Below are 72,089 nucleotides of genomic sequence, written 5' to 3' on the forward strand. Positions count from 1 at the left end.
AAATATATATGCTTAGAGTTTCCCCCTTTTATGATCACTATACGATCAGAATACATGCTTCGTGTCATAATAACACTGCTCCACCCATCAAGTTAAACAAGCTTAGTTGTTCAAATATGAATCTGATATTATTAAAACAGAGTTGTTTAATTGGTCAACTAAATGTTCCAAAATTAGTTTCGAAAATGCATGTTCGCCGCTCGGGTGTGTATCTTTGTGTGTGGTCTGGTCAGCACGGTTGGGGAGGTGAACTGTGCATATGCAGGGGTTTATAGGGAGACACTCTCCGAGTTGAAACCGCAATGCATTCCATAGATAATCTGACTACTTTTTATGTTTTCATGAATCTCAGATTCTGAACAGCATCATAATGATTATGAGCTTGCGCGCATGAAAAGAATAAAGCAGAACAATGCCATGGCTGTCAAACTTGTCATTAAGGGACTGAAATCAAGTCTGTATGCAATGCAATGCAAACAATCTCCACCTATAGATTCATGCTCAGAATATGATCCTAACAGTGATTCTGAGCTAGAGGGAGACCTAAGTCAATGTAGCTCCCTAGTGGAGGAGTCAGAGGAAGATGCCCTATCTTATTCACCCATCAAGGTACTTGCTCTAACTTTCCAAGGTTACATTGCTCGCACATATCTTGCAACTGATGCTTTGCATTGCTTCTACTTTGTTGAACTTCCATTAGCTTAGTTTACACATCGTGTGTGTGAATACGCCCTGCCTATCCATTTTCAGTACATATTCCATCTGTGATCATACCATATTTATCCATTCAAATGTTGTTCTTGTGTATGCTGATCGTGGAGGAGCACAAGCAAAGTATTTGGAAAAGGTAGTGGCACCTGATAAATCAAATAGCCCATTAGGTGTAGTTACAATATCACCTGACCCACAAAATACCCCAACTCTAGCAGACTCTAACCCTACTACACTGGTCATTTCTGATGCCCCAACTCAGCAGACCCCAACTGCAGCAAACAGTATGATTATGCTGGTTGACATAGCACCAGCTGTACGACGCAAAACTCCCATTCCAGCAAAGAGTACACCAAATCCAGTTGTCAAATCCCTTTTCGAACCACAGAGAGCCCCAATTGCAGCAAACAGGACCCATGTTCCATTTCTTCCCAGTTTAGAAGATGAAGCTTATGTTGTTGTCAGGAACTTTGTGCGCATCTTTCCTTCATGGAAAGATTATACCGCAGACACAGAACAATTTCTAGTCTTCCTCCGCAACTTACGTGTAAGTAATGTACTAATGTTATTCATGGTCATTACTGCATATTTTTCTGCTGACAGAAGACACAAGATTTCATTCTTTTAAATAGGCGAGGTGCAAACTGGATTGTGATGACAAGCAAGGGTTGGTTGCGCTTTTCAAGCACTCGTTGATGAAGTATCATTCCTACCTGAGGCAAGCGCACTTCGATGGCAAGCCTTTGAATGAAATTTCTGTAAAGTCTCCAGTGCTACAATTATCCGATGGTGACTGGAATAATCTTGTTACACATTGGTCTCGGCTGCAGCGTAAGGTACTGTCTATGATATCACATCACAATTTGAACTACATTTCTGCATTTGCCTTAATGTCTCACTTGTATGAAAACTGTTAGTAGAAGAACATTCGTTCTCAAGGGACCACAGAATCTCGCAACTATACTGCACACTGCATTGCTCTTGTGAGTACCTCTTGCCCTGTATGACCATACTTACTATCATAGTTGTTTGATTATGTAGCATCACTGCATATGTTAGCCTCGTAATCGTCCATTTGGTGGACATTATAAGATCTGTATGGACTCTTACATAAATTTAGAACCAACCCAATGCTTTTGAAGAGGTTTAGCTCTGCAGTCCTCTTGTAAGGATTGAACATGGTCTGTCACTGTACTTACATTAACAGCTACTCCCTCCGTCCCAAAATATAAGAACATGTTGTACAGTACACCAGTGTTCAAAACACTCTTGTATTATGGGAAGAGGGATTGGTTCATTTTGTAGCATTCTGCATCTTATCTCCCTCGCCCACCATTTACTAAAAAAGATCAGATCTATATTTAATCTTACCAACAAGTAGAATACACAGACAATGTCAGTGCAGAAGTGTAGCCCATTGCTCTTGTCAGTACATTTTGTCCTATAACGCTTGTACTTCCAGGGATTGGTAGTTGATTATGTAGCATCAATCTGCATCTTATCTTCATTATCCTCCATCCCTTCCAGTATTATCATATCTATAATTACTCTCTACAAAATGTAGAGTACAGGCAATGCTTATGAAGAAGATTTTGTGCTGAAATTCTTGAGTTATCCTTCCCTTGCCATGGAGAAGGGCATTATAAAGCCGGTGTTAACTGTTAATGTAAGTCAGTCCTTCTAAAGCCTTTATCCTCGACTGCTGTTTAATTTGCTCATACTCCCTATCGTTTACTGCTGTTTAGTTTGCTGTTTCTACCAAAATGCATGTTCGTAAGAACCGTAAGTTCTAAGTTTTACTTGTAAAACCAAATTCCTTATTCATACCATGCACATTACTTAATACTCCCTATATGTATGCTTGTTTTTGTGGATCTATAATCCAGTGTGTGGTGAAGCAGCCCACGTTTGCACCTTGTCATCTCCTGTTTTATCTTACTGATGTGGCTGGTGATATGAACAACATGCCATGCACATTGTCCAAAATAGATACAATGATTTTCTTTGCCCTTCATCTATGCTTGTTATGTTGACATGATAATCCGGTAGTGTGGTGAAGCTCCCCGCATTATGAACAATGCCAAATTATGCTATTGATATTTTGAACATACTCTTTATTTTCTAATTGGAAATTGGATAGAATTGACATAACAGTTATCATCTTTGTTTTATACACGTGCAAAACCTGTCATCTCTCTGCTTTGTTTCAGGGTGATATGCCTGATGGCATGCACAAGTCTGCTGAAGGCTGTGAGACAAACCCAACATATATTGCAGCAAAGAAGGCAAAACATCTTGAAGATAGCGAGACAACCCCAACGTCTTGTCTTGATGCAGTGTTCAAGTTACTTGAGACTAACAGTCAGACAAGCTCACAGAATTCGTTGTCTGAATCAGTTCGACTTCTTCAGTCCCAAGTTCTAGTAGAAAGGCATTCTGCAAGTCAACTTCGACTTGAAGTCCTATCTCTAAGAAAGATTGCAGAGAACACCAATGAGAACCTCATCGCTAAACAGCTACACCTGGAAGCTATGACCGACATGCTAGGCCGGTCTCACAGCCTTGCTCAGCAGCTTGCGCATCAGTTCCCCCGCAAGGCTAACCTTTCTTGAACTGTCTTGGAAGTGGTCCCAGTTCAGTATTATTTTGTTACGCTGCAATGGTGCCCAGTTTTTGTAATCTGCTTCTTCGTTGCGCTTTATGATCACTGGTGGCGAACTTTGATGCCCAGTGGATGTAATATACCTTAAATCCTTTATTGTGTAGTGTAGGTTTATTCTTAGTTACTATGCCGTAATTTCTTTATTGTATGGAGTAGGTTTGTTCTTAATTCCTACTAGTTACGCAGCAGCCCGAAATGAACCCCGGCCCATGATTGTGAGAATCAAATCACGGGCTTTTAACAGGCCAAAATTGTCTGGGTCCTTGTTTGGCTCAATCAGATATCGGCTGCGAGCAGGCCGGATGCAAACCGGGCCGTAGTTAGGCCCAACTATATGACGGGCTTTTAACAGGCTGAAATTAATATAGGGCTAAAATGTTAAACGGGCCCTTAACACGCCAAAACTAAAATCAAGCCGAATTACTAAGTGGGCCTTTAGCAAGTGGGCCCAAAAGCATAGTGTCCAATTGACGGGCCGAATCTGATATGGGCCATAATTGAGCCCAAAGCCTCTTAAAGGGCCGGACCTGATCTGGGCCGTAATTTGGCCCAGAACGTGGTAGGCTTTTAACGGGCCGGATCTCATATGGGCCACTATTAGGCCCGGAGCGTGGCAGGCCATTAATGGACCGGATCAAATATGGGCCGGCATTTGGCCCAAAACATGGCAGCCAGTTAATGGGTCGGCCTACTAGGGTCCTCAAAATCTTGTGGGCCTACAGCTGGGTCGGCCCATTAATGTTGGCGGAATCTCGTGGGCCTTTAGCTGGGCCGACCCATTATGACCCGCAAGAATCTTGTGGGCCTTTACCTGGGCCGGCCCATTATGGCACAAAAAAAATCTTGTGGGCCTTTACCTGGGCCGGCCCATTATGGCCCACAAAATCTTGTGGGCCTTTAGCTGGGCCAGCCCATTATGGTCCGCAAAATTTCATGGGCCTTTAGCTGGGCCGGCCCATTATGGTCCGCAAAATCTTATGGGCCTCTAGTTAGGGTGGCCCATTTAAACTTGCTGGGCCGTGCCACGTGTTGACGTATCATAGGCGCCTTTTGTCCAGTGAGTGGATGACATCTGTCCCGATGATGAGCCAACACGTGTTCCCTCTAGCCAATGATGATTTTACACGTGGAAAATCCCCATTGGTCGGGGCTGTTAACGGGTTATCGGATCCAAAACCTGACCCGATAGCTTAACGGTGTTCCGTTACGGTGGATGCCACGTGTCGGTCACCCTTGATGAAAGCACTTCTGTGACGCGCGATTTATCGGCATGGAAGTGGACACTTCTGTGATGATAATTTTGGTAATGTCATGGAACACTTCTACGACAGCACAGGTATGACTATCTTGATTCTGTCATAAATTTGTCATGGATGCACATGCATGACAAAAAAAAGCGACCTACTGTGACAAACACGTATCATCACGGAAGTGTATTTTTTGTAGTGGTAGCGTAAGTATTTCCCTCAGTTTTTGAGAACCAAGGTATCAATCCAGTAGGAGGCCACACGCAAGTCCCTCGTACCTACACATATAAATAAGAACCTCGTAAGCAACGCAATAAAGGGGTTGTCAATCCCTTCACGGACACTTACGAGAGTGAGATCTGATAGAGATGATAAGATAATATTTTTGGTATTTTTATGATAAAGATTAAAAGTAAAGATTGCAAAATAAAAGTTAATAGAAATAGCTTGTTGACGGAAGACTAATATAATGGAGAATATAGCCGGGGGCCATAGGTTTCACTAGTGACTTCTCTCAAGATAGCATAAGTATTACGGTGTGGAAAAATTACTGTCAAGCAATTGATAGAAAAGCGAATAATTATGAGAATATCTAGGCATGATCATGTATATAGGCATCACGTCCGTGACAAGTAGACCGACTCCTACCTGCATCTACTACTATTACTCCACACATCGACCGCTATCCAGCATGCATCTAGAGTATTAAGTTCATAAGAACAGAGTAACGCATTAGGTAAGATGACATGATGTAGAGGGATAAACTCAAGCAATATGATATAAACCCCATCTTTTTATCCTTGATGGCAACAATACAATACGTGTCGTTTCCCTTTCTGACACTGGAATCAAGCACCGCAAGATTGAACCCAAAGCTAAGCACTTCTCCCATTGCAAGAAAGATCAATCTAGTAGGCCAAACCAAACTGATAATTCGAAGAGACTTGCAAAGATAACCAATCATACATAAAAGATTTCAGAGAAGAATCAAATATTTTTCATAGATAGACTTGATCATAAACCCACAATTCATCGGATCTCAACAAACACACCGCAAAAAGAGTTACATCGAATAGATCTCCAAGAAGATCAAGGAGAACTTTGTATTGAGATCCAAAGAGAGAGAAGAAGCCATCTAGCTAATAGCTATGGACCCGAAGGTCTGAAGTAAACTACTCACACATCATCGAAGGGCCATGGAGTTGATGTAGAGGCCCTCCATGATCGATGCCCCCTCCGGCGGAGCTCTGGAAAAGGCCCCAAGATGGGATCTCTTGGGTACAGAAGGTTGCAGCGGTGGAAATAGGGTTTCGTGGTGCTCCTGGATGTTTTCAGGGTATATGAGTATATATAGGAGGAAGAAGTAGGTCGGTTGAGCCACGAGGGGCCCACGAGGGGGTAGGCGCGCCCCTGCCTCGTGGCCTCCTCGGTTATTTCTTGACGTCCACTCCAAGTCCTTTGGATCACGTTTGTTCCAAAAATCATGCTCCCGATGGTTTCATTCCATTTGGACTCCGTTTGATATTCCTTTTCTGCGAAACACTGAAATAGGCAAAAAAACAGCAATTTGCACTGGGCCTTGGGTTAATAGGTTAGTCCCAAAAATAATAGTGTATAATAAAGCCCATTCAACATCCAAAACAAAATATATAATAGCATAGAACAATAAAAAATTATAGATACATTGGAGACGTATCACATACCATGGAATACATGACTAATCCAAACACAGGAGTGTGTGGAATCTCCATCATGTATTTTGCTCATCAGTGTTTTGGGACACTGATTCTTGCAAAAACTCTTTCCATGTGACTTCGGCAAGAATCACTCCTTGTCGTTCTTAGTGCTAAACGGTTTTAGCATCTTGTCAATATGTATTTTTGCTCATCCCTATTAGGTAAATCTATCTCCATAGATCATTATGCCTAATATCAAGGCTATTTAGCCCAAGCATTTCATCGAAAAACTATTTTCAAATGAATTCCTAGTTCATGTCAAGAAATTTATTTCCAAAACAGTGTGTCAAGCACACAAGGTTTTCAGAAATATTATTATGCTCCCACTTACTTTCTTGAAACCACAAGCATCTTCATTACCCATTGATGAAGTCAAACCCCTTTGAACATTCCATCAAAATGAAGATTCCAACTCCATTTTGCTCTCTTCTGTCCATTTATGGAACTCTAAAGCTAGCTAGCATCCTCTGGACCGACAAAATACTTTGGATTGTATCACATACAAGTCCTAGGTTGTATTTCCATTTCATGGAAATTCTTTGTCATCCATGTTTCATATCTCACGTTTTGAAATATGTATTAATTGCTAGTTTAACCTGAACCGACTTTAAGCATTGCTACGTGAGACAATCTCATTGTAGTCAACTCCCTGAACTTGTTATTGCAACAAGTCGAGCTTAATGGATAAAACATTTTATCCATATCAGTTTATAGTCCCATTACAATCTGTTAGACTCCAACTCTCTCGGAGGGTTTATCAAGATTTAAATCCTGAATCATTTATGGAAACTATCTAGGATTATATTGGCATTTAGCCAATTCCCGAGTCAGGGCCCATCAACACTTCCCTATGTATCATAATTATACTATTGTCTAACAACAATATCTCGTTTGCGCACCTGAGAGGTTTGCACGAGCTTTGCCTACATTGTTCAGCTGCAAGTTCGACCGAAGTCCATACATGTCATGTAGAGGCTTCCATATCAGTCGCAGTAGGAAACTCTGGAATCACTTCCAAGGTTCCTTTCCTTTGACCTGATGACGAAGATACTTGTTATCTCATCGAGTTGCAATGTCCTCCCACTTACCCTTTTGCAAGAACTATTCTCTTTAAAAGCATACTGTTTTGTGGCAAAAATTCTTTGCCTCGATATAGTGGTGGGGGAATACCCAATGACTTGGGATAACTTAACAAAGTAGCACTTGTCTGATTTGGAATAGGTTTCTAACCTTTTACACAAGCCCCATATTCCAAATGATAAGAAAAGATATAACATGGTTGGGCGTACCATACCATGTCGTCATTTCAACAGACCTGATGGAGCTCTTTTCAGTGTAAAAGTCGCAGTCTCTAAAGCATTACTCTTTAAAAGTGATAATGGCAAATTTATTTATGTCATCTTTGATCTTACCATGTCATAAATGGTTTGATTACACCTTCACAGACATTCCACTCATAGTGGTGTTCCGGGAGGTGTAAGTTATGAAACTCTTTTCACAACTCATCAGACATTCACTAAACTTGTAACTCAGATATTCCTTTCTGCAATCAAATTGTAGAAACATAATTTCCTTGTTACAATAACTTCTACTTCATTTTTGAAAACCTTTTGAATGATTTCAAAAGATCCAGACTTACGTCTCATCAAGCAAACATCCATATATCTACTTGAGTCATTACTGAAGATATATAAATCCACTACTTGCAATAACATTTATTGAACTACACACATCAAAATGTATGATCACCAATAAGTTTGTTGCTCGTTCCTTATGGCATGTGAACGGTATTTCAGTCACTTCACTTTTCGGAGGAAAGTTGCAAGTGTCAGATGATTCAAAATCAAACGACTTCAAAAATCCATCATAATGGAATTTTTCCGTGCGGGTTTCTCCAATGTGACCAAATGCAGTGCCACATATGTGTGGTATTCTCATAGTCTTGCGACATTTAGCGTCAGTGTTATGGATGTATCATTTTACCATCAATATTCATAACATACATCCCATCTTGGATGGAAGCATGGCCCTTCATGTTATTCATAATATTGAACAACAATTGTTCTTTTATGAACAACCCTTTTGCAATAAACATTGTGCAATGGGCTAGAGTGTAAGAAACTCTAAAATGAATTATGAAAGAAAACACAGAGGTAATATATCAATATCATTATTCATAACATACATCTCATTCATAATGAAAGTATGGCCCTTATGTTTATTCATAACACCGAACATCAAAAGTTCTCTTATGAACAATCATTTTGCAAGATACCTTATGCAAAGGGCTAGAGTGTGTAAAGCTCTAAAATGAATTATGAAAGAAAATACATAGGTAATACACCGATGGAAGGTATAGTAACTTTTACTATGTTCCCAGCACATATCAAAAACCTCATTCCTGGCTAGTCTTTTAGGACATGGTAGTTCTTCCATCGATTCGCAATAGAATGCAATTGAGCGGGTATCTTTGTGATTAACTCACAATACCCAAGAATTAGTGATTAACATGTTTAACCATAATTCCCAAGAACTATATCTTTGACCAGCCTCATATACATCAAAAACTTGTATGACATTCATACATATGAGCTGGATATTCCAGTCTTCACTCCTTTTTCCTTTATACTTCTAATAGTTTAACTTTTAGTATTTCTCCTACTCGCAAAAGAAGCACCCAACTTAAGAGTGGCGTTAGCCCCAGACTTCCTAGGCGTGTAAGTCATACTAACACCCTTTGGGCACTTCCTTTCTCTTTAAGTTGTTTATTTTATTCACCTTTCATCATATTACAGGCGTTCTTCTGGATCCCTCTCTTATCAGTCTAATGCATAGTAAACACTTTAGTAATAATTTGCAAACAAACATTGCTTTGTTTGTATCTGAAAACGATTTTCAGTTCCATGAATATCATACATATAACTATCCCAAACTTTCGAAGTTCGGGTCTCATGGAAGCAAACATTTTGCACTTGAGCGTAACAGAATTCTAGCATTTGGATCGAAGTACAAGAGTCACATCATCCATAGCATTTGCGGGAGGATACTGAAAGCATGCGATAGGTCAAAGTCCTTCTCAGCACTCTTGAGGACAATCCTCACATTACATTACCAACCATAAAGTTTTAACCAAATATTTAACAGCTATTCAATTTTAATAGGGAAGGTGGAAATGCAAGACATTTGTAACATCCCAAATTTTCAATTTGGAATGTTATACATTAGATCATCAATGCATATCATATTTTATTTTGCTTTTGGTTTTGATCCAAGAATTTCTACGCAACTAAAGGACCCATGGAGAGAGTTGGGGAATTCATTATTTTCATATTTGAGTTTTCTCAAATTTTGAGAATAGGATCATTTGATTTTTATTATTTTATCGTCAATTATTTCTATTACAAAAATATGAGAGAGGGAATAAAATGAGTTTATCAAAATAAAGAAATATTGAGGATTTAATAATAAAATCAAATAAGATTTTATTTCAGAGTTTTTCGTTATTTTATTTGAATTTAGGAAAATGCGCGTTTTCAAAATTGCATTTAGGCCCCAAATAAATGTTCACCTTGTGCGGCTTGATTTTAGAAGCCCGGAAAAATTTATTTTGGGATTTTTGAAGTCCGTTTAGTATTTCTTTTTATTTTTCTTCCGCGCTTAATTATGAAAAAACGAACCGACCTAACGGGCCGTGTCCGACCCGGACTCTGGCCCGACTAGGCTTTATAAGCCGGGGGGAGGCCCAGCCGAAGTCAGCCACCCGCGCCCCCCCGAAACCCTAGCCAGCGCCGCCTCGCCGCCGCCTGCCAGCGCCGCCGCCGCCCGCCGCCGCACGCCGCCCGAGGTCACCTCGAAATCCGTGCCGTTTTTTTATTTTATTTTTTTCGAAAAAACCGTTCGGTTTTTCGTCGGTTTTTAGTTTTGGTTTTTCTAAATAGATCGGTTTTTCCGATTTATTTAATTAGCGATCGTTCGTTCGTTCGTTCGTTCTAACGAACGTTCGTCATTTTTCTTTTTCTCGGATTAAATCCGCGATTTTTCTGATCGCGATTCCTGATCCGATTTTCGTTTTAGTATAACTTTTCGCTCGTTTATCGGAATCAGGCGATTCAAGCGCCTGGAGTTTCGTCTCCAAACCCTCTATCCGTTTAATCAACTTAAAGTTTTTGCTACTGTAAAATTTGCCTTAGATCCAGATTAGTAGAACGAAGTTGTTTTCTTTCACCGTTTGACTTTCATTGCTTCGTTTGATTTGATTCTTTTTGCAAACCGGAGTTCTTAAGTTGAACTTCTGGTTAGATCTCTTATTTGAGTTTTACCTGTGCATTAGATGAGTACTTATTGTATGCTTGTTTGTTTGTCTGCGATAGAATACCCGGAGTGCGCCGCTTGTTACTTCGAATCGCTAGGTTTCCCGGATCATCAGCAAGGCAAGTAACACTTTGATCATACCTTTCCTACTACCCAGTTTTATTGCATTAGATCAATCCTCAAACATTGCATGATTAGGATCTAATTAAATTGTGGGATGGGAAGTAGTTGAGGTAGTACCTATTACCTGTTTATTATCAAACCTTTGGGAGTTACTTCTACGTTTGCTTATTATGCCATGCTATGCTAGTAGACGTGGATTGGGTGAGTGATATCCATGACAGATGTGAGTTTGTTAATTAATGGTTTATCTAAGGTGGCAACTTAAACACACATTTGGGTGGATTGAGGCACCTGGGTAATCCAGGACTTGCCTGTTTTCTTTTGGACCGCCACCCAGGCTCAAAGGGATCATGAGATTATTCATACTAGAAACTTCCGTGTGCAGCCACAAGCTATTATGGGCTCTAGCATAGTTGACTAAGTCGTGCGAACTCTTACAGTGGTAGACTAGCAGATGTAGGGGATGTAGGTGGTACGGTCTACCCGATCGTAAGGTGCTAGCGCTTCTGAAAGACTATGTCTCGGTCATCCGTCTTCTCAAACACCATGTAGTGCGAGAAACCAAACGGAGGCGATCGAGTCTTGTGGGGAAAAGTGCGCAAACCTCTGCAGAGTGTATTAAACTAATCATGGTTAGCCGAGTCCCCGGTTATGGACATCTTGAGTATCTAGTACCTGGATTATCATGTGAATCTCAACATGTTACTCTAAATTAATTTTGTTGGGTTTTGTTAATGATGATGCTTAATTGGGATTGAGAATGCTGTCAACCATTCTCAATGTTTAACAACTACCATGATAGTTAAATAAATTTATTCCTTTGCAGTAGGGAAAAATTGGCTTTACGCAAAACTGTAACCATAGAGCTTTCCACCAGCCAAATATGCATATAGTATAGCTGTTTCATTCCATTACTCTCTATGTGTTACCTTGCCAGCATATTCCATGTGCTGACCCGTTTCGGGCTGCAACGTTAATGTTGCAGACTTTTCAGACGACGATTAAGGAGTTTTTAGGTCGTGGTTCTATACTCAGTGATGCCGTTGGAGTTGATGGACTCACTTATCTTCCAAGCCTTCCGCTGTTATCGTTATTAGATGGCCTTAAGCCATATTTATTATAATAAGTTCTCTATTGAGACACTCGATGTAATAAGTGTGTGATTGCTACTCTGTTATAAATCCTCCGAGTACTGTGTGGTGTCAGCATTACTGATCCAGGGATGACACCGGAGCACAGAGATCAGACTGTTTGAGGTCTGGTCACTACAGAGATGGTATCAGAGCACACGCTGGCTGTAGGACACGACCACTAAGCTAAAGACCTAGATCACTATTCACTCTCTTCTCTTCTGACTCCTCATCTTTTCTACTCTTTTAGGATGACGGATGCAAGGAACAAGTTCACGCAACCGGATGAAGATACACCTTTTGGACGTCACTTGAAGGAAGTCACTAGATACCTGAACATAGGAGTACCAAGCTTCACCGGAACCTACAACACCACATTACCTGAAGAAGAGCGCTGGATGATTCAAGTTCAAGTTCCAGGAAGGACGTTCATGCACTGAGCCCATAGAGTTTTCTTTTGATGCACCAACTTGGAGTCTAGGAAAGAGCATGGCAGCTCACATCGCCATGGGACGCATTGGAGAAGTCTACCGCAATGATCTCAAGCATACTATCTACCAGATTTGTGGGCGCCGAGATGAGCACTGGGAGATGATCAGCACCAGGAAGGATAGATCCATTGTAGCTTTTATCCAGGAGTTAAACCAGCACATTCGACGACAGGAGAACCAGATGTGCACCGACATGATAGACCTGAAGAAGGCAAGGACAAGAATCAAGGAACTGGAGGAAGAACTCAAGGCTACACGTGAAGATTATGAAGAGGAAATTGAAGTATTGGTGGACAAGAATGCGGACCTAACGGTGAAGATCGGGATATTTATGGGAGGCCCTACACCAGTAGATGAAGACGAAGAACCCAAGGAGATTAGCCCGGAAGACTACATCATCATCGACGACACCGACTCGGATCCAGATGATAGCGATGATGACTATGCTGATGAAGCCGGAGCAGATATCATGAAATCTGCAACTGAAGAATATTTCTAGTAGACCACCTCATCAGTAGTAGCAGTCCACCATGTAAATATAGTAGTCTGAGCACTTTTGCGATAGTTAGATCGATTGTTTGATTTTGCCTCATGTGCATATGGGTAGTGTTTTCTCTTTAGACCCCCTCTATTCTTACATCTCATCTTTTCTAAACCCTCAGATGCCTCCGAGACGTGACCCCGGATTTACCTTTCCACCGGAGCTCACCCAGTTGATCCAGCAGCAGAACACATTGATGCAGTTGCTAGTCCAGAATTAGAACCAGGGGAACAACAACAACAACCCACCACCACCACCTGTTGATCACTTAGCCCGTTTTCTTAGGCTGAATCCGCCGGTGTTTTCCAGTAGCACCGAGCCGATAGTAGCAGATGATTGACTCCGCAAGACAGCTAGAGAGTTGACCACAGCAGGATGCACAGATGCGGAGAAGGTGAAGTTTTCCGCACATCAGCTTGAAGGACCCGCAGCATCATGGTGGGAGAATTTCACAGCCACTTTCCCTGTCGACACTGTCACATGGGACCAGTTTCAGCAGGCTTTTCGCACTGCCCATGTTTCAGCAGGAGCTATGGCCATGAAGAAGCGTGAGTTTCGCAACTTGCGCCAAGGAGGACGGACAGTTGGCCAGTATGTGGAGGACTTTAGTAAGTTAGCACGTTATGCCCCAGATGACGTTGCTACGGATGCAGCTAAGCAGGAGAAGTTTCTGGAAGGACTGAATGATGAGTTGAGCATGCAGTTGATGGTAGCAACCTTCAACAACTACCAGGAGTTGGTAGATCGTGCTCTTATGATTGAAGGGAAGCAGCAGCAAATTGAGAATCGCAAGAGGAAGTATGGACAAGGAAAGTACAATTCAGGAGCTCAGCAGAAGCCACGTTTTACCCCTAGACCGGGAGGACATTTTCAGCATACCCATGGAGGAGGTAGCTCGCACAATCACAATGGCACCAAGAATGGTAATGGGAATGGAGGAAGCAACGGACAGAATCGCACCAACCCATCAACCCCAGCCAAGAAAGACCTGAGCCAAGTCACTTGCTTTAAGTGTTCGAAGACTGGACATTATGCCAATGAATGTCCTGAATTATAAAATGGAAATTGCAATGGAAGCTCTGGGAAGAAGCCGAACCCTTTCAACAGGGGACAGGTGAACCACGTTAGCGTGGAGGAGGTTGAAGCTCAGCCTGATGCAGTAATAGGTAAGTTTTTGGTTAAGTCATTTACTGCACTCGTTCTTTTTGATACTGGTGCATCGCATTCATACATCTCAAGGGGATTTGTGGATAAGTATAACCTGTCAACCCAAGCCCTTAGGTCACCCATGTTAGTAACCTCGCCTGGAGCAGAATATATGGCTAGTCGATGGTGTGATCGGTTACCATTAAGGATTGGTAACTATGTTTTTCCCTCAGACCTAATAGTATTGGAATCCCAAGGATTGGATGTGATATTAGGCATGGATTGGTTATCAAAGTATGAAGGGAATATTGAATGTGCTAGTAAGTCAATTTTGCTTACCACCCCAGAAGGGAGAAGGATCAAGTATGTATCCCGACATGTGCCAAAGAGGACTCAAGTAAATTGCTTAACAGGAGTTGTGCAGGAGGAAGTACCAGTGGTAAGGATTTCCCTGAAGTATTTCCAGAAGAGTTGCCAGGCATGCCACCGGATAGAGATATTGAGTTTTTGATTGAGCTATTGCCAGGCACAGGGCCAATATCAAAGAGACCATACAGGATGCCTGCAAAGGATTTGATGGAGATTAAGAAGCAGATTAAGGAGTTATTGGATAAGGGATATATTCGCCCAAGTTCTTCGCCTTGGGGATCGCTAGTACTTCTAGTGGAGAAGAAGGATGGATCGTTAAGGATGGTTGTCGATTATCGAGGATTGAATGAAGTAACGATCAAGAACAAGTACCCACTACCAATGATCAATGATCTGTTTGATCGATTGCAAGGAGCTAAGGTATTTTCCAAGATCGATCTGCGATCAGGATACCACCAGTTGGAGATTCGAGAATAGGATATTCCTAAGACAGCTTTTAACACCAGGTATGGGTTGTACGAGTATACCGTTATGTCATTTGGTCTGACTAATGCACCTGCATATTTTATGAACATGATGAACAAAGTGTTTATGGAGTTCTTGGACAAGTTCGTCGTGGTGTTCATTGATGATATCCTGGTTTACTCGAAGAATGAAGAGGAGCATAAGGAGCATTTGTGTTTGGTACTTGGTAAGCTCAGAGAACATCAATTATATGCCAAGTTTAGCAAATGTGAATTTTGGTTGAAGGAAGTAGGATTCCTCGGACACGTTATATCTGGAGAAGGTATAGCAGTTGATCCCACTAAAGTTGATACTGTGACAAATTGGGAAGCACCAACAACAGTTGGAGAGATCCAGAGTTTTCTTGGACTCGCAGGATACTATCGGAGATTTACTGAGAATTTCTCAAAGATTGCAAAGCCTATGACGGAGTTATTAAAGAAGGATACCAAGTTCAAATGGACTGAGGAATGTGAGGCTAGTTTCAAGGAGTTAAAGAAACGCTTGGTTACTTCACCAGTGTTGATTTTGCCAGACCAGACCAAGGACTATGAGGTGTATTGCGATGCTTCACGTCGAGGACTTGGAGCAGTGCTTATGCAGGAAGGTAGAGTTGTTTCATATGACTCAAGACAACTGAAACCTAATGAGTTGAATTATGCTACGCATGATTTGGAATTAGCAGCCGTAGTGCATGCACTGAAGACTTGGAGACATTTCCTCATTGGAAATCATTGTGAGATGTATACGGATCATAAGAGTTTAAAGTATATTTTCACCCAGAAGGAGTTGAATCTCAGACAAAGGAGATGGTTGGAGCTCATCAAGGATTATGGTATGAGATTGCATTACCATCCCGGAAAGGCTAATGTAGTAGCTGACGCATTAAGCCGTAAGAGCCATGTCAATACATTAATGACGGGAGAAATACCAAGGGAGTTAGCCAAAAATCTTCGTGAACTATGTTTGGAAATAGTTCTGAGAGGCTATGTAGCAGCATTGGAGATTCATTCAACTTTGATGGATAGAATCAGAGAAGCCTAGAGGACTGACAAGGAGATTGCCTCTATTAAGGAGAAACTGAGCAAGGGAAAGGCTAAGGGATTTCATGAGGATGAGCACGATACCCTATGGTTTGAAGATTGTGTTTATGTGCCCAATGACCCGGAGATCAGGAAGTTGATTCTACAAGAGGCACACGATTCACCATATTCGATTCACCCAGGAAATACCAAGATGTATTTGGATTTGAAGGATATTTTCTTGTGGACCGAAATGAAGAAAGATATTGCAGAGTATGTAGCAGTTTGTGATGTATGTCAGAGAGTAAAGGCAGAGCATCAGAAGCCAGCAGGATTACTACAACCATTGCCGATACCCGAATGGAAGTGGGATAAGTTAGGCATGGATTTTATCACGAGATTGCCCAAAACACGTTCAGGCTATGACTCGATTTGGGTTTTAGTTGATCGACTGACGAAGGTAGCTCATTTCATCCCGGTAAAGACCACTTACACCAGTGCTAAGTTGGCAAGGATATACATGACCAGGATCGTATGTCGGCATGGAGTTCCGAGGAGTATCGTATCAGATAGAGGAACCCAGTTTACCTCAAAGTTCTGGAAGCAGTTGCATGAAACTTTGGGTACTAGGCTAGAATTCAGTACAGCTTTTCATCCACAGATAGATGGACAGACCGAGAAAGTCAATCAGATTTTGGAGGACATGCTGAGAGCTTGTGCGCTAGATTATGGATCTAGTTGGGACGACAATTTGCCATATGCAGAGTTCTCTTACAACAACAGTTACCAAACCAGTTTAAAGATAGCCCCTTTCGAAGCCTTGTACGGAAGGAGGTGCAGGACACCGTTGTCATGGGACGAAGTTGGAGACCGCCAGTTGTTTGGACCTGACTTGACTAAAGAGTCTGAACAGAAGGTAAAGTTGATTCGCGATAGGCTCAAGATAGCCCAGTCCAGACAGAAGAGTTATGCAAATTCTAAACGCAAGGAGACTGTTTACGAAGTTGGAGATAGAGCTTATCTTCGAGTATCTCCACTTCGAGGAACAAAGCGTTTTGGAGTTAAGGGAAAGTTAGCACCATGATTTGTAGGACCATACCGAGTTTTGGAGCGTATGGGAGAAGTGGCCTACAAGTTGGAATTGCCCGAAGGATTGTCAGGAGTTCATGATGTGTTCCATGTTTCTCAGCTGAAGAAGTGCCACGCGGAGATGGTTGACATACCGTTGAGAGACACAGTGCCATTGGAAACAATTTAGTTACAACGATTTGACCTACGAGGAGAAACCAATTAAGATTCTCGAGTTTGCCAACCGAGTCACTCGCAGCAAGGTTATCAAGTTTTGCAAAGTTCAGTGGAGCCACCACACAGAGGATGAAGCCACCTGGGAGCGAGAGGAAGATTTGCTCAACGACCACCCTCACCTATTTTCTAGCCAACCCGAATCTCGAGGGCGAGATTCATCTTAAGGGGGATAGGTTTGTAACATCCCAAATTTTCAATTTGGAATGTTATACATTAGATCATCAATGCATATCATATTTTATTTTGCTTTTGGTTTTGATCCTAGAATTTCTATGCAACTCAAGGACCCACGAAGAGAGTTGGGGAATTCATTATTTTCATATTTGAGTTTTCTCAAATTTTGAGAATAGGATCATTTGATTTTTATTATTTTATCGTCAATTATTTCTATTACAAAAATATGAGAGAGGGAATAAAATGACTTTCCCAAAATAAATAAATATTAAGGATTTAATAATAAAATCAAATAAGATTTTATTTCGGAGTTTTTCGTTATTTTATTTGAATTTAGGAAAAATGCGGGTTTTTCAAAATTGCATTTAGGCCCCAAATAAATGTTCACCTTGTGCGGCTTGATTTTAGAAGCCCGGGAAAATTTATTTCGGGATTTTTGGAGTCGGTTTAGTATTTCTTTTTATTTTTCTTCCGCGCGTAATTATATAAAAAACGAGCCGACCTACCGGTACGTGTCCGACCCGGACTCTGGCCCGACTAGGCTTTATAAGCCGGGGGAGGCCCAGCCGAAGCCAGCCCCCCCCCCCCCGAAACCCTAGCCAGCGCCGTCCCACGGCTGCCTCCTGCCAGCGCCGCCGCCTGCCAGCGCCGCCGCCGCACGCCGCTCAAGGTCGCCTCGAAATCTGTGCCGTTTTTTTATTTTATTTTTTTTCAAAAAGACCGTTCGGTTTTTCCGTCGGTTTTTAGTTTCGGTTTTTTTAATAGATCAGTTTTTCTGATTTACTTAATTAGCGAGCGTTCGTCCTTTCGTTCGTTCTAACAAACGTTCGTCGTTTTTCTTTTTCTCGGATTTAACCCGCGATTTTTCTGATCGCGATTCCTGATCCGATTTTCGTTTTAGTATAACTTTTCGCTTGTTTATCGGAATCAGGCGATTCAAGCGCCTGGAGTTTCATCTCGAAACCCTCTATCCATTTAATCAACTTAAACAAGTTTTACTACTGTAAAATTTGCCTTAGATCCAGATTAGTAGAACGAAGTTGTTTTCTTTCACCGTTTGACTTTTGTTGCTTCGTTTGATTTGATTCTTTTTGCCAATCGGAGTTCTTAAGTTGAATTATCTGGTTAGATCTCTTATTTGAGTTTTACCTGTGCATTAGATGAGTACTTATTGTATGCTTGTTTGTTTGTCTGTGATAGAATACCCGGAGTGCGCCGCTTGTTACTTCGAATCGCTAGGTTTCCCGGATCATCAGCAAGGCAAGTAACACTTTGATCATACTTTATCTACTACCCAGTTTTATTGCATTAGATCAATCCTCACACATTGCATGAATAGGATCTAATTAAATTGCGGGATGGGAAGTAGTTGAGGTAGTACCTATTACCTGTTTACTATCAAACCTTTGGGAGTTACTTCTACGTTTGCTTATTGCCATGCTATGCTAGTAGACGTGGATTGGGTGAGTGATATCCATGACAGATGTGAGTATTGTTAATTAATGGTTTATCTAAGGTGGCAACATAAACACACATCTGGGTGGATTGAGGCACCTGGGTAATCCAGGACTTGCCTGTTTTCTTTTGGACCGCCACCCAGGCTCAAAGGGATCATGAGATTATTCATGCTAGAAACTTTCGTGTGCAGCCACAAGCTATTATGGGCTCTAGCATAGTTGACTAAGTCGTGCGAACTCTTATAGTGGTAGACTAGCAGATGTAGGGGATGTAGGTGGTACGGTCTACCCGATCGTAAGGTGTTAGCTCTTCTGAAAGACTATGTCTCGGTCATCCGTCTTCTCAAACACCGTGTAGTGCGAGAAACCAAATGGAGGCGATCGAGTCTTGTGGGGAAAAGTGCGCAAACCTCTGCAGAGTGTATTAAACTAATCATGATTAGCAGTGTCCCCGGTTATGGACATCTTGAGTATCTAGTACCTGGATTATCATGTGAATCTCAACATGTTACTCTAAATTAATTTTGTTGGGTTTTGTTAATGATGATGCTTAATTGGGATTGAGAATGCTGTCAACCATTCTCAATGTTTAACAACTACCATGTAGTTAAATAAATGTATTCCTTTGCAGTAGGGAAAAATTGGCTTTACGCAAACTGTAACCATAGAGCTTGCCACCAGCCAAATATGCATATAGTATAGCTGTTTCATTCCATTACCCTCTATGTGTTACCTTGCCAGCATATTCCATGTGCTGACCCATTTCGGGCTGCAACGTTAATATTGCAGACTTTTCAGACGACGATTAAGGAGTTTTTAGGTGGTGGTTCTATACTCAGTGATACCGTTGGAGTTGATGGACTAACTTACCTTCCAAGCCTTCCGCTGTTATCGTTATTAGATGGCCTTAAGCCATATTTATTGTAATAAGTTCTCTATTGAGACACTCAATATAATAAGTGTGTGATTGCTACTCTGCTATAAATCCCCCGAGTACTGTGTGATGTCAGCATTACTGATCCAGGGATGACACCGGAGCACAGAGATCAGACTGTTTGAGGTCTGGTCGCTACACCATTATTCTACAACTATTTTGCAAGAAACACTTAGACAGTGTTCATAATTAATTGCACTAAGAATTAAACATGTTAATTCAATAGTGCGCTCCCACTCAAATCAATATATCTCAAAATTTATTATGAGTGATACAAGACCCACATTTTGATTCCATGCCATTGATGTGGACATCATTGATGATGAGAATTTCAGTTGGTAGGCAAACTTGCCGATCACATCTCCATGTGACTCTTGCTCATCTTCCGATGGGTGTGTTCCGAGCTCAGGACGATCCTGCCTGAACGTCAAAGACAGCCAAGTGATCTTGCTATGAGGTCTGACCTCACCCGCCTCATTCCTCTTGATTCGTTCGTACCCATGTGTACATGGCGCACCCCGAAAAGATACAAATTACAGACGGTGCTACACTTGGGTGAACACTAACTACTTTGATATTTTGAAGTGAGAGATCACCCTAATAAAAAGTGACTACCGAGCAATCAAGAAGGGTGCATCAAGAGGGATAAACATCTCAGGCAATTCATAATAGCATGATATGGTATAACCCCTTCTGACAGAGAAGTCTTTCATTTCTTCGTCTTCGGCATTTGCGTCGGTGTTCACCTTCGCAAAGATCGCCACCACCTTGTCGATGCACCCAATAATATTGCTATCTCTATAGCTAGTAAAATAAGTGCATTACTTAAGGTTGGCACGCAGGTCATTAAAGTGATAATCATATGGCTCCAGCCATCATGCCGAATCATGACACGCAGGTCATGTTAATCAAATTACATCATATAGTCATCTCATACATAATCAAATTAGTACGAGCACTGCTATACCACATCACATGCACATCCTGCAAAACCAAGTTAGATGCCTCTAATCAGTTTATGCAAAAATTTATTTTACATGGCTTCTAAGGTTTTGACTTAAACCGCAGCTACCAACGTTCATCATCAAGTATGATAGTTCATGTCGCTAGATTAACTTTGTGGGGTGTATGAAGCATGAGATAATAAAATATTGAACCCCATACTAAACTTCGTCATACGCATGACCCCCGTGCGTAGATCATATCTATATTGCCCTTTTGCTTGCGAAATTTCATCTTTCTTTCTAACTATGGTGGATTTCAACGAACGGTTAGCACTTCGTTGATCAATCAGGATTGTGGATTGCCAGAACATTGAAAATCCACCATGCCATTATCAAGATCAGAAATATGCAAATTCCAGGGAAGTAACAAGAACATCGGGTAATAGATTTCATCTGCTACCGACACAAATAATTTTCAGTAATAGAACTCATCTACTACAAAGTATATTGTGCAAGACCCATACATATATATGTATTCTAGATCAAAACATGCATCTACGCATAGCACGGCTCATGATGCCACTATAGGGTAACGCGGCAGAAAACAAAAATTTCAACTTACACACCAGCCCAGGACGAATATGGAGACTGCATACAAGGTTTGATCTTTTCGTTGTCGACTCGTAGCGCAGCGGAAGTAGAGTCGATGACGATCGGCGGTGCAGATCCCCACAGCTAGGATTTACAACCTCCGAACCGCGAGGATGTATACCCTCATCTGCCCCTCGGATAGCCCTTCGAGAGGCGGTTGGACAGTCCCTCTCAAACTAAGACCGAAATTACGATCTCTCTACAGAGTTGCACACATACGGTGTCATCTATCTGATAGGGCTACGCCGTCCAGAACTAATTCCCACCGGAACCCAGACAGCCTTTCGGCTCTATGAAACTATTTCGCGGGGAGGGAGAGAAAAGTCAGATCATTGCAATGGCACTTGTATGTGAGAAATAGTGTGTGTAGAGAGTGCCTCTCCACCTCTATTTATAGGAAAACCCAAGGGGTAGGGGGCACATGAAAAAACCCAAAATGCCCACACTTTATGTCACACATAAAAGGGCATAAAGGGATGACAAGTGGAGCCCCATGGAGGAGCTGCACCCTCCAATGTCCCACCTTCATGGGGGCCCCACAAAGGGGGTTCCTTGATCCCCAAGTCCTTCTAGAAGCCTTTTGGGAAAAGACCCAAAAGGTGGCTTTCCATAAATATCCCCAAAAGCACTTTCACTATTCACGACGACATTTTTCAGCGTCCGTTCGAACTGAAAATATTTATGTGGGCTTAGAACATTTCCAGTACCCACTAAAATAATTTTCAACGCGTTCTGAAACAATTCCGGATTAGTGATTTTCATCTCCGAAAAGCATCTAAAGTGGTTCCGGCAGCTCCGGAGCATTTCCAGCTTTTATCCCAGAAAATTCCAGAAAGTTTTCAGAATGACTCTGGCACCCTCCAAGAATTATCAGGCATGTGCCGAAACCAATTTGACTTAATAGTATATCCCGAAACAACTTTTCAGTTTCACTGAAACTCATCCGATGACCTCTCTCTGCGGAACTTTTCCGCTGTCTGAAACTTTTTCAGTAATTTTCTCTCAGACTCCCTGTCTAGTATTCAGCAGATAGATGACCCTTAAGCGTGTGACCCTATAGGTTCGGTGAAGTATAGAAATGACCCGGAACCCCTTCCGATCAATGATCAACATCGAAGCCGTGGACACCCATATTGACCCCTATACCCACACGAATAAATATTTGAGTGAACCTCCAGTTGTCGTGTGCTATTCCTGTTGCTTCGTGATATGTTAAAAATACCTGAGGTGAGACATGTTGGCATCCCCGTGGATCAACAACTTGTCCACTATGTCAGTTACCTCGTTACTGGTATTGTTCTCCTTTCTCGTTTCCGTGTTCCGGCATCCTTGTGATCAAATCACACTATGTCTGGCCAGATGATGATGGATACTGTAACACCGAGAGGGCCTAGAGATATCTCTCCATCGTCGGAGGAGCAAATCCCAATCGTGAGCTATCAAGTTACTTGACATACTTTTCTATGAACCCGTAAGCCGCCGTAATAGCCACCCATTTACGAATGACGTTTAACAAACCCCAAAGTTCATGAAGCAATTATGAATAAACTCGATACTCTCATGGTCTAAGGAATCATGCACGTTAACCATCTCTGTGTTATGTACCATTAACTTGTGACGTATGAATCTCATAGCATAACACCAATCCAAGTCGATTCAACACAAATGTTCTCTTAACATTGTGCCCTCAAAGTTGCTGGCATAGACATGCCCATGATCAGGAAAATAGAACCATCACGCAACACTTGAGCTAGTCTTAGAGGTCAGACTAAGAATACTTCTTACCGTTTATTATTCCACACGTGCATATGATTCTTCCTCCGAGCCTCGTGTTATTGCAGACTCGAGAACCATAGCAGTTATAGCATGGAACATAAACATACTTATGAACTTGGAGATAAATAATATCATTTATTATTGCCTCTAGGGCATATCTCCTACACGCGGTGCATTTCTAGTAAGAGGAGAATCTAAGCTTGCCAAGGGCATCCGTCTTGCACTCGAAGTATGGGTCACGAGCAACCACTCCCTCTCGGATACGATTGAACACATGCCTTGCCATACGAAAATGGCGACGGAATTTATCCGGCTTGAAGAGCGGGGTGTTCGCAAAGTAATCGGCTTAGAGCAGGGCATGGCCTCTCTCCCTGTTGCGGTTCAGGTTGGGAGCACGGCCAGGGAGTGACCCCTTGTACCGAGGAAGCTGCCGTTCAATGTGGTCGTGAACGATCAGTGCAGCCACCACAAGATCTCCATCATCCGATGACGAATCGTTCGATGAATAAATGAAGTGGTGGAAGAAAAAATCATCTCCACTGTCCATACCTTTGTGGGCAAAGTGTCGAACACCTTGCGGTCGTGGTGGTAAAGAGGCCGCGATGATCACCTCGATGCAGCAGGGGTGGTTGGCGGCCGGGTACTGGCCGCTCTGGAGCACTCGTCAGAAGCTGCCGTGGCCGCCGTGGTACATCGCCGACAGTCGTATCCCCTCTGCCACCGGCTACGACGGCGACGGCCAAATCTCCTCCAATCGACGACCAAAACTACGGCGAAAGCGCGGGCGTGGTGGCGGCCATGTTGAGATGTGGTTTGGTATGGACGGCCGCGGGATGCACAGTGAGGAGGCAGCCGGAGAATAGTGACGACGTCAGCGACGGGGTGGGGTGGGGAGAGGGGGTGAAGGCGTTGGAAGCGAAGGGACTGCTAGTGTCCCCGACAGGCGGGCCACGAGGGGGACAAGGGCGTGCGTCGAGCCCGTCCACGCGATGTCCGTTTCACCCCAAACTCAGCGCAAGTTTGGGCCGGGGATGGGTCGAAAACGGACGGAATCCGAACATTTGTCTGTTTGGGGTCGCGCGTTGGGCCGCGCTATTTGTCCATTCTATCCCAAACGGACGCACCCGGACAGGATGGGGTCGTGCGCTGGAGTTGGCCTAAGTTGAAACAATCCAATGGCTGTAGGGGCCTAGATCGGACGGCTAGCAGCGCCCTTTTTTTAATATATATACATAGGACAGCGATGTGTTTTTCTGATGAAACTGCAGGAAATATTACTATCCGGTAACAAGAAGTTTCTTTTTTGAAACATTGAGCCTACCTTCGTCAATCTTTACATCTCTCTAAGTTACAGGACCAAAGGTTCACCGCCGATCCCTCTGCTCCATATGAACACATGAATATCTTTCTTTTTCTGATGAGACCATCAACCATGGATTGTCAACTTGAGAGCCTGAGTGGTTCGTTGATAACAGCATTCACCGCGCTGGCCATTTCCTTTGGCGAGCTGAATCCGTCGGTCCGAAAGTAGAACAGGTGAAGTATCTTGCACATCTTCCAGAACAGCTCCTTGCATGCCCTGGGAACAACCGTGCCTTCCTTGAGGACCAATCTTAGCAAGTCTCGCCTCGAAGCGACTATGGACTTCTGTATCGCATTCTTAGCCGCTTCTATGGACATAGAACCACCGCTGTGAAGACCAAGTAGCGAAACGCTGTTCAGTTTCCCCTCGCTGCCCTCCCTCTGCAACATATGATCGGAAACAGGTCAGAGTCATCCTAATGCATATGTCTAACACATAGTTTAAATATTACTCCGTTTATAAACCTAAAATTGGATAGTTGTATAGCAGCACAGGTATAAAACAGAGTTGATTAATAAAACAGAGTAGAGTTGATTATTCGCAAAAAAAACAGAGTTGATTAATTCTTGTACAATGTCAAGCCACCAAGATAAGAGGCATGGATATCTCTTTTTTCCTATGATTAACATGACAATAGAGCTTCGTTTCACATCATTTTAACAAAACAGAGAACTAGAGTCTTGACTTTTGCGGGAATTGCAAGTCCACCATAGTTCAAATGGTGTGTGGAATAACATAAATTATACTGCCTCTGGTCCATAATAAGTGTCGCAGTTTTGAACTAAGGTTGAACTAACCTTAGTTCAAAACAGTGGCACTTATTTTGGATTGGAGAGAGTAACATTAAAGAAACACTATTTTTATGCAGGTCTGCAGGTCTGCGAAATCTTGAATAATGGTTGGTAACATAAAGGGGTCTATGCAGAGGCCGGGGTAATCCTCCTTTCCGAAAGAAAAAAGCATTAAGGGGTCTGCAGGAACACAAACTTTTTTGTGATAAGAGGGCCCAACATACCTCAAAGCCTTGGCTGTCATTGAGGAGACGGCCACAGGTGCTCATTAGCCTAAATAACTCACTGTACTCTTGATTTTTGACAGCACTCCCCAATAGCTTTTCCCCGACACAATACAATGTTGGAAGCACAATGGGCCCCAGTGCGAATGAAACTACCCCATTTGTCATGTATTCTTCCATTGTTGGCACATATTGGCTCCTCTGCCATTCTGCCTCGGTCATCATAGACCTCAATAGAAGTAGCCACTGCAGATGGATTTCAACCTGTCAATACTGAACATAATGCAACTCAACAAGAGGAGGGGCAGACATCAAACTCACTATTTCTATCAGGTGATTTTTAACGTCACGGTTTTGTACGGCAGAAGCGATTGATCCAAGCTGGTTCACTGTGGTATAGAGAGCACAAAATACAATCCTTACTTGCTCCGAACAGAAGTCATCTTTGTGATGCTCATCCCACCTAAGGCGGCGGCCATTGGCAAAACAGAAAACATGACTTATTAGCAATGTGTAAGGCAGAAGCAATACATACGAAACAGCAGACAAAGACATCAAGTTTAAGGACTGTACTTCTCAACTAATGCTATGAGGTTTTCTAGTTCTTCTTTTGATCCTCCAACATCAAAGAAGTCATCAACAACGGTTGTGAGCACACCGTTTTTGGCCCACGATATGCGAGCATCAGAAAGTTCAGGAGGAAAAATCGTAGCAGCAGCAGAGAGATAACAATATGTCAACTTCTGCCGTGCAAATTGTAGCTGGTCCAACCTGTTTTCTTTCACCCACCTGTTGCGACAATTTTTTGAAAAATCTCCAAAAACAAAAAAGAAAGTTTACATGACAAGAGAGCATAATGGCCAGATTACCTATCAAGATGCAGGAGTTCATCCTGGTAGATAGATTGAGAAAATGTGAAATCGTCAACAGCCAAAGCCAAAAGTTCTTGGTTGATACCATACGGCCTGATTCAGCAAAATGTTTGAATTTTTAGTATGATGTCTAATTAAAATGATTTAAAATACAACTCTTATTAGAGAAATGAGAATCTTACAAGCATTCTGTCTTCAGGATGTGAGAACCTCTAGCATCAAAATGTTCGATGTTCCTCTTGTGGTCTAGGCGTTCCAGCGTGGTATAGAATGGAAACTTAACGGCATACTCGACCTGAAATCACAAAAGCACAGGATTAGATATAACTTGAACTAGTATCAAGTAAAATAGGTATCTCAAATTTCATGCAGGCACCTCTAAGTTTGGTAGGCCCTGCACCCCTTCAGAGCACAACTTTTCTGACAATAAGCTGCCAGACCAGTTGCCAATGTTATCTAGGATTAATTCATGTTCTGCTACACTGACTTTTGAAGCCTTGTATAGTTCCAGTACAGATTTTGTATCATTTAAATATCCTTGAAGTGAATTATGGAAATTAGAGGCTTCAGCAAGATGAGACAGCTCATCTGCACCAAGATATAGAATTAGGAAGTTAGACTGTTAATTTGTTAAACCAAGAACAATGACAAAATTGACAGGATTTTCTGCCTAAGTACCTGAGGATACATCATACCCATTCATCCTTAAAAGGCGGAACGCCATTGCACATGTTGCTACATCCATCATAATTTCCTCGTCTCTCTGTAACCAGAAACTGCAAACAGGAGACAGTAAAGTTTACAAGCTACTAAAAACAGATATCAGTTTCCTATTTACAGTCATTACCTGTATGCCATGTCTAAGATTCCCTCTATCTCACTAGAAAAATGCCGAGAAATTCCGATCTTTTCAAGCGAATCCACCATTGAAAGCTTCCAGTGCATATTTAGTGGATACACTGTTGGTACTGCAAAAGGTCTACTGGTATTAAGTATTTTGCAACACTTTAAACCCTTGCAAATTCTTCACAAGGAAAGGTACAAAGATCCACCTGCACCACCAAATTTACTGACTACCATATTTAAATAATCGAGGGCCTTATCATCATAGTTGTGGACTAACGCAGCAGCAGTTGTGGAAGGAGAGTTGAACAACGACCCGTTCTTCCTCTGAAACTTCATAACTTCATTCCAGTCCAGTAAGTTTCCTAACCCTTCGGAGACATAGGCCATATATGCTTCTCTCCCATAAGATTTCTCCCCGGCCTGCCTAAATTAAGTCAAGTATGAGAATTTTTAATATGTGACCCACAGGTGATACTCAAATTATGATTGCTAATTTCATCAGTAAGCAAAAGACAATATGAATGACATGGTGGTCCTTTTTCCTTCATATTACGGTTGATCGAAAAAAAAACAGAAGTTCTTACAAGAAAACCTTGGTACTCCCTGGAGTAGAGTTGGAGTACCAATCAAATCCATCCGTTGGTTTGCAGGGTTAGTTCAGTATTTTCTCCAGCTAAAGAAGTGTTGTTTTCCAATCTTTAATCTAGGTTCCCAAATCCACCAGCCTAATCAAGCACATGCGGCCGCGCAGCCGCAGCGGGAGGCACTTTCATCGGTACTCCAACTCTACTCCAGGGCAGATAGTGCATTTCCATTCAAATGATCAACCCATAAATATTACATATACTTATAAACCAACTGCCCTAATACAAACGGGGGGAATATAATTCATACCAATGTTTTTCCATCAACAGACCTTTTCAATTCCATCTCCCATTGCTGAAGAATCCAATCAATATCAGTTTGTCTGACAGGAAATTGCAAACCCGCCCCAACGGCAAGGCTAAGCATACCAGGAAAAATCATGTTAAAGCCTGTAGGAGCAGCAATCTCCTCATCCATGACAAGGGAGAAATGTCTTCCGATAAAATGTAGTCCTGCACATGGCGTTAAGGCGTTTGAGCTCTTGAAAACAAACACAGGCAAACAACATTCACATGTGTCGGATAATAAGAAATAAGAAATCTATCTCTGTACCTCTCCTTATGTGCTCTTGGCCAAGATTCCATTTCTCAAGCGCAAGAACACATGCCAATGTGGATAAGAGAACGTTCTTGTTGGCTGATGACCCAAGGTCGTTGTTATCCCAAGATCCATTTTCATGTTGGTTTTGCAATATCCATTCAACACACTGAGGGAAGCATGGAGTGCGAGGGGAGCCCCGCAAGGGCACCATAGCCACCCACGCGGTGTCGTATGGAGACGGCGGTAGTTCAACCTTGTGGAGCTGCTTCCTTATTCTAGCCTCACGGTCCTTTCGATGCTGCATTTGATCAAAGCAATGCAGTATATAATTTAGCAAGCAACTCAAGACAGTCTCGGGAACCTCGAACACAGTAACCATCAGTGACGTCAGTACCACGTTTAGCAGGCTTGCCGTTTCTGCTACCAACATCTTCTCGACATATGCTGTTCATAGAAAAAGAGATGCCATGTGAGTCACGACCGACGAATCAATTAAATTAGGATCCGGATCATGCCGGAGTAAGACGTACTATAAAAATATCAAGTACTAGCAATCGCAAGCCTACAGCAAGACAATTGTCAGATCTATTCAATTCAGCAGCAGTGTCGTTTTCTGTTGGCATCAGGTCGGGAGACAGATACGTGCGGCATAGGGGTTGTTTCTTAGGTAAAACACATACAGGGTTCGGCTGAACCTGAACTCCAAACATTTTGGAAATAAATTGCTGGAATTACTCACAGAGAAAGTGATTTCCTCGCGTAAGAAAAAGGTTCACCAGGAACAGAAAAAAAGGAGCGATCCAGCCAGGTAAGATCTGGGGAGTTACCACAGCACGGAGTCCCCGAGCGAATCCGGTGGAGTGGAGGAGGACGGTGTCGACTGCCGGCGAGGGATCGGACACGGCGCGCCTCGGAGGGGGGAATCCTTGAAGCGTGCACGACGGCGCTGGCGGGAGTGAGTCGAACACGACGGTTGGAGCGAAACCTCGCCACGAACTGGGGAGCCGCCGGGAGGGGGAGGAGGGCGCGATGACCAGCCTGCCGGCAAGGCGCCGGGAGGACGGAGGGGCCCCCAGCGTTCGACATGGGTTGGGAGGGATCTACGATCGCCCAGGGCCGCGGCCGCCGTCGACGGGGGATTTATTGCAGCATCGCCGGAATAGGAAAGCAGCGAGAGAGAGTGAGAGCGGCGGGCAAAGGGGGAGGACACTGCGAACGGAAAAGGTGGCGCACTCACGCTTTTATCGGCCTCTGGGATGTGGGACCAGCAGGTGTGGGGACGGCGGCGGCGATGCCCGCGCCGTCGCGCCACTTGGCGCCCACGCGCCCTCCCTGCCCGCTTCCCGCAGATAAGTTCCTCTTTAAAAATTGTTTGAAGTGATCTAAACAGTCTTATACAGTATTTCTTTACGAAGGGAATATTACTTTCAAAACTAAAGTTAACCTGAAATGCAAGCAACTTTGACGACCACCGCCGGTCCGTCCTATCTCCGATGGCCTCTGGACCATGGAGGTGCGAAGAATCTCGGCCCCCCACCAACGAATGGGATCTCGTTTTGATTCTTGTTAGATTCACTGTCTTGGTTGAGGATGTATGACAGCGGCAATGTCTTTCATATTTCATCTCGCCCTGATGGTGTGTTTAACATTACCGGAGGACGTGTGGAGGTGTGTTTCCGTCGGGTCTTGCAGGATTCGGTCGGTACTGATCTTCGGAGGATTTGTTTGGATTCGGTCTTCGTTCGTCTTTAATTGAGTGTTTACAGGGTTTGATTCTTCTGATCTATGATTTTTTTCAACGGTGATGGTTGTTGCTCTGGTGCGCTGGTTCTATGGGGGTATTGGCACGACAACTTTCGGATTATCTACTATAATAAGGTCTGCCCGGCTCTGATGAGGGAGGAGCGATGACGGCGGCATGCCTCCGACTCGCTCCAGTGCTTGTAGTCATCGTTAAGTGGTCTACGGACATGATTGTAATTTTATTATTTTTGTTGTTATTTATACTGCCATGATTGAAGAAAAATAAATTAGAAATTTCTCCAAAAGAAAAGACGGCCATAATCTGAAGTGCATTTGCTAACTTTTACATAGTGAATTGGAATACTCTCTCAGGGCCGGCAGACGCGCTCGTATTTTTCGCAGTTAAATCACCGTCCAGTGATGGCACAATTAGAGCGCGATTTAATTGTGGACCATCTCTTTCATGGGCATGATCTGTATACTATAAATCAAAGGATTTACAGAGCAATTTCGGTGACTTAACGGCGCGCGAAGCGTGTTCAGTACTACGAAGTGTATAAGCATCACATCTTCGAGGGCTGTATAAGACTAGTAGGAACTAACTCATAAACTAATGACATGCATATGCTACTAATTTATATTACCATCATTACAGTAGAGGTAGGCGGACGATATGTAATACGACGAGGAGGCATGTTCAGGGTGTACAGCGGACGACACTTTTGGCCGGCGCGCCGCTACAATGCCAGCAATGAGAGGTCGTGTCCGTCCTAAGCCGGCATCAATGCGAACATCTAGCGTCGGGCAAGAACCCGGGCGTGCACTGGTAAGGGTTTTGGATGGGCCATGGTTGCTAGATGCAGACGTGGCAGCGGTTCAGACGTCTGTAATGACGCCCCCCCCCCTCCCCCCCAAACACACAGGCACATATTTTATCTTCGGTTTATTGGAAAAAGCTCGTCCGAACTAGCATGCGGACCCATGCAGAACCGATCTAATGGCAAAACATGTCCGAACCACATGCTCCAAATGGTTGCGGACGATTTAAGACTCGGTGTTGAACATGCTGTTACTAGCTAAGTTACCCACACTATGACCAACCTAATCTCAATTGGAGGGGTACTGATTTGGCTTTGGCATAGGAACTTTTGTATGGGAGGCATGGATCTTAACGTGTCGTACAAGCGGTGACTTTGGCGGAAGCGGTGGCGGTGGGGCATGGAACACACAACTGAGTTCAGATAATCGAAATGACGTGGACTAACACAGAATTACAAAGACAACGATAGAGGTTTCTTTATGCAACTGCTTGACAAATTACAAACCTGTCTATCACTCTATCTATATATACTGATTGATTAAAATAGTATGGCGGGCCGGGCAAAGCTGCGAATATAAAACCGGGGTGCAGCCTATGGATGCACGGGTCGACAGATAGATGGCACATTGCGACGGAGCTAGCCGGAGATCCTTCACGGAAGTGCATTTTGTCACGGACCTAGTCGGAGATCCTTCACGCAAGTGCATTTTGTCCTCTACTAGGACCGGTAGCTTCGGCGCGCAGACGAATCGGATTCGTGGGCATACGTGCGCGTTCTCTTTCTCTTTTTTTTTTATGATTAGGAAAATACATGAGATTATACTTTTTCTGTCTTAAAATAAGTGTCTTAATTTTATACTAATTTTAATACAAAGTTATACTATTAAACTTAAGACACTTATTTTGAGACGGAAAAAGTATTATATTATGGAAAACAATACAAAGACACATACAGTATGTATGAGTACATCCACACAGGACACGGAAGAACACCAAATCCAACTCGACCATACAATCGCCGCTACCCACGGCTCGCCGTTGTGGCCGCCGGAGAGAAGGAGAGCGACCAACCCCTTTGGATCCGGAGAAGCACCATCCCTTGAAAGCTTTGTCAGCCGCACCGTCGTATCTCGCCACGAGAGGCGAGATCTTGAGCAGAGCTGAAATGCCCAGACGATCAGGGGTCACGCCCCATGTCGTGCCAGATCTGCATCGGCCAGTGCTTCACTGAAGCAGGGAGCAGGTTCAGAGACCAATCGCCGATGCACAACCTCGAATATCTTTTCAATGCACAAATGAGATGCGGTGGGGGTGGGGGTGTCAACCGGCTCACAGGCTCGACGTCACATTGCGCGGGCGTTGGGCCATAGGCTGGTCGTAATGCGAATCATGCATCGCAACTAATATTTTTTTTCTGAGGTGACATGCAACTAAATGAGGAAAAAACAAATTGAGTATCATGAACCTGAAATTATGCGTCGTGGAGGTAGTATCTGCTACCTCTTGAGCACTACGTTGGTTTTCCCCGAAGAGGAAGGGATGATGCAGTAAAGTAGTGTAAGTATTTCCCTCAGTTTTTGAGAACCAAGGTATCAATCCAGTAGGAGGTTACGCGCGAGTCCCTCGCACCTGCACAAAACAAATAAATCCTCGCAACCAACGCGATAAGGGGTTGCCAATCCCTACACGGCCACTTACGAGAGTGAGATCTGATAGATATGATAAGATAATAATTTTGGTATTTTTATGATAAAGATGCAAAGTAAAATAAAAGCAAAGTAAAAAGCAAAGGAAATTATTAAGTATTGGAAGATTAATATGATGAAGATAGACCCGGGGGCCATAGGTTTCACTAGTGGCTTCTCTCAAGAGCATAGGTATTTTACGGTGGGTGAACAAATTACTGTTGAGCAATTAACAGAATTGAGCATAGTTATGAGAATATCTAGGTATGATCATGTATATAGGCATCACGTCCGAGACAAGTAGACCGACTTCTGTCTGCATCTACTACTATTACTCCACTCATCAACCGCTATCCAGCATGCATCTAGAGTATCAAGTTAATGAAAACAGAGTAACGCCTTAAGTAAGATGACATGATGTAGATGGATAAACTCATGCAATATAATGAAAACCCCATCTTGTTATCCTCGATGACAACAATACAATACGTGCCTTGCTGCCCCTACTGTCACTGGGAAAGGACACCGCAAGATTGAACCCAAAGTTAAGCACTTCTCCCATTGCAAAAAAGATCAATCTAGTAGGCCAAACCAAACTGATAATTCGAAGAGACTTGCAAAGATAACCAATCATACATAAAAGAATTCAGAGAAGATTCAAATATTATTCATAGATAGACTTGATCACAAACCCATAATTCATCGGCTCAACAAACACACCGCAAAAAGAAGATTACATCGAATAGATCTCTATAAGAGCGGGGGAGAACATTGTATTGAGATTCAAAAAGAGAGAAGAAGTCATTTAGCTAATAACTATGGACCCGTAGGTCTGAGGTAAACTACTCACACTTCATCGAAGGGGCTATGGTGATGATGTAGAAGCCCTCCGTGATGGATACCCCCTCCGACGGAGCTCCGAAACAGGCCCCAAGATGGGATCTCGTGGATACAGAAAGTTGCGGTGGTGGAATTAGGGGTTTGGTTCCGTATCTAATCGTTTGGGGGTAGGTAGGTATATATAGGAGGAATGAGTACGTCGGTGGAGCAACAGGGGACCCACAAGGGTGGAGGCGCGCCTGGGGGGTAGGCGCGCCCCCCTACCTCGTGGCCTCCTCTGTTGACGTAGGGTCCAAGTCTCCTAGATCATGCTCGGTGACAAAATCACGTTCCCGAAGGTTTCATTCCATTTGGACTCCGTTTGATATTTCTTTTCTTCGAAACCCTAAAATAGGCAAAAAGCAGCAATTCTGGGCTGGGCCTCCGGTTAATAGGTTAATCCCAAAAATAATATAAAAGTGGATAATAAAGCCCAATAATGTTCAAAACAGTAAATAATATAGCATGAAGCAATTAAAAATTATAGATACGTTAGAGACGTATCAGTATCATATACATGGTACTAGTATATGATACTTCTCATCGTGGGTAGCCTCATACAACTAAGCCCGGCATAAAAACCCAAGACTGACAAACAAACTTGTAAAGATCGAGACTGAACTAAAATACCAAATTAAATTTGGGCGTCAAAATTGGAAGATCGGATTAAAATTGGCTAGACTAGTCTTCTTCTCTGGATGACCGAATAATCCAGATAGACCGAATTAGCACAATTCTTTCGATGTTTATGGTACAATTCTAGCTGCATGCGTCTGAACTCTGAATTTTGGTTGCAGACCCCTATTAGACATAGAGTCTGATTTTTTCTTGCATACATTTGTACTGCAATGTCCATAAATCTGAGTTGTAGCATGAAATTTGTCTGTTTGGTCGGGACCGAACACCATCATGTAAAGACCGAGCACTGAATAGTGGACAATTGAGAAGACCGAAATAATTCCAATCGTCAATTATGAAAGACCGAAAAGACCAGACCGAGCAAACCGAAAACACCGAACGCGTGGTGTTGGGAATATTTCCCTGACATCATTAACCCGGCAGGAGAAATGACCCGGCCCAGAGCACGCCGGCTCGTGGGCCACTTCAACCTGCCGGGTCACTACATGATGGAGGCCCAGGAATACTAAGATGAAGGCCAACTCGTCTTATTGTTCGGTGGGCCGGCTCAGCAGGGCCTAACAAAGAAGATTCTTTACTTAAGGGACTAGTCAATGTGTACGTGCAATGCACGTTAATTTGGAAGTATATTAAGTGCATGCGGATATTAAGTAGAATATTATTTGCGTTTTATTATGTGATTAACACTATATTTGTCATGAAATTAACTGCACGCTAAGCATGTTGAGCGCTCGACATTAAAGTAGTCTAGGTCGTTGGATTGACATGCTTTGATGACCGAGATTATTTGGATCTGCCCCTTTGAGGTCTTTTTATATTGGTATAGATAAGTAGAATATGATATGGGTCGTAGTATGACCCGGATTCTGTTGTAACCTCAAGGCCTCAACCTGTATATAAAGGGGAGCCCTTGAGGTAGAAAAGGTAGGGTTACAATCATCGAGAGCTAGGTTAGCGAATTCACATCCTTATAATCGAGATCTCAAGCAATATCAATCGAGTAGGGAGTAGGTCTTTACCTCCACCATGTGGGGCCAAACTTGGAAAATTGTGCCCTTTGTTTCCCCCAACCAACCCTCTCAAGCAACCTCCTAGTTGCGATGGCTTCCAGACTTAGTCCTTTCATGAGGACATTTGTCGTGACAGAACCATGATAGTTGGCGCCCACCGTGGGGCATGCGCACGGTGGTGTTGAGTTCTTGGAGGGAGCTCTCCTAGGGATCGAGGGATACGTGATCGGCGGGATGGCGAAGAGTCATCGCGGCAAGCTCTACATCGACGATTCAGGTTGGGGCCCGAGGCTGACTCAATCGAGTACGGGTACCGGGTCCCCTTCAGCAAGATCCACGTCTTTATCGGCAAGATTGGCAAATTATGTCCTGAGCCAGCCATCTGCTCCGACATCGTCGAGCTGGCTCGTCACGCCAAACCCGACCGACCTCAAGCCGCCCGGAAACACGTCTTCACAGGCTTCACTCAGGGAGTCGATCTCGCAGACAACTCTGTGTCCGGCGGGGACACCCTCGTCTACTCCAATTGCAAATCCCCGGTAGGCGATGCCGGTTCGATCCTCCTACTCCATGATGATCGGCTTGGGGGCTACTCTGATGACGAAGTCAGGCCAAATGCCTCCGAGCTGCCACGCCATGCCGCAATCTATATGGCCAACAAAGTCGATTCATCCGAAACCACGACGGCTGAAAATAACACAGCGACTGGCACAGTAGGAGGGACCGGTACCTCCGCGCCGGCTTCGGGAGTGGCTGGCTCAAGCAAAACACCGTCTCAGTCTCTGATGGAGTTGACTACGCTGGGAACACTCCTAGGGACTCCGATGACCGCGGAAAACTTGGCTGAGCGCAACGCGGAAGTGACGAAACTCCGCGAGCAGATGGCCAAGAATCAGGAAAATATTGATGCCAAAAATATACTTATGGCAGAGATCCAAACTTCTACCCATAATGAGACCGAGCGCCTGAGGGTAGAGGCCCTGCATCTCAGTCTCCGTCAAGGCTGGAAAAAAATAGTAAGTACAGGAAATCTTCCCAAGCCGGCTAGGATGATCGACCTGGCCCAGAGCATATGGAGAGAAGAACTACAATTTATCATGGATAAATCCAAGCTAAATTGGGGACTAATGTTGGGGATATTTCCCTGACATCATTAACCCGGCAGGAGAAATGACCCGGCCCAGAGAACGCTGGCGCGTGGGTCACTTCAACCTACCGGATCACTAAATGATGGAGGCCCAGAAGACTAAGATGAAGGCCGGCTTGTCATATTGTTCGGCAGGCGGGCTCAACAGGGCCCAACGAAGAAGATTCTTTACTTAAGGGATAAGTAGAATAGGATACAGGTTGTAGTACGACCCGGACTCTGTTGTAACCTCAAGGCCTCAACCTGTATATAAAGGGGAGCCCTTGAGGTAGAAAAGGTTGGGTTAAAATCACTGAGAGCTAGGTTAGCGAATTCGCATCCTTGTAATTGAGATCTCAAGCAATATCAATCGAGCGGGAAGTAGGTATTTACCTCCACCATGAGGGGTCGGACCTGGGTAAACTGTGTCCTTCGTTTCCCGGTCAACCCCTCTCAAGCAACCTCCTAGTTGCGATGGCTTACAGACTTAGTCCTTTCACGAGAACATCTGCCGTGACAAAACCACAACACTTGGGCTTACATACACCTGCCACGGCTCCTTCCTCGCGAACTCCCACACCATGCTTGTGTTTGGCCTGAGTGCAAGGGGTTTGGATGAGCGTTCATCACGGCGCAACACGTCATGGCAACATGAGGAGGGCATGTTCAACAAACTACTATGTCTAATTATAAGGATAAATGGACTTACAAATGGAAAGGCGGTCTTTATTCTTCCAGCAAGATGAATACCAGTTTGAGAACCAACCACTGGTTGGATAGCTAGGTGGGCAGCGGTACCCTCATCCCACTAGAGATCAAACCCCATGTTTTATGCTTTGGTGTCTCGTTAATGTGAATTAGTCTTTTAGTGGAAGACAACGTTCCATCGATAGCGAGGCGTCTGTGGTGACTTCCTCAACCTTCAAGTTCCACAACTTCGACGGACTCTTCAACAAGCGTTTGTGCGCACACGCACACATAATAATCAGGGTTTCTAAAAGAAGATATATAAGAGTTTGATGGGACCATACAAAGCACACATCATTGTTTAGTGGCTCTAGAAATGTGCTGGCAGACTGAGGCACAAGATCTTTGTTTTTGGCATTTGTTGCATGATAGAGTTAACACAAGAAAAATCATTTAAAGAGAAAATCCATGCATCTTGACTGTTACAACTATGTGCTCTGCAATGATAACATTGAAGAAACAACCCCACATCTTTTCTAGGATTGTGATACGGCTCAAAGCTTCTGGAATGCCATTTCGCCAACAAACTGAAAGTAATTTCTATCTATGGAAGAGTCCTTCTGGCTTTTCACAACCCGCGTAAAGAAATTGCTCTTGATGTCATTATTTTGGGACGTTGGAATATTTGGATCTGAAGAAATGGCAAGCTTCTTAAGAGGGAAGCTCCAACACGCATCACTTTTGAAGAAAGAGTTAATACGTTTGCAAACATAGAGTGAAAAGAAAGAATGCAGATCGCCTTCTCAGATGGACTGACATTTATCTATGACGATTTAGTCACAATTACAGCTCTACGCTATAAATCTTGATGATAATGTTGGGAAAACATGAATTGGGCATATCTCTGGTTGAGATACTTATTGCATTACGTTTCCTCATTAGTGAAAATACCGTAGAACATCTGGGCTAAAAAAGGGGTAGGTAAAAATAGAAAATATCTACATGAGATAAAAATAAATACTTAAAATGTTTAACACACTTATTAGGTATGATGCCCTTGCATTTGTGAGGGGCACTCTGTTAGTTTTTCTAAAAAGAGATGTACCAAAGCAAACCTACAATGATATGTACAAATGAGGGAAATTAATACTCAATCATTTTTTTCTCTGATGCAGACAGGACAAGTCGAGACCAGGGTGTAGATTCAGGGGGAGCTGGAGTGGCTCATGGATCACCGCATCCACCGCACCAACCTTCTCATCTGGCGAGCTGAACGCGTCTCCTTGGTAGTAAAAAAAGTAGCATGTCTTGCACATTTTCCAAAACAACTCCTTGCATAGTCTAGGCATGACACTGTCTTCTTTGAGGACCAACCTCAACAAGTCTCTTCTACATGTGTCTATGGGCTCCTGCAACTCTTTCCTGGCCTCTGGTATGGTCAGCGAGCCACCACTCTGATGAACGAGCAGAGATACGCTATTTATTTTACCATCGATGTACTCCCTCTACAGCAACATAGTCAACAACAACAAAAAATCATTAGCTATCTCCTCCTGCTATTTTCCCTTGGAGTGTGATAATATTACCATGGAAATTCCAGACGTGTTTATCTCTCGACAAGATAATAAACACCATTGAATTAAAATCCAAAACTTTGGCGAGATACCTCGTAAGTTTGGACATCGTTCAGGAGACGCCCACAAGTGCTCATTAGTCTGAATAGCTCGTTATACTCAGTATCTCTGACGGTATACTCCGTAATCTTTGGCCCAATAAAGTAGAGTGCTGGGAGCACAATGGGGCCTAATGCAAACGTAACAACCGCGTTCTCCATGTACTCCTCTGGTGTTGGAATATATCCGCTCTCTCTCCATTCCACCTCGGTCATCATATTTCTCATCAAATCTTGCCACTGCAATCCAGTAATCACATTAGTATTTGTTAGAGAAAATTAATTGTACCATTTACACAAAAATAAGTATGAATGGGACTAACTATGTCTACAAAGTGTTTGGTGACATTGTGGCCCTGCACCGCAGAAGCCTTTGCTCCAAGCTGGTTCACCGAGTTGTAGATTGCAGAAAAAACAATCTCTACATGTTTGGAGTAGTACTGAATTTCCTCGTGCTTATCCCACCTGCACAACAAAAAGATAAGTAGAAGAAACCAAATATTGCTTTAGAAAGATAAACAAGCGATGTGTATATTGTTACATCTCAACTAATGTGGTGAGATTCTCCAATTCATTTTTTGATCCCCCGACGTCGAAGAAGTCGTCAACGACCGTCGTAAGCGCACCGTTCTTGGCCCATAGAATCCGAGCATCGGATAACTCTCCAGGCAACATGGTGCCGGCGGCAGAGAGGTAGAAATAGGCTAACTTTTGTCGTGCAAAAGGTAACTGGTTTAACCTGCTATCTTTCACCCAACTACCATGAAAGGAAACAAAAAAGTCATCTCAATAAGACGATTGTTGGTGGTGTATAGTCGAATATAGTTGATAAGATGTACCTCTCGAGATGTTGAAGCTCTTGTTGGCACACAATTTGACTTGTATTGAAATCCATGACACCCAAAGCTAGCAGGTCTTGATTTCTCTGCCGAGGCCTGCTTAAGATATTTAATAACATTGGTGTCTTGTGAAGTTATGCATTACATAAACCTTGTTTTGTGAAAAAAGGAGAATAAAACCATACAAGCATAGCATCTGATGCTCCATAAAGTCAAATTTCTCGATGTTCATCTTATGCTCTAGGCGGTCCAACGTAGTGTAGAAGGGGCTATCAAGAGCATGTTCTACCTATAACAACACAAAAGCATATGTATATCACCGAGCATACAAGTAGAGTTAGTCTCCAACAAAGTCCGGAATTAATTTCATCGACAAAGCATAGATAGAGCTACAAGGTGACGGTTCGCACTGAAGATTTATCACAAGTTCACAACCGAACACATCCTAAGGCTATCTACGAAACGTTGTGGGTACAAGTATGTTCCCAGTTGAGTATTTACCTCTCTTAGGAGTGGTGTCGTTCTTTGTGCCTTACTAGATCTCAGTTGTTCCTTCAGTAGGCGACCTGACCAGGATCCTATACTGTCCAGAATCAACTCGTCTTTCGAGGTACTGACTTGGGAAACCTTGTATAGTTCTAACAAAGATCTCGTATCATTCAGATGAACGGAGGCTTCAGTAAGATGTGATAAGCTATCTGCAACATGCGCATGTTTTCAGGTGAGTAGTTAGTAGTGTGTGAGGAAATATACACGTCCCATATTAAGAATATATAAATGCTAAGCTTCCCAAAAAAAAATGAATCAAATGCTAAGCAAGCTTACAGAATGACATATTTTGGCGAGACTAGCTAAAAGGAAATAGTATACCAGATGAGACGTCGTATCCGTTCATCCTTAGGATACGAAATGCCATGGCACATGTCTCCGTGTCCAGCATGATCTCCTCATCTCTCTGCAACCAACGACTGCAAACTTGCTCTTGTCAGACACCCTCTCACCGACACGAGACTCTACAATCAGTAAACAAAGAACCGATCGACTAATCATCTTTACTCAACTTGTAGCGAGTAGTACTTCATATACCTGTAAGTGAAGTCCAGGACACTCTTGATCTCACCAGCAAAATGCCTGGATATTCCAATCTTTTCAAGGACGTCCAGCATGGATAGTTGGTGATGTATATTTGTCGAAGACGTTGGGAAACATTGGATCTGAGGGGAGGCAGGCAAAGGCAAGCGCGCCGCCGTAGCTACCCCTGCCGTGTCATGGGAAGATGGCGCCGGTTCGGGTTCCTGGAGCTGCTGCTTCGTTCTAGTCTCGCTAACCTTCTTCTGATACATGCCATTTATTACTCCTAACTGAAAAGTACACATACAAGAACAAGAGCTCGTCACATGCAAATTTTGGTAGATGGTTGTGTGCAGCGTATGATGCAGGGGCGGGGTTATCCCCGTTTGGAAGAAAAAAAAGCAAATTTAGTAGGAGTAGTAATCAGGAATTAATAGGTCGCTTAGTATATACTACCAGCCGGTTTTGCAAACTTGCAGCATTTTCTCCGACTTCCAGCTGCCTTTTCTTGGCCACTGTTGTAAAGAACTCCATTAGCTAATTAGCACAGCGTTACGACTGATAATCTACTTTCTCGAACGCAAAAATTAAAGAAGAAGAAGAAGAAGAAGCTGTTTGCATGTATAAAACAATTTGCTTTATTTATAAAGTTGGGCGAAAGCCTATTTTGGTATAAAACAAACATATCAAAGAAGAAGAAGCTGTTTGCATGTATAAAACAAACATATCAAAGAAACGAGACGACCGAGATGGATCATGCATGGGCATGGCATGGCAGGCTACCTGTGGCGACGGTAGGCCGGAGAGATCTGCTCGGCCGCATGGGCAGCACCCCGCATGGTAGGCCGGAGGACCAGGGGCAGCGACCACTTGGCGGCGAGAGAGGAGAACCCGGCAGATTAATTACGCCCCTTGTCGCAGTCATTCGATCGACCGATGTGCAGAAGCAGAAGATTCAGCTAAAGAACTGGGAGTGAGTGACTACCTGAGTGAGTCAGAGTTCAGTATATACATAGGTCGCTGGACATTCCTATCTGGGCTGCAGATATCGTATCGAAAATCCAATTCGGCTCCCAGGAGTCACACACGAGTATGTATCTGTTATCACTTCTGTTTCACGAGTTACACGAATCCTGTTCCTGTCGCTGGCTCAAAAGGTTCAGAGCAAGAGCAAGTAGACATGCCTCGTGCGAGACGGAATTCACGCGTGCGGACAAACCCACTTGCAAAATGCTACTGTGCTCGCCTCCTATCTATGGTGTTGAAGCTACATAATGGCCCGGCCACCGGAGGCTGCATCAATCTGTGTACGGACAGTTCTTCCAATAATCCAATAGACAAACATGTGGTGCTGAAGCTACACCATCCGAAACAAACACTTCGACGTGACGCTACGCTAATTTCCAAACTCTCATGGAGAGACCGGTTACATCGCCACGAGAGGAGATGTCGATCGTTGCCCGACCCATGAATTGAGTTGTTCGTCTAATCAGTCGCCAGAGTGGCTGTTAGGTCAGAGAAACGACAAACGCATGTTTACAACATGGCTAACGATGGGATTGGAAAATTATTGATAGAGCTTGTGAGGTTGATCTTGCTGGTGAGGCTGTTCTGAATTTTTTACTACACTTGTCAGATCAAGATTTATATAAGATCGGCTTCATAATACGCGAGCCAATTATTTCTTGGTATTTATGACGGGAAATACATCTGATGCTTAAGGAGAAGATTGCTATGGGGATTTCTGCTCTCACTGCTAATTATGTTTTTGCTTCCTCTTCAAATGCTTTTGTTTTGGACGCTGATAACTGCCACACGTGTGATATATTCGACATGCGTCCACACACCGTGTGTGGTGTGAGTAGGAGGTAGCCCACACGGGCTGTGTGTGGCAGACATTAGAATTGCCCACATGTGTGGGCGCGGCTACTACATGTCACACGTCCAACAAGTACTACTCATTTCCACCTGCGTGTGTGGCACGAAGAAAAATGCCCACACGTCCTGGCGCAGCTACGTTAGGTACCCCGCGGGATGACAATTTAGTTGACATCCTGGTTGGCAGATGTAGTTATCCGGGATGGCAAGTGTAGTTGTAAAAACATGGCAACTCTATCTGTTTTGGTTAACTATAGTTGCCATGTCTAATTTTTGGTAGTTGCGGCATGTAATCAAACCGTAGTTGCCGTGTGTGATTAACTACTTGCCACATATAGTCAAACAGTAATTGCCATGTGTGTTTATCTAGTTGCCACGTGTGGTCCAATCATAGTTGCCGTGTATTGTTAATCACAGTTGTCATATGTGTTTATCTGGTTGCCACGTACACGCAACTGCAGTTGCCGTCTAGCAAAGAATCACAGTTGCCATGTGTGTTTATCTAGTTGCCATGTTCGCGTAATTGCAGTTGTCATCCACAACGTAGGAGTGTCGTGTGGGCGAAAAGCAGTTCACCCACACGCGCATGAACTAGGTGGTGGCTGTATAGGCAGAAACTAGTTCGCTCACACAGCGCAGCTGGCAAACAGCATGGTGCGGGCGTGTGGGCAAACTCTCCAACGACCACACACCAGCCCCGTCCTATGTGGCATACTAAATCCACCTTTTCGTGTCAAGATTCGTGCAAAAAGACAGTGAACAACGATCCAGACGTGCGGGCAAGTTGAGAAACGCCCACACATGTGAGCATTAGTGTTTTCATTTTTTTTTTTTGTTTTTTGATGAAAAGACAAGATCACTACTTTTCATTACGTTTGGAAGGAATAAAGGTTTACAAATTACAAAAAAAGAACAGGGAGGGGATTAGTCAGCTCAAGAGGGTACATCAATCAGGTTCAAGAGGGTCCCTCAACAAGGTGTAGAACTCTCCCACGGCCAGCATCACTCCAATTCTTGGTGTCAACTTGAATCTTATGGAATAAAGGTCTTGCGCTGCAGGATGTATTAGTGAACACTCGGATTTCGTTCTTTCCAGATTTTCACCATACAAGAGCGATAATGGAATGCCAAGTCTTCACTTTATCCTTGGTCATCAGCGAACTGGAGCACCGCCACCAGCTGGCCAGGGAGTGTTGATTCGCCCCACATGTGGGTTTTCTGAAGTTTAATGTTGATTCATCCTTTGATTTTGACTTATTTAAGGTTACGGCTAGGGCGGTCTTGAGGGATGATAAAGGAAGAGCCCCTTTCCAGTACATCAACATAATACGAGCCATCCATTTTATCCATCCAACAGACTAGATTAACCCATATTGCACCTCAAAGTTTGTAGTAATTTTTGCTAAAACTGTGTACTATTTTTCTTTGGAGTGGCAAAATAAGAATAACGACATAGCAATTCGGCAGTTTGTAGTGGGAAAAACAAATGGTTCTCGCTACAAATCTAACGTCGGGTTTTAGAGCATGGCAAATCGAACCCTCAAGATAGCAAATTATGTTGTTACGAGAACTACAATGTCCTTTAGCAAGCATGTCAAATCTTTGCCATGTTCAGTTTTTGCTAGAAATTGCCATACTCGCTAAAGGCCTTGCAACAACATAATTTGTCATAAAAATCATTTGATTTGCCATGCTTAAAAATATGACGTCGTATTTTTAGCATTTTTAAAACATTGAGTCTCATGTATTCGCGTGTACCTATGTGTTTTCTTTTTTGAAACATGGGTTTTTTTCCCATTTCATTAACTAAGAAGAAAATTGATGCCCAGTTAATTACGGAAAATCAAGCGAAAATGGATACAACAACGGCCAATCCCATTCGAAACATCAAAACTCATAGGCTCAAGACCACTCTCGCCGACGATAATGACAAACGACACATCAGGCGCCAACCACACAAACACATACCAGTAGGAGGTCCTGCTCCACCAACATGTCGGCCTTTCACCCTTGTTGGATAGAAGGACTCATGACTGCTATGAGAGGAGCATACCTGGGACTATTGATGCCCGGCAAGTGTGTTAGACTAAGCTAGTTGGCTGCATGGCTGCATAGTATAGGTCCTTTGATTTTTATGTTAAAATAATGTGTGTGCATGGTGATGTGACCGGCACATGCACGTAGTTGTGGGAGTCCAGTGCACATACGCACGATCCTCTCAAGTTCTCTCTTTTTTTATTTACCCTGGCTCCTCTCCTGGTGGGACTTGATCGCTGTGTGATGCAGTCGTGGGATGGCGCGGCCATCACGGATCATGGCAATCCCGCCGGGAGTGAGCGAGCTGGGGGTGGCTTCTGTTGTAACAGAATAATAAGAAGAGAATAGAACACAGAAAAAGTTGTGAAGTTGCACAACGCAAAAAACCTCTCTCTCTCTCTCTCTCTCTCTCTCTCTCTCATTCGTGAGCTTTTCTTCCTCTCTCCCTCGCGCTCGATCCGGCAACGACAATTGGTATTAGAGCCTGGTGTTTGATCCTGCTCCCGTGACCGGCGGTGTCTGATCCGCAACGGCGCATATGTCGCGCGACGAGTCGGACGGGAAGAACAAGGGCGGCGCCAGGTCACCAACGCAGACGCCTGCGTCCAAGGCGCCGGTCGCGTGCCTCACCGGCAGCGGCAGCGGCGAGTACCGCATGGTGGAGCGCATCGTGCGAGAGGAATCGGGTGCATCGATGATACTCACGCGCACCAATTACCAGGAGTGGGCGCTTGTGATGCAGGTCAAGCTGCAAGTCGCCCGCGTCTGGACCGCGGTGATCAAAGACGGCGCCGACGAGAACGACGACCGGCACGCGCTGCAGATAATCCTCACTGGCGTCCCCCGGATATGCTGCGCGTGCTGGCCGCGAAGGACACGACGAAGACGGCGTGTGGGAGACCATCAAGACAATGAGGATGGGTAGCGAGCGCGCCCGCAAGGCCAAGGCGCAGGTGCGCCGGCGGGAGTTCGAGGATCCCCGTTTCAAGGACGGGGAGTCCATCGCGGACTTCGGGATGCGGCTCTCCGCCCTCGTTGCCGATCTAGAGCTGTTCGGCGACCCTGTCACCGAGCACAAGGCTGTTCAAAAGTTTCTCCGAGTGGTGCCGCGCAAGTACCGCCCAATGGCCATGGAGATTGAGTCCCTCCTCGATTTGAAAGCCATGTCGATTGAGGAGCTCGTGGGTCGATTCTCTGCCTGTGAGGATCACTATGATCTCGACGACGGCACTCAGAACGCCGGACGCCTCTTGCTCACACATGAGGAGTGGCTGGCCCGTGAGAAGGTGGGCAGCGGCGGTGGTTCGTCCTCGGGCGGCGGCAGCAACATCGGCAAGAACAAGTCACCCGGCAAGGGCAAGCCCCATGGCGCCAGCAAGGGTGCGCCGGGGAGCGTGGGGGCAGGCGGCTCTGGCGGGTCCGGTGGCAAGAAGAAGAAAGGGAAGTGCCACCATTGCGGCATCCCAGGGCACTGGAAGAAGGAGTGTCGAACATGGCTCCGAGAGCAGGAACAGAAGGGCAAGTAGGAGCAAGCTAATCTCGCTGAAGCCCACGCCGAGCACGACCAGGGCCTCTACATGGCCGTGGTCAGCACAGTTGATGCATCCCAGATCGTGGCACCCCAAGAAGTGCACCTCAATGAGGAGAAAGTCATGCCCGTGCCCTCTCCAGACGGTGTGTGGTTCTTTGATACAGGAGCCAACAAGCATATGACAGGTGACAGAGGTGTCTTCACATCTCTCGATGAGACGGTGCACAGAACGGTGAGGTTCGGGGACGGCTCGCTTGTGGCCATCCGCGGGCGCGGCACAGTTGTGTTTCGCTGTCAGGGTGGTGACCAGCGCACTCTCGCAGGCTTCTTCTTCATCCCGAGCATCCGCACAAACATTGTCTCGGTGGGGCAGTTGGACGAGGCGGGCTGCATCATCAGCATCCAAGACGGGCTCATGGTAATCAGAGACCCAGCCAGGCGCACCCTGGCAAGCATCAGGCAGTCGGGCAATCGTCTGTACACTAGCGTCCTCACCATGGATGCACCAGCCTGTCTGCTGGCACAAGGAGACGACCGACCTGGCGGTGGCACACACACATGGGTCACCTTCACTTCCGCGCCCTCCGAGCTCTCTCCACGAAACAGATGGTGCGTGGTATGCCAGTCATCGACCGGGTCGAGCAATACTGCGATGGGTGCACTCTGGGGAAGCAACACAGCTCCCGTTCCCGTAGTCATTCGCGTATCGCGCAGAGCGCGGGCTGGAGCTCGTGCACACGGATCTCTACGGTCCAATCAAGCCGACCACGCCAGGAGGTAACAAGTATTTCCTTCTGATCGTGGATGATTACAACCGTTACATATGGATAGAGCTCTTGAGGTCCAAAGATGAAGCCTTCCAGCACTTCAAGAAGGTGCAGGCGCAGGCCGAGGCCATCGGCAACTACAAGCTGCGCGCGTTCCGGTCCGACCACGGCGGCGAGTTCAACTCCGGCGAATTCAAGGCGTATTGCGAGGAGCTGGGCATCAAGCACTATACAACTGCCCTGTCCTCACTGCAGAAAAACAGAGTGGTAGTGCGATGCAATCAAACGGTGGTCGAGATGGCGAGATGCATGTTGAAAAGCATGGAGATGCCGGCGTTCTTCTGGGATGAGGCGGTGCGGACTGCAGTGTACGTACTCAACCGCGCTCCCACCCGCAGTCTGGAGGGGGTCATGCCGTATGAGGCATGGCACGGCCGCAAGCCCACTGTGCATCACTTGCGCACGTTCGGGTGCACGGTCACTGGTAGAAAAAAGGCCTGTTGTCCCGGTTCGTAAGGGCCTTTTGTCCCGGTTCCTGAACCGGGACTAAAGGGTCGGTACTAATGCCCTATCCCTTTAGTCCCGGTTCAATCCAAAACCGGGACAGATGGGCCTCCACGTGGCCTGTGCGTGGAGCCCAGGCAGGAGACCCTTTGGTCCCGGTTGGTGGCACCAACCGGGACCAATAGGCATCCACGCGTCAGCATTTCTGTGGCTGGGGTTTTTGTTTTTTTTGAAGGGGGGGGGGGGTTGGGGGTTTTGGGGGGGTTAATTTAGGTGTTTCATATATTGTGTTAGCTAGCTATAATTAATAGAGAGAAGTGTCCTCTCTTATGTCCGTGCTTGGTCGACGCTACGTACTATACATACGTATAGAGAGGACTAGACACGCTAGCTAGCTAGTAAGCAAACGAAGGAAACAGAAGATCGTCATGAACATATATGCATACAGAGAAAAGTGATATCGACCACCTCTCCTTCTCCGAGAGATTGGTCGAACAACAAGTTCTCGTATATCTATCCGACACTACCGGCTACATATATACAATAATTATCTATTACAAATATAATCATACAGACTCATGGTCCACATAGTATTCTCCGTCTTCAGTGATCACGTGGTCAAGAAAGAATGCCGCCAATTCCTCTTGAATTGCTCGCATGCGAGCTGGTTCTAGGAGTTCATCCCGCTTCCGAAACATCTAATTTAAAGAAGGGGGTCAATACATATATATATGAATGAATGAAACTCAACACAAATGATGGTAATAAAATAAAATTGTGAATGTTGTTATTTACGTACTTCATATTGTTCGTCAGTGTAGCCCCGCTCACAGGTCGTGTGGCGGATGGACTCGCAAACATAGTATCCACGGAAATCATTCCCTTGTTCCTGCCACAACCACTTTACAAGAAATAGAGGTCAATCAAACTGATAAGCAAGAATGCCAAATGGTATTGATGAAACTAGCGCTTGAATCAATAGGAGATGTGCAGAACATGCTACTATAGTACTTACTTTCGGGTGTCTAAATTGCAGCTTCTTCGGGAGTCCTGGAGCTTTTTTGTAGAATTTTTTCCAAACCCTGCCAGACAAAGAAAACAATTACTTGATATATCAGGAAATGAACAAAGTTGCTGATATGGTGGATAATGATCGATTTAACTTACTTATCGAGCATTTGAGTCATGTCTGCATAGCCCTGGGGATCTTTTCGTCTTGAGTCTAAGACGGTTACTAGTCCCTGCTCAAGCTTAATCTCTAGGAGAATATAGTGGTAACTGCACACGCATGCATAACTCATCAATTACATTACTATAACCTTGACTAATATATAAGGGAAACCGAATACGCACAAGACAGTAACACTCACTTGAAGTTGTAAGGAAAGAGTATTATATCTTTGTTTTCATTTATTACCAACGATTGTAGCAAGTTGGCCTCGGTATCTGTGGTATGAAATTTAACCTGAGTTGCATCTATGAGATATGTGTTAATGAACCCAATATCACCGACTTGTCTTTTCTTCAATTCGGCGATCTTCAATCTGCATAATATATTGAGGATGATTATAAATACATGCAATGAAAGAGCTGAGCTATATAGAGAGACTTAATGATAGAAGTAGTACTACTTACAGACAGTAGCAGGCAACCGTTGTTTTATCGAGGGCCAATTGATTGAAAAACTGAAAGAACTCCTCAAATGGAACAAGCAACAGTTCAATTCCAACGAGGTCATGCTCCTTTTTAACTTTCACATACAAAGTACTCCTCCCCCCAGAGTCTCTGCAGAGTTTCAAGTACCAATCATGCAATCTTCGCATCATCGTTGATAGAGATCTTTCATCTTTGACAAGAGGCTTCCCGTACTCGTATCTTTGTATATGCACCTCCATGAAATCATAATGTACATCGTCGGGTAGGTAATCGCCAAGATTGCTATAACCGGGCACCATCCTCGGATCATTAGCGACGTTGTCGCTAGGCAACCTGAGCGGGGGGCACGATTGCTTCGCTTGTTCGCCGAGTTGGGCAATTTGTTTCCCAGCTCATCGTTCTTTCAACCTTTGATCACTGACAGTACTTCCCGACCGCTCCGCTTCGGCAAATTCCTTTCCAATAATGCGCTCATAGTTTCCTTTTGGGGGAGACTTGGGTGGTTTTGTCAGGGCAGCCAGAGTGCGCTTCGCTTTCACCGGATCTACCTTCTCCTCCGGAGGTGGATGTTTCTTTGCTTTCACCCCTTCAAAGTAGTTCCTCACTTCTTCTCGTGCGATCTCGGCGTTCTCCTCCGGGGTCCTCTCGTATGGTAACTTCTCTGGAGTCTTCAGAGAAGGACCAAATCTGTATTTCCTCCCGCCTCTGGCTGTACTGCTAGACGCCGGCAGAGCAGATGGAGCGGTTGTCTTCTTTACTTGCTTACGAGGCGGAGGAGAAGGACTACGACGCGCCGGAGCAGCCGGAGCGGCGGCAGGTCTCTTCCGCCCTTGCTGACGAGGCGGAGAGGGAGGAGGCTGGCTCCTTGGGCGCGTCGGCGCAGGCGGAGAAGGAGGTGGAGTGCCGCCACGCGCTGGAGAAGGAGCCGGTCGAGTGCCCTGATCGTCACTTGCCAGAGGAGGAGGCGGTGGAGGAGGCGGAGTGCCCTGACTCGCCAGAGGAGTAGGTGGTGGAGGAGGCGAAGTGCCCTGACTTGCCGAAGAAGGAGGAGGAGGTGGAGGCGTCCAGTTCGGAAGGTTGATGAGCTCCTTCCGCCATAGGCATGGAGTCTTCAGAGCAGACCCCAGCCTAGTCTCCCCTTCACCGGTAGGGTGGTCAAGCTGGAGGTCCTCAAATCCCTCCGTTATTTCATCCGCCATCACCCTAGCATATCCTTCTAGAATCGGCCGGCAGTGAAAAGTTGCGCCAGGTTCAGTAGGATAAACAGAGCCAACAGCCGCTTTGACCTTCAAATTCATCCATTGCGTCATAAGGTGGCAATTTTGAGACTCCGTGATAGCATCCACGGGATAGCTAGCAGGAGCCGTCAAGGCATGCTCCGGCTGAAGCAGCTCGGTGGAAGCCACACCGCTTCTCCTCTGAGATGGCGGGGTAGCTTCGGGGGAAGCTTCCGCAGTACGTTTGCTGCGATTTACTTCTCGTTCCTCTATCGCTTGTACCCTTGCTTGCAGCGCCTGCATTTGGGTCTGCTGCAATTTTTTCCTCCTCTCCTGGGATTTGTAACCGCCTGCATCCGAAAACCCAACCTTCTACGGAATGGAGCCTGGCGTGCCTCGTGTCCGTCCAGGGTGCTCAGGATTCCCGAGGGCCATTGTGAGCTCATCGTTCTCTCTGTCTGGAAAGAACGTCCCTTGCTGCGCTGCTTCAATATATTGCTGAAGCTTCCTGACTGGTATGTCCATTTGATCGTTCGTCCAAATGCACTTCCCTGTTACAGGATCCAAGGTTCCACCAGCCCCGAAGAACCAAGTCCGGCAACGGTCTGGCTAGTTAATTGTCTCTGGTTCGATCTCTTTATCAACCAGATCATTCTCAGTCTTGGCCCACTTAGGCTGGGCTACGAGGTAGCCACCTGACCCCATGTGATGGTGATGCTTCTTCTTCACAACATTTTGCTTGTTTGTCGTCGACATCTTCTTACTCTTTTCCGATGTCTTGTGGGCCACAAATGCGGGCCAGTGATCTCTGATCTTCTCATATCTGCCCTTGAATTCTGGTGTCTCATTATTTTCGACAAACTTATTTAGCTCTTTCTTCCACCTCCTGAATAGTTCTGCCATCCTCTTAAGAGCAAAAGACTTGATTAATTGCTCTTTAACTGGCTTCTCTGGATCATCCTCTGGCGGTAGGGTGAAATTTGACTTTAGCTCAGTCCAAAGATCATTTTTCTGCATATCATTGACATAAGACCCCGGCATCACCAAGCTCAGCGACCGCTCGACGCCCATGGTTTTTGTCGGGTACAAGGAGGGCTCCAAAGCCTATCGTGTCTACAACCTGGCGAAAAGAAAGTGCAGGTGACGAGGGATGCGGTGTTCGAAGAGTCCAGACCGTGGACGTGGCGTATGCCAGGCGCGGCAGAGGCGTACACCGTGTCGACTACGTTCACTGTGGTCTACACCACAGACCCGGGTGTCCATGAGGTCGACCGTGGCACGCCTGTCGTCTCCAACACGCCGCGCACGCCAACCTCTCCCTCAATGCCTGTGCCAGGTGGCTCGCCCCCCAGCATGTCTACGCCTGGGTGGAGCGCACTCGGGACGCCATCGCCCGGCTCATCCGCGTATGGGGGGAGCGTGCTCGGGACACCACAGTCCGAGCCAGCGACGCCAGATGGAGGCCGAGAAATTCGTTGGGCCACGCTGCTCAGCCATGACAAGAACCGCCATGATGTGGACACCGGCAACATCCGCTACCGGCGTGTCTCCTGCATTCTCGATGAAACAGAAGGAGACGCGATTAGAGAGGCCATGGAACACTGCTTTCTCAGTGCAGAGGAACCTGGTGACATTGATGAGGCACTACACAGTGCGGCTTGGAAGCAGGCCATGGACGTGGAGATGGACGCGATCGCAGAGAACTCCACCTGGCAGCTCACACCTCTCCCTCAAGGACACAAGCCGATCGGCCTCAAATGGGTTTACAAAGTGAAGCGTGACCCCGGCGATAACATTGTCAAGCACAAAGAGAGGTTGGTGGCCAAAGGATACGCACAACGCGAGGGCGTGGACTTTGAGGAAGTGTTTGCACCCGTGGCGCGAATGGAGATAGTGCGCCTCTTCCTCGCTCTCGCCGCACACTCTGGTTGGGAGGTACATCATATGGACATTAAGTACGCATTCCTCAATGGCGATCTAGCGGAGGAAGAGTATGTCGCGCAGCCGCCAGGCTACGTCGTAACTGGTCGAGAAGGTGAGGTGCTAAAACTGAGCAAGGTCCTGTACGGGCTTCGTCAGGCACCGAGATCTTGGTATGCCAAGTTGGATGAGAGTCTCTGCGCACTTGGGTTCAGGAGGAGCCCGCTGGAGCCCGCTGTCTATCGTCGCAGAGATGCTCAATCCTTTCTGCTTGTGGGAGTGTATGTAGATGACCTGATAATCACGGGAACCGATTCAGCGCAGATCGCAGAGTTCAAGGATCAGATGCAGAAGCTTTTCAAGATGAACGACCTCGGCCTTCTAAGTTACTACTTGGGGATTGAGGTAACTCGGTCTAGAGGAGAAATCACTCTGTGTCAACGAGGCTATGCAGAAAAGATCCTAGAGCAGGCTGGAATGAAAGGCTGCAATCGGTGCCACACCCCCATGGAGTGCAGACTGAAACTGAGGAAGGAAGATGATGCAAAACTCTTTGATCCGTCCCTCTACTGCAGCATAATCGGCAGTCTAAGGTATCTTGTACACTCAAGGCCAGATATTACACATTCTGTTGGAATTGTTAGCAGATTTATGGAGAAACCGACTATCACACATTGGACAGCTGTCAAACAAATACTCAGGTATGTGCAAGGGACCTTGAGCTATGGATGCCGTTATGGGCATGGAGGGACTGGAGATATCCTGGGATATAGTGACAGTGATCATGCAGGAGATGTGGGAGATTGTAAAAGCACATCTGGGGATCTTCTTCCTCGGCAAGAACCCCATTACCTGGACTTCCCAGAAACAGGAAGTGGTGGTGATCAGCTCATGCGAGGCTGAGTATGTGGCTGCCGCTGCAGCAACTTGCCAAGGTCTCTGGCTCAGCAGACTAATTTCAAAGATGAAGGGAATTGATCCAGGGAAGTTTAAACTTCTGATCGACAACAAGTCAGCTATAGCTTTGGCCAAGAATCTTGTCTATCATGATCGCAACAAGCATATAAACGTGGAGTTTCACTTCATCAGAGATTGCATTGAGAAAGGGCAGGTGGAGGTCGATCATGTTGGGACTGAACAACAACTAGCTGATATTCTGACCAAGGCTCTCGGGCGGGTGTGCTTTGTGGAGATGAGGTAGAAGATGGGCATCAACGAGATCGTTAAGGGCCAACAAGCTTAAGGGGGAGATTTGTTAGACTAAGTTAGTTAGTTGCATGGCTGCAAGAAATTCACCAAGTGGCACAGTAGTATCAAGCATAGAAGTAGTTTCATCATAAGTATCATGAATAGCAGAAATGGCATCATCAATAACATGCGATATATCAGAATTAATAGCAGAAGCAGGTTTAGGTGTCGCAAGCTTACTCAAAACAGAAGGTGAATCAAGTGCAGAGCTAGACGGCAGTTCCTTACCTCCCCTCGTAGTTGAGGGAAAAATCTTAGTTCTTTGATCTTTGAAGTTCTACATAATGATAAGCAGATATAAATCCCAAGTGACTCAAAGAATAGAGCTATGCTCCCCGGCAACGGTGCCAGAGAATGTTCTTGATAACCCACAAGTATAGGGGATCACAACAGTTTTCAAGGGTAGAGTATTCAACCCAAATTTATTGATTCGACACAAGGGGAGCCAAAGAATATTCTCAAGTATTAGCAGCTGAGTTGTCAATTCAACCACACCTAGAAACTTAATATCTGCAGCAAAGTGTTTAGTGGCAAAGTAATATGATAGTAGTGGTAACGGTGGCAAAAAGTAACGGTAGCAAAAGTAACATTTTTGGGTTTTGTAGTGATTGTGACAATAGCAGCGAAAAAGTAAATAAGCGAAGAATAATATAGGAAAAGCTCGTAGGCATTGGATCGATGATGGAGAATTATGCCGGATGTGATCGATCATGTAACAGTCATAACATAGGGTGACACAGAACTAGCTCCAGTTCATCAATGTAATGTAGGCATGTATTCCGAATATAGTCATATGTGCTTATGGAAAAGAACTTGCATGACATCTTTTGTCCTACCCTCCCGTGGCAGCGGGGTCCTATTGGAAACTAAGGGATATTAAGGCCTCCTTTTAATAGAGTACCGGACCAAAGCATTAACACATAGTAAATACATGAACTCCTCATACTACGGTCATCACCGATAAGTATCCCGATTATTGTCACTTCAGGGTTAACGGATCATAACACATAATAGGTGACTATAGACTTGCAAGATAGGATCAAGAACTCTCATATATTGATGAAAACATAATAGGTTCAGATCTGAAATCATGGCAGTCGGGCCCTAGTGACAAGCATTAAGCATAGAAAAGTCATAGCAACATCAATCTCAGAACATAGTGGATACTAGGGATCAAACCCTAACAAAACTAACTCGATTACATGATAAATCTCATCCAACCCATCACCGTCTAGCAAGCCTACGATGGAATTACTCAAGCACGGCGGTGAGCATCATGAAATTGGTGATGGAGGAAGGTTGCTGATGACGATGGCGGTAGATTCCCCTCTCCGGAGCCCCGAACGGACTCCAGATCAGCCCTCCCAAGAGAGTTTATGGCTTGGCGGCGGCTCCGTACTGTAAAACATGATGAATCCTTCTCCCTGATTTTTTTCTCCCCGAAAGTGAATATATGGAGTCAAGGTGGGCGTCGGTGGAGCATCAAGGGGCCCACGAGGCAGGGGGCGTGCCCAGGGGGGTAGGGCGCGCCCCCACCCTCGTGGACAGGGTGTGGCCCCCCTGACGTGGATCTTTCTTCCAGTATTTTTTATATATTCCAAAAATAATCTCCGTTGATTTTCAGGTCATTCCGAGAACTTTTATTTCTGCATAAAAATAACACCGTGGCAATTCTGCTGAAAACAGCGTCAGTCCGGGTTAGTTCCATTCAAATCATTCAAGTTAGAGTCCATAACAAGGGCAAAAGTGTTTGGAAAAGTAGATACGATGGAGACGTATCACCCCGCATCGCAGCTTGTCTCTATTAGTTCATTACTAGGGGTAACATGGTCTTTTAGCATGTCATTTAATAACCTCCAGTCCATATTTAGTCCCTGGAACCAAGCAGGTAGGGACTAGGGAGTTTTTAACCAAACAGGGCCTTAGATTAATAACAGCTAAAGAGTTGGACGGGACAGTGGATGCACGCGCACCATGTGCATCTACCGATGTATGAAGGGGTGATGCACAGTCTGTTGCAACAAAGAACAAAAACCAAGGAGCATATTTGTGTTGGTCCCAGTTTTGTTATCTTTAGACACCTTTCCCTATGTGAGTGCAACAAATCTTATCCCACTCAAACTCTACAGCCTTGTCCCCCAAAACAAAAGATCAGTTCGTTACAGATGTGCGTACTACGTTTGTCATTGTTTCCCCTTTTCGACCAACGTAGGTGCTAGATAGCCAGCCTGTACTAGTACCTTCCCCTCTTCCTTTCCTCTTTGAACCACATCCTAGATTCATGCTATACAACTTTCCCCACTACTTTCCTGTTTGATCCAACACCTAGATTCGAGTGCAGAAGTGGAAAAAGCCCACATGCAGCTAGAGCAATGCATGTGGAATAAGTAGTTTATACCTTAAGGTTCTTGGGGTGGGGTTCGGCGGGCGACCGGAGGCCATTCGGCCCACACTATGTACGGCGGTGAGGAAGAAGGGGTCGGAGGCCCTCCCGCGCCGCCGCTGGGTGAAAGAGAACACCTGCGCCTGTAGTGGATTCCCTTCCTCGCCGACGGCGACATTGTTAAGCCTCCTCCCCTTCCCGGCGGACAGATCCCGCATGCTCTTTGACCGGCAGTGAGGGGGGAGAGAGAGGCCAACGAAGTCTTGTTTAGATCTGTAGAGGGTGAGAGTGTGTGAAGAGAGCAACTACAAGCGTTGAAGCTCCAACGTGTATATATATACTAGAGAGAGAGTGTGAAGAGTGCAAACCCTAGAAAACAAGCGCCGAGGCTGCAGGCAGCGTATACATGATGAGGTGATTATACGGTCACTATGAGATCGTATAGCTCTGTATCCATCCATTTTGACCAGTCAAAGAATCCTCCTGGCACCGCTCCAGATCACTTTCTCTCTCTTTGTCATGCGGGGCCTACCTGTCATTGGGTGGAAGAAAGAAGTCGAACAAAAACAAAATTATGCTCAAGTGTAGTTATCGAACCTGAGACCTCAAGTTTGATGCGCGAACAGGCTAACCAGCTACACCACCCTAACGTTATGTTTAATGAGAGGAAAAATAACCTTTAATACATTCCTACATTCATGTGACAAGCATGCCGTGTTTTTTTGCGTGGGAGTCATTGGGATTTAAATCATAATCGTGTCATGTGGCTTTGATGGTAAGGTCTTTTGGGATTTAAAGCAGTGTTGGTAGTATAGAAATAATGCAGCCTTAGTCACCTTACTTTTCTCCACGTAGTATGTTGGGTCCCCACAAGTCAGAGGGTGAAACAAACAAATTAATAAGAAAAAATAAAAGTGCCAGCGGTGTATCTTACCTCACACATCTCGCTTCTGCTCATGAACACTGCCCAATTGATCCCTCTGTTCGCTCACATACTATTTTAAGTGAATCTGTATTATAACATGCACACAATTTTGGGCACTTGTATTCGACCTAAGTCAGTGTGCCACCGTATCTTGTACCACTCCCTCCGTCTTGGTGTAATAAGTCACGTTAGAAGGTGCAGCGGGACCAAGGTGCAAGCATATTTTTTTCGAAACGAGGTGCAAGCAGATTGGAGGAGAAGGCGATACTTGACCGGTCCTTCCTCCAATCAAAGCCCTGATTTCTGTCTCTAAACACAACAAGTAATCACAACAACTAAGAGATGTCGTTTTAGCTACCATGCAGGGCCACGTATGCATCAACGCGTAGTTGCGCTCCATGCATTGGGTTTCTGGGGGAGATAACAAGGCAGAGTAAGGAGCGTTTGGTTACATTGCTAGGCTAGTCATAGTGATGAGTAACTTGGACTAGTAACATGCATATGTTACTAGTCTATGTTACTACTTTCATAGTAGGTAGTAACATATGGATGGTAACATGCAAGTCTTCATTAATTGAGATATACACTCATTTTACCTCGGTGTGTGTGTGTGTGTGTGTGTGTGTGTGTTTAACAACATGTGTGTGTTAGAGAGAGCGACACATCGACCTACTCCTACAGAGAGATGGTGTGTAGTGTACGATTTAGCCGTGAGAGTCGGTGCATCCTCTCGTTTCCGGGCGTCCGGTCGGGACAGGCGGGACAGCTGCCACGCCCTCTACTGGCCAGCCTGGCCCACCCAAAGCCCCTCCATCGCCCCCACGCGCTTCCCGCCTGAAACGGTCAGCGCCGCTCCAAAGAATCGGTGCCGCATTCATGCCCGTCCAGAGTGGACGCGACCTCTCACTAGCGCCTACATTGAAGGGAGAAGCGGATTCAAGAGTGATGGTTGCTTCGTCCGTCCAACTTATTGCTGGATCTATGTGATTTGATGGCTCATTGGTCATTATTACTGAGGTGGTAGGACTGCTGAATGTCCCACACTTTTGGCGAAAGAAGGTACTACTAGATTACAATTTCTCCATTCTCAGCGGAGGAGTGCGAGAGCAGTGAAAACACGCAGGCTCAGTGATTACATGGCCCACCTCACACTATCACCATATTTCCTAGACACCGTGTGACACCTAACTCTTTACATAGTACTAGTATAGTACGTACTGTAATTTATCAGTGAGATAAATTTCTACAATGCTATGAAGCTTCCAGCTTCTGTTTCATGTATCTTGCGTCCAAGGTTGCCCGTTGCAACATTTCATCAAATACAAAGGAGACTAACATGCATGCTATTGCATCTCAATGATTGACAGATCATAGCCAATATGTACTCCCTCCATTCCAAAATAAGTGTGTCAACTTTATGCAAACTTTAGTACAAGTTGTACTACTACTAAAGTTGACACTTATTTTGGAATAGAGACAGCTAAAGAAAAAACGATCCATGCAGTCCATAGCCCTTGAACCGTAAACCCTAACCAGGCTTTAATTTGCTAGCAACGTTGTAGCTTCCGAAGAAATGAATAAGTTTTCAACTCTTTGACCATCGGATCATTTTGTGCAGTTCCACCAAAATCAAGATGAGCATCCTTGTGGCAAAGAAATTGAAGAAGCGTGGTTAGAATAAGATTACTGGGACTAGTTGATGAGACATAAACTCATCACAAATTCAGTACGTAGAAGCCAGTAGAGGTATGTGCGGGGCAAAGAAGTAGAGAAATATCCACATGGAGTGATGTGGGCAGCTGGAGCAGTGGTGCAAGCCGGCTGTAAAGGGAGTTGTACCTGAGGGATGTCGGGACGTAGCTCAACCTAGAGGAGGGCGGCGGGAGGAGGCAACTGCCCACGTCACGGAAGTGAGGAATGGACGAAGGCAACCTCACCGGCTTTGTGAGAGAGAACGGCAGGGACCCCTGATCGGGACGAGCCGATAGTGCGTTTTCTCCGTCGGCGACGGCGACCGCATCTACACTAAGCATCCACCCATTCCCTCGGCGGACGTGATCCGCCGGGATGTTAGAGATGTGGCCACTGTCGTTTTGTGCGAGAGAGTGTGAAGACTGAAGAGAGCAACCCCAGCAAGCAACCATGTAGGCTCGTCCTGCCTATGTATATAGTGGAGCGGTTTTCTTTTCTCTCCATATGAACTTATTTATATTACGTACGTGCCACTGAAGAAAAACAGTTTATTTATAAATGATGCGGCACCTACTACTCGTTCTCCTATAAACCTTGTGCTTGGCATCTCCAAAATATTAACCATGCGATTGGCTCTTCGCCTCTTTGGGAAGTCGAGCAATAATGGTACTGCAGTTTATATTGTTCTAGCTATATGAGACCGAATGAATTGTTGCACATCCACCACGTGAACGAGGGTCGAGGGGCGAGGGAGAGTGCGTACTATTACGTCCGTTTCAATATGGACTACATACGGAGCAAAATGAGTTAATATACACTCTAAAATACATCTATATACATCAGCGTTTGGAGTATGTACTAGTAGTTCATATTGAAATCTAAATCTACTAAAGGACATATATTCCAAACAATATGATAATCTCTCTAACCAAGGTAGGGACGAGGAGTAAACGAAGGGAGTAGTAAAATTTTCTCCTCGTCCTACGAGCCACCACGCGCGTGGGCAAGGGAGCGGGTGTAAGGTGTACTAGTAAGCAAGCTTCACCTCATCATGCGAGCCACCGCGGCCATGGGCGGGGGAGACGGCATACTAAGCAAGCTTCTCCTCATTCTGCAAGTTGACGAGACACATCAAAAGTACTCCAGTGTATAGAGCCTTGCCTGTAAGGTAGGCCCTACATGGTTTGCCTCTTTTTTTAACATAACGCGTCAAGTCGCAATTTATTTGTTCACCCGTGGTAGACGATTCTCCATCAAGTGGACAACCAGTACACGTGTCAAATTACCACGTGGGCTGCCTTTTCGTACAGAAATGAGCTCCACCGTGTACCCGCGCGGGTGTGGTTGGGAAAGAGACGGGAGTCCGTGCGCCGTGTGTGCACCTCTTCTCTTCATGCACATCCCCCACCTATGTGAGTGTGTGTAAGAGAGATACAAACCTAGACAGATGGCGTGTGCGTTCGTGGGTGTTTTTTTGGGGGGGGGGTTGTGGTGATTTCGTGAATGTATTTGTGGGAATATGTGTCGATGACATCTCAAACAAAATTTTGCATGCAATGTGTGTGAAATAGAGGCATATCCATATCATATAGAGAGGGCCAGAGGGGGCGATCCACGAGAAGAGAGGAATGGGGCATAGATATCGATAGAGTCGAAGAGAGGATCAAGTGGGTGGGTGCGAGATGCATGAAGAGAGCCATCGAAATTGTGTGTGTGCAAGTCAAAGATATAGGGCGACTGACCTACCAGAACGTCAGAGGGCACATGGCAAGTTTGTGTGTGGCAGGGAAACATGACTAGAGTGCTCGATGTATCGGTGTGTGTGGGGGGAGGGGGAGGCAGAGGCCTAACTAAAGAGGTAGAACGACTCATATATGTGTTGAGAAGGAAAGACCCAGCTATGTCTAGAGGGAGATGGGTCGACATCCATACATAACTGAAGGATGGGAAATAGGTTGGGACAGAGAGAGAGAGAGAGAGAGAGAGAGAGAGAGAGAGAGAGAGAGAGGAGAGAGGGAGGGAGAGGGGTAGAGTGCTGGATGGGTGATGGAGTTGCTTCTTGAAGATGGTGGTAGAGGCCTACTATACAAACAGGGGGTAGAACTGCAATATTATCAATAAGAGTGGGGATGTGTTTCTGTGTGTGCCTGTGCATGATAGATCTGTCGGGACGCATGCATGGATGATGAAGGGGAACCATGTGTTAGCTAAGCAAACCTAACTAGATCGGTAGATCAATTGTTGTTTGTCGGAGGAAGGGAGAGACATAACTAATGAGGTAGATCAATCGACGTGTGGGGAAAATGAGTTATAATTAAGGACCTAGCTAGCTATATGTATAGCGGGAGATCGGTCGGTGTACATCCATTTGTTAGAGGCAAATAAGGCCCAGCGAGACGGATAGACAGAGAGAATGGAGCTAGGAGGTGGTGCGAGAGGCCGAACTACTAGCTAGATATAGGGGGGGTGTGTGGTTGTGAGATCGATGAAAAGAGAGGCGAGAGTTTACATGTGTGTGGGACCGTATGAGAGACACGAGGCATGGACACAGAAAGGAGGAGATGGAAGGTGCGTGTGTACGTATGTTGTAGGCAGACGCTGGAGAGGTTTATCGATCGGTGTGTGTCGGAAAGCAGTTGTGGAGACTATGGGAGAACGACCTAAAGAAAAAAATGAATGTGCGCGATGGACAGAATGTTGAGGGAGGGGGAGGGCGTGTGCATGCACGAGAGAAAGTTAGTGCTAGCTACAAAAGTTAGAGGATTGTGTGGGTGTAAGAGACTAACAAAGATCATAATTTGATATGAAAGTGGATTCATATATTTGAATAGGAGATCATAGTGTTATAAACATATGCATCCATGAATATAGCGGTGACATGCGTGCTGTGGTTTTGCACATGTTATACCATAATGCGATAATACATGGCGTTTGCAACTCACAGCTAAATGTCGAACAATTTAAACCATACTATATATCGAACAATCTCACATTTTATTTGAATTTGTGATAATGTGTGGCGTTTGCAGCTTACAACTAAATATCGAGCAATCTAAATAGTACTATATATCGAACAATCTCACATTTTATTTGAATTTGTGGTAATGTGTGGTGTTTGCAACTCACATCTAAATACTTGTAGGCATAGGGGGCGGGGAACCATACATTATGTGATAAACACATTATACATATGAGACATGGTTTATATTATGAAGATCTAGCTAGAGCATGAAATGTACTGTGATTTGAAATCAACATAAAGTGGATTCAAAAAATCGAGTTCGAGTTCATATAGTACACATAGTTCATATCTAACTCGAGAGTAATCATGTGGTGTGCTGTGAAGATAATACACAAACGATGGTTTAACTTGACAATAATGATGATTGTAGATCTTATTAAAATAGAGAAACGAATTCAAATGGTTTGACTTCACAACAATCACCATTGTAGATCTTATTCAAATAGAAAAACAAATTCAAATTTAGTTCATATTAAAGTGGTAGTATATACGTTTGGAATGCACATAAACGTTCGTTTGAGTAGCAGGTTGCATGCATTATACACATAGCGAAATATTTTAATTGAACATAACGTGAATTCAAAGTTTTGAATGACATCTGTAGTGCGAATTGATTTGGTACAGTACACGAGACTAGACTCTCTTGTGTGCTGCGAATTGATTTCTTTTTGTTTTTTCGTCGACGGAAGTGCGGATTGATTTGGTACAGTACATGTTGGGCTTGTCCAGAAATTTCAACCCGCACCTTGTTACCCCGAAATATTTAAGATATATCTTTGTCTCGTTGTGCTCCGACAACTCCCTCCATCTCAACCCGCGCCTTGCTATTCCAAAATACAACGCGTGCGAAAACTCCCACCTCCTGTGAAATCCCGACACGCGAAATGCCCGTGATACCCCTGAACCGAAATAACCACCTAGCTGAAATGGGTGGGGGTAATTTCGTAACTTACCCCACATTTCGGATAAAGCGCGTCCCTAAGCCATGGTTCCCCACTCCCATCCCATCCGCCCACCAATTCGTACACCGAGGCCGCAAAAACCCATGAAGCCCCACACCCTCCTCCGCCTGCCACCCAGCCGAAGCCTCTTCCCCAACGACGTCGTCCATAGCAACACCTCGACGTCCCTCATCCACCGTACCGGACGAGGATCCGTCGTCGATCTCGTCGTCCCGCCGGTTCAGCCACCCCGTCCTCCACCTCCAAGGAGCTGCCCCGACGTTCCCCTCGTCTTTCACGCCACCTCCATTCCCACACCGCCGTCTTCACCTGCACCACCGGAAGAGCATCATCATCACTGTTTCCTCAGATGAAGCTGAGGCCTAATCGGCTCCACCAAAGAGGTTGTACACTAATCGCCGCATTTTCTTATTGATTCGATCTCACGGTGCTGCCGGCGCTCGGTCCTGAGCTGACACGGCGCGGCTCCATCCACGACGGCGTCGCCGGCCACCTCCTCCACAATGTCTGATGTCTACTACACAACCTTCTTCTTGTAGACGTTGTTGGGCCTCCAAGTGCGGAGGTTTGTAGGATAGTAGCAAATTTCCCTCAAGTGGATGACCTAAGGTTTATCAATCCGTAGGAGGCGTAGGATGAAGATGGTCTCTCTCAAGCAACCCTGCAACCAAATAACAAAGAGTCTCTTGTGTCCCCAACACACCCAATACAATGGTAAATTGTATAGGTGCACTAGTTCGGCGAAGAGATGGTGATACAAGTGGTATATGGATGGTAGATAAAGGTTTCCGCAATCTGAAAATATAAAAACAGCAAGGTAACTAATGATAAAAGTGAGCGTAAACGGTATTGCAATGCTAGGAAACAAGGCCTAGGGTTCATACTTTCACTAGTGCAAGTTCTCTCAACAATAATATCATAATTGGATCATATAACTATCCCTCAACATGCAACAAAGAGTCACTCCAAAGTCACTAATAGTGGAGAACAAACGAAGAGATTATGGTAGGGTACGAAACCACCTCAAAGTTATTCTTTCCAATCAATCCATTGGGCTATTCCTATAAGTGTCACAAACAGCCCTAGAGTTCGTACTAGAATAACACCTTAAGACACAAATCAACCAAAACCCTAATATCACCTAGATACTCCAATGTCACCTCAAGTATCCGTGGGTATGATTATACGATATGCATCACACAATCTCAGATTCATCTATTCAACCAACACATAGAACCTCAAAGAGTGCCCCAAAGTTTCTACCAGGGAGTCAAGACGAAAACGTGTGCCAACCCCTATGCATAGATTCCCAAGGTCACGAAACCCGCAAGTTGATCACCAAAACATACATCAAGTGGATCATAGAATACCCCATTGTCACCACAGGTATCCCACACAAGACATACATCAAGTGTTCTCAAATCCTTAAAGACTCAATCCGATACATCAAGATCATACCACCTCAAGAACACGAGAGAGAGAATGAGATCAAACACATAGCTACTGGTACATACCCTCAGCCTCGAGGGAGAACTACTCCCTCCTCGCCATGGAGAACACCGGGATGATGAAGATGGCCACCGGAGAGGGATTCCCCCTCCGACAGGGTGCCAGAACGGGTCTAGATTGGTTTTCGATGGCTACGGAGGCTTCTGGCAGCGGAACTCCCGATATATTGTGCCCCCCGAAGTTTTTAGGGTATATGGGTATATATGGGAGGAAGAAGTACGTCGGTGGACCTCCGGGCTGTCCACGAGGCAGGGGTGCGCCCAGGGGGGGGGGGGTGCGCACGCCCCCCACCCTCGTGGGTAGCCCGGGACTCTCCTAATCCAACTCCGATACTCCGTGGGCTTCTTCTGGTCAAATAAGTTCCGTGAAGTTTCAGGTCAATTGGACTCCGTTTGATTTTCCTTTTCTGCGATACTCTAAAACAAGGAAAAAAACAGAAACTGGCACTGGGCTCTGGGTTAATAAGTTAGTCCCAAAATAATATAGAAGTGTATAATAAAGCCCATAAACATCCAAAACGGATAATATAATAGCAGGGAACAATCAAAAATTATAGATACGTTGGAGACGTATCAACGTCGCTCTCTCGGCGGCGACGTCCACATCAGTAGGAGCTGTTGCTACTTTAGCTCTCGCTCGCGCTGCTGCTCTGCTCTTGCTCTCGGTCCCCTGCTTGGTCTGCTCATGCTATTGCTCTTGCTCTTTCTCGCGCTGCTGCTCTCGCTCTTGCTTGTGATGCTGCTCCGATTTAGCCACACTTCAGTTGACTGAATCGACTTTCGGGTCAGTCAATTTTCAGGGGGTGGGGGGCTTGCCGGAGTTAAGGAAGAACTGGACACAGCGGGGAGGGGGGCTCACCGGAGAGGTACCCCACTATCTACGTTAGGGTCCAGGGAGGGAGCCGTGGTCGTCGGTGGTGGTGGGGCGGTGCCGTGGGGATCGCTGGAGAAAAAGCTCAGCATGGGGGCCTAGAGGGATGGCCGGGGCGGCGGCGGACCGGCGATGGGGAGTGGTTTCGAGGCGGGCGGGGCGGCGCACCGCCGGCCGCAAGCGGCGGGGGGCGGCTGTTCGGCCGGTGGTGATTGGCGGCCCAGGGTAGCCTCACCTGATGCTGCTACATGACCAGCTGCCTCGGCTCCCGCACGCGTTGCTGCTGCTGCTACTAGCTAGTGCATTTCGATAGTAAAATTCAGTTTCGACAGCAAAATTCAGTTTCGACAGTTAAGTTCAGTTTCGAGAGTTAAATTCAGTTTCGATAGTTAAGTTCAAAGATGAGCGGCTGATGTATTTTACATCTAGCACTTTGTGGTTATGTATTTTACGTCATCTATTGGAGATTCTATTAGAATTCCACTCAGGTTAACGTTGTCTCTCTTGTCCTGCTTCAGCCTTGGCGTCGTACAACTCACCGAAGCTTCTCCAACAACGAAACCCTCCATCACAGCGGAGCAGTACCCCAGGCTCCATCTCTAGACGCCTAAGATCTTCTTCCCCTCCTCCGACAGCCAAGTTAACTGGATCATCCTCACCAACCAACCCAATCACGCTGAGATCGACATGGCTTCGCCAAAGAGGTTGTACACTTGTTGCATCTCTTTTTTACTCTACATGTTATATATATTGTCCACTGAGCACATGCAGTAACATGAAATATGATTAGTTTCTCCTACTATATGACAAGCAGTGAGGTATCAGGAAACTTAGCTATCCATGATGGACTCTCTTGAACGCCATCATTATTCATCTCTACGTGTTTGAGCTGTTCATTTGTCGATGGGCCTGGGAGTTGAGCTAGTATGGCAGTGGCCTGGGTCCAAAGTAGTAGAAGTAGGCAAGTAGCACAAATACATTTTTTGAGTGTAGCTTTTCCTTGCTCAAGCTTGCCTACTAGAATCGCCAGTGCTTGAAAGGAAAAGTGAAGGAAAAACATAGAAATTGGAAAGTTTCCTATGGTACTACTTCATGCATTTGGTTCAAAGGAATGGAGCAAAGGAAAAATGTAGGATTTGTTCCTTTAGTGTCTCCTTGAAAGGAAAACCGTACGGATTTTAATTTCCACTTGTCCTCCTTTTCAAATTCCTATTCATGAAGGACAAGACTAAGAGATAGTAGCATAATAGCATTATAACTATACATTTTCTTGTTGTTTGACTTAATCTCAACATGCTTCTTTGCATCCTGTGATCTTCCAATTCTTGTGAACCAAACACCCTGATTGGCAGAAATCTTGTGTTTTTAAATTTTCTGTTTTGCACGTGCATTCCTATCCTATTACTGTGTATTTCCTATCCCTGCGTTGTTAGAATCCTCCAATTCAAACGAGCCCTAACAGAATTACTTCTCTTATAGATAGTTGTCAAAGAAAACCTTGTGTGGTTTGTCCCGCTCCTGCTGCACCGTCGTCCACCCAAGCTCAGCTGCTCCAACGACAAAAGGGCGCAGCACAGCAGGGATCCGGCCTCCAGACTGTCTTTCGCCGCCTCAGATCTTCTTCCCCGCCGTCGGCAGCCATGACAACTGCATTACCATCATCAACCGAGCAGATGACCTCGAGGACTACACGGGTCCGCAAGAGAGGTCGCACTCTTTCGTGTCTGCTTACGTTATGCATCGCTTAATATTACATGCTACTTTATCGTCCTGTTCACCGATTATACTCAACTCCAAACTAATGGTCAAACTTGAGTTTTTAAATGGTTGTGGGGTACATATCGGGGCCGCAATCAATAGTATCTATCTACTATCCGGTTAATCTCTGGTGTCTACTATGAGTTTCATGTTGGGTGGGAAACAAACAGTAAAGAAGCCATTATCTGTACTTTTTAACTGAAGCCATTATCTGCCTGCTACCATCACTCTGGATTTCTACATGCACTCCTTACATAATCTCACTATGTTTTATTCCTATGCATGTCAGTTATTGTACACAATGGAACTGAACATGTAGAGCAAAAGAGACGAGCCTTGTGTGGCAATAAAATTTCATGCAGGCGTCGCTCCATGGTAGGCCCAAAGGCAGGCCCCCTCCACCCATTTCGGATTGTAATCGAGAGGAAGATATCTGTTCTAAGGGGGATTCAAAAGGAGAAGACCACTCCTATTTACCCCCTGAGGTCTTTGCTCTAACTTGGCATGCTAATGTTGGTTATATCATGCATATGGTGCCTTGCATTTCTTACTTTATACATCAAATATGTCAACTGCTTAGTTTAGACATGCTTTGTGTGAATACCATTTGTTTAGTTTATTCATCGTTTATGTGAATTATGCAACACCATATTGTTTAGCCAGGCATCATAGATGTGAATTTTGCAATGCCATCCTGCTTAGCCAGTCATCTTATGTGTGAATTATATCAGGCCATCCTTTTTTCGTTATGTATTACATTTGTCAACAATGTTAGTACATTCAACTACTCTTCGTGTGCATCAGCCATTTGACATGGTGATGGAAAATTCTGGAGTGAAAACAAGGTCTTCAGAGCAGTCTATGCTATCTGACGAAGCGCATATCTCGCTGGTTACGGATAGCTCCTCAGAGGAGGATTCAGAGACAGATGACAAGTCCTGTCCCCCCCTCCCCCGAGGTGTATGCTCTAACTTGGCAGGGTTATGTTGCTCATATCATGCGTATGGTGTCTTGCATTGCCATGTCATTTGATTAGTTTAGACATGCTTTGTGTGAATGCCACCTGTTTAGTGTCTAATTACCATATATGTGAATTATGCATTGCCATCTTGTTGCAAGACATTATATATGTGAATTATGCAATGCTATCTTGTTGCAAAGGCATTATATATGTGAATTATGCAATGCCATGTTGTTGAGCCAATCATCATGTATGTGAATTATATCATGCTATCATTTTTTTTGTATTACGTGTTCCATTTGTTGATAGTGTTTGATTATTCAACTACTCTTGCATCAGCCATTTGAAGCGGTGATGGAAGTATCTGGAGTGAAAACAAGGTATTCAGAGCAGACAATGCTACCTATTGAAGCAGACATCTTGCTGGACACAGAGAGCTCCTCAGAGGTGGATTCAGAGACTGATGACCAGTCCTATCCCCCCCCCCCCGAGGTCTATTCTCAAACTTGGCAGGGTTATATTACCCATGTCATGCAAGTTGTCTTGCATTGCTTAGTTTTTACATCATATATGGATTGCCATCTGCTTACTTGCTTAGTATATAAATCATATATTTGAATTATATCATGCCATCATGTTTACATACACAACATCTATCTGAATTATGGCATGGCAACCCATTTAATAAAGACATCATATAGTTATATCATCTCATCCTGTTTAGTGTCTATAGTCATCATATTTTGAATTATGTCATTCTATCTGGGAATTATACCATGCTATCATGTTTCCATAGGCGGCATGTATGTGAATTATGGCATGCCAACCTATTTAATAAACACATTATATAGTTATATCATGTCATCCTGTTTACATAATCATCATATTTTGAACTATGTCTTTCCATCTTTTTAGTTAGCCATCATAATGTGAAATTATGTCATGCTATCCTGTTTAGTTAGCCATCATATATGTGAAATTGTGTCATGTTATCCTGTTTGGTTAGACAACATAAATGTGAATTATTTCATGCCCTCTTTTATTCCCCACTATCCATTGCACCTGTCTATCATACAATGTCTGTACATTCAATTACTTTTCTTGTTTATCAACCATTTGAATTGGAGAGGGTGATGGCAGTATCTAAGGGAGTAATAGCACGGTCTTCAGAAAAGATAGTGCTACCAGTTGATGCAGATAGAACCACGGTTGTACTTGCCCAAGAACCAGCCCCTCCACATATAACCCAGACTCTCGCAGACTGTACCCCTACCCAGTTGGATAGAGAACCAGCTACACCACTTCTAAGCCCAACCCTAGCAGATAGTAACCCAGTTCCAGTTGACACATCAATGTCTCCACCACAGAGCACCCAAACACGAGCAGTTAGTAAGGGAACTGCAGTGCCCAAAGCACGATGACCACCACTCCGAATCCCAACTCAACACTTAAAGGAGAAGAAGAATTGTTCTCAGGTCAGGTTTTGTAGCTATGGTTCATACTCCTTTGCTCTTGCATCACTGTATTTACTCAGACCAACTATTCTTAGATTTGAAGGATGGAATTGAAACTCCAATGGCGCAACAGGTATGTTTTAAACCTATTTCTTTAACTGGTTTGCTGTTGTAACTTGCTCTATGTTGATTTCAGTTTCAATTGAATAAACAATTATGTTCTCATGTCATGCACATTACAAGTGTTGTTATTGCTCTATAGTTTCCCACACTTATATTCTGTCTATTCTGCTTTGTCTTGAACAAATATTATTTGAACTGTGTCTCTATCTTATTTTGGCATCAAAAACTAGAATGATATAGACCATAAAGTCACCATGGTACATAGATATATGTTTGTTTCATGCTATTATCCTGTGCAGCTTACTACTAAACTGATTTACCAAAATGAGTTTCAAATACAACATGGTAAACCTGTGATGTGTCTGCTTGTTTCTCTTTTAGAATGCGGACAAAATATTGGAGAACAGTACCCTATTATGCAATGGTAAAGGAAGTAATGCAGATAAGGTTCAAGATAGTGAGACATCCCTGTTGGTCTCCAAGAAAGCTGATAAAAACTACCTTGACGATAGTGAGAGAACCCAAAAGTCATGTCTTGATGTAGTGTTCGAGTTACTGGCCGCTATTGCTGGCACAAGCTCTTCGAACTCGCTGCCTGAATCAGTTCGTCTTCTTTAGTCTCAACTTCAAGTTGAAAGACACTGATCAGATGTGCTGCGATAGGAAGCTGAAGGACTGAGGAAGTCCCTGTAGAATTCATATGCATACTTTCTGGTGCAACAACAAGCGCTGGAGGATTTAAGCGCCAAACAAGAGAAAGTTAATAAGCTTGCTAAGCATCTTTCCAGCATTATGGGTACCCAGGATATTGTTTCTTGAGATCCTCTGAAGTGGTTTCAGTTCTGGACTTGTTTTGCTGCGGCGTTTATTTGCACTGGTCGCCAACTTTGACAACCATTGTATATGATATGCTACTTTGTTCCCTATATTTGCACTGGTGGCGAACTTTGATGCCCAGTGGATGTAATATGTGTAATAGCCGTGATAGCCTAGCGTAAGTTGCTTGCTTATTTATTTCCTTGTTGTCTTGTTTATTTGTTTGCTTGTAGTCAGTGCTGTTCTTTTTCCTCAGTTTGCTAGTGGCCGCAATAACCTATTTTTTAAAACTAGGCCACAATAACCATGGGCTACATATTTACTGTAGTTACCATGGGCCTCCTACAGGACGTAGAAACAATGGGCCTTCTTAGGGTCGTAGAAAGAATGGGCCTTCTATGGGTCGTAGCATCAATGGGCCTTCTACGAGCTGTAGCATCAATGGGCCTTCTACGTGCCGTATGATCGATAGGCCAAACATGGGCCAATAACAGACCGCATTATGGGCCGTAAACGGGCTAGATTTGGAATTGTCCGTTCATGGGACGACAATAACAGGCCGTCATTAATCGACCGTATTTGATGACATTATGAAAACGGCCCAACGGAGTAACGGGCCGCAAACGGGCCGATTGTAGCTACGGGTTGAATTTGGTCCACACGCAGAAAAGGCCAATGACAGGCCGTAAGTAACCGAATGCTGGAAATGAGCCCAAGAATAAATGGGCCCTGAGAAGGCCGAAAGATAACACGAGTTGGAAACGGCCCAATGGAATAATGGGCCGTTAATGGGTATAAAGGGGTACACTGTTCATTGCGGGCCAGATTCACCATGGGCCATTAATGGGCCAAGAGTTACAAATGGTCTCGTTTGGGTTGAAAGACATCATGGGCCATACATGGGCCGGAAGTTACGATGGGCTGAAATCATATTGGAAGGCCCAGATGAAGCTACTGGGTTTAATTCGGATAGGCCATAATGGGCTGTGAGTTAGCGGGCCGTAAATGGGCTATATACGAACAGGCCGTTAACATTCTTTCCGTAGGCCAGCCCGTTACCTTTTGACCAAGTCAAACGGGCCGGCCTTTTCACCGGAATGGGCCTTAGTTGGGTCGTGCCACGTGTCGACGTATCATAGGCGCCTCCTGTCCAATGAATGGATGACATCTGTCCCAACGGTGAATCAACATGTGTTTCCTCCAGCCAATAAGAATTTTGCACGTGGAAAATCCTCATTGGTTCGGGCTGTTAGCGGGTTATCGGATCCAAAATCAGACTCGATAGCTTAACGGCGTTCCCTTACGGTGGATGCCACGTGTCGTTCACCCTTGACGAAAGCACTTCCATGATGCGCGATTTATCATCATGGAAGTGGACACTTCCGTGGTGATAATTTTGGTAATGTCATGGAACACTTCTACGACATCACAGGTATGACTATCTTGATTCTGTCATAAATTTGTCATGGATGTACATGCATGACAGAAAATGTGACCTACTGTGACAAACAAGTATCATCACAGAAGTGTCTTTTTTGTAGTGTATAGATCTTGATGCTCAACATGTAAGCAGCTTCACCGAGGTCTTTCTTTGAAAAACTCCTTTCAAATACTCCTTTATGCTTTCCAAAAAATTCTAAATTATTTCCGATCAATAATATGTCATTCACATATACTTATCAGAAAGGCTGTAGTGCTGCCACTCACTTTCTTGTAAGTACAGGCTTCACCGCAAGTCTATATAAAACTATATACTTTGATCAACTTATCAAAGCGTAAATTCCAACTCTGAGATGCTTGCACCGGTCCATAGATGGATCGCTGGAGCTTGCACATTTTGTTAGCACCTTTAGGATTGACAAAACCTTCTGGTTGCATCATATACAATTCTTCTTTAAGATATCCATTAAGGAATGCAGTTTTGACATCCATTTGCCAAATTTCATAAATGTGGCAATTGCTAACATGATTCGGACAAACTTTAAGCATTGATACGAGTGAGAAAATCTCATCGTAGTCAACACCTTGAACTTGTCGAAAACCTTTTGCGACAATTCGAGCTTTGTAGATAGTAACACTACTATCAGCGTCCGTCTTCCTCTTGAAGATCCATTTATTCTCAATGGCTCACCAATCATCGGGCAAGTCAATCAAAGTCCATACTCTGTTC

At 44.8% G+C, this 72,089-nt stretch overlaps 2 protein-coding genes across 8 annotated transcripts; both read right to left on the minus strand.

Annotated features, from left to right (window-relative positions):
• Positions 1-24,480: 24,480 nt before the first annotated feature.
• Positions 24,481-29,747, minus strand: LOC123190211 (ent-kaur-16-ene synthase, chloroplastic). 5 transcript variants are annotated; one of them, XM_044602809.1, is made up of 14 exons: positions 29,343-29,747; positions 28,913-28,959; positions 28,528-28,813; positions 28,225-28,427; positions 27,537-27,750; positions 27,332-27,452; positions 27,163-27,260; positions 26,861-27,072; positions 26,667-26,779; positions 26,482-26,577; positions 26,186-26,401; positions 25,934-26,075; positions 25,613-25,858; positions 24,481-24,977 (listed from the first exon to the last, which is right to left on the minus strand). In XM_044602809.1, the coding sequence occupies exons 1-14, from the start codon at positions 29,599-29,601 to the stop codon at positions 24,675-24,677; spliced, it is 2,556 nt and encodes an 851-aa protein (XP_044458744.1). In that variant the 5' UTR covers positions 29,602-29,747; the 3' UTR covers positions 24,481-24,674. The 5 variants fall into 5 exon arrangements, with proteins under 5 accessions (XP_044458744.1, XP_044458745.1, XP_044458743.1 ...); XM_044602810.1 differs by having other exon boundaries at positions 27,537-27,754; positions 28,247-28,427; positions 28,910-28,959; positions 29,343-29,745; XM_044602808.1 differs by having other exon boundaries at positions 28,910-28,959; positions 29,343-29,744.
• Positions 29,748-38,071: 8,324 nt separating this feature from the next.
• Positions 38,072-41,934, minus strand: LOC123190213 (acyclic sesquiterpene synthase). 3 transcript variants are annotated; one of them, XM_044602813.1, is made up of 11 exons: positions 41,470-41,934; positions 41,143-41,201; positions 40,702-40,976; positions 40,486-40,583; positions 40,117-40,313; positions 39,801-39,904; positions 39,616-39,714; positions 39,318-39,533; positions 39,100-39,241; positions 38,771-39,016; positions 38,072-38,609 (listed from the first exon to the last, which is right to left on the minus strand). In XM_044602813.1, exons 1-11 carry the CDS (start codon positions 41,609-41,611, stop codon positions 38,259-38,261), a joined length of 1,929 nt encoding a protein of 642 aa, XP_044458748.1. In that variant the 5' UTR covers positions 41,612-41,934; the 3' UTR covers positions 38,072-38,258. The 3 variants fall into 3 exon arrangements, with proteins under 3 accessions (XP_044458748.1, XP_044458749.1, XP_044458750.1); XM_044602814.1 differs by having other exon boundaries at positions 39,616-39,711; positions 41,470-41,933; XM_044602815.1 differs by lacking the exon at positions 41,143-41,201.
• Between the last annotated feature and the right edge of the window lie 30,155 nt (positions 41,935-72,089).

This window comes from Triticum aestivum, chromosome 2A (genome assembly GCF_018294505.1).
Source record: "Triticum aestivum cultivar Chinese Spring chromosome 2A, IWGSC CS RefSeq v2.1, whole genome shotgun sequence".
Taxonomy (NCBI): Eukaryota; Viridiplantae; Streptophyta; class Magnoliopsida; order Poales; family Poaceae; genus Triticum; species Triticum aestivum.

Excerpts from the sequence above, each read along its gene's own strand:
- LOC123190211 (XM_044602808.1), bottom strand. The coding sequence starts at position 29,601 with ATGTCGAACGCTGGGGGCCCCTCCGTCCTCCCGGCGCCTTGCCGGCAG. Across the intron at positions 28,428-28,527 it reads CCAAGAGCACATAAGGAGAG|GACTACATTTTATCGGAAGA; the intron begins GTACAGAGATAG and ends CGCCATGTGCAG. Across the intron at positions 27,751-28,224 it reads CTGTTGATGGAAAAACATTG|GCCGGGGAGAAATCTTATGG; the intron begins GTATGAATTATA and ends TAATTTAGGCAG.
- LOC123190213 (XM_044602813.1), bottom strand. The coding sequence starts at position 41,611 with ATGACTGCGACAAGGGGCGTAATTAATCTGCCGGGTTCTCCTCTCTCG. Across the intron at positions 39,905-40,116 it reads CGACACCACTCCTAAGAGAG|GTAGAACATGCTCTTGATAG; the intron begins GTAAATACTCAA and ends GTGTTGTTATAG. Across the intron at positions 39,534-39,615 it reads GAGCTTCAACATCTCGAGAG|TTGGGTGAAAGATAGCAGGT; the intron begins GTACATCTTATC and ends CTTTCATGGTAG.